Here is a 70,421-nt window from a genome sequence, read left to right as displayed (position 1 = left end):
GTGCTACATTTGCCGCTGGTATTTACGCGGAAGATGGCCATAAACACACCAGAAAATCTTAAGCTTAATCTGCAATTTTACAGATTCCGATCGAGAAATCTTTACCGCTTTGCTTGCTGGTACAAACCAAAAAAAAAAAAACCCACGCGCCTTTTGCTTGCTCCATTTTCCACTCCCGTTACTCGCACAAATTGGCCAATTGGACCCTTTCCACACACTCAAGTACACTCTCACCCCTCCGCTTCATCCCTCTCTCTCCCTACAAAGGGTTAGGCAGGAGATGCAGCTCGCACTGTACCGATAGCGCAAGCAAATGCAGTGGAAAATTATAATAACCATAAGAATCTAACCCCTTCCCCTGCCCCTTCCAGCCACCACTAGTCCAACCCACCCCTAAGGGAGTTTCGGAAGCGGAAGTGGTGCACCTGGAGGAGGGCCATATTGTTTTGTTATTGCTCTATATTATTTTTTTCCAAACCAAAAGTACTAGGTGTGAGATTGGGAAGGTAAATGCCACCGTCAGCCAGCAATTCCAATACCTACGAACGCTTGCGCGCGCGTGTGTGTTCGTGTTGTGGAAGTACACCATTTTGGGGGTTGGGGTGTGTGGTACCGTTTCGCGAATCAAAAAACCGAAAAAAGAAATATATTTCCCGTTTTTTTCCTCAAACCACGCAACTGCACACACTCCGGTGCGGAGGTCTATGACGGCAAAAACCGGTGAAAAAGAGCCAACCCGAATTGGCAGGGATTTTCCAATGTTTTCTACTTTCGGCTCGGTCTTAGCCCCGGTCGGCCGACCGAGGAGCGCACAGGTTATTCCGAAAGAAGTGTGTGTGTGTGTGCGTGCTTTTTTAACTTCTCTCTCCTGTCCATTCCTGCTTTATGCGGTTTGCCCCCGAAGCGAAAGCCTCCGTTACAGTTACATCTAATTAGGCAACGGCACCGGGGCCCCTAATGCATATTGGTACCCGGGCGAGTGGAAAATTAAGTGTAAATAAATAATCACACTGCCCGAAAAAAGAAGAAGAAGAAAGCGCGAGTACAGCGGCGGTCGAGTGGGCCCGTTGGCGAGGGGCGGATGGGAGGGGATAGAAAAAAAGAGGCCATTTGTGCGCCCGAATGGTCCGATAGAAGCGGACGCTCTAATGATTGATGGCGAACGAGACACATCCCATTTGGTGGGGGGTGTTTTTTGTGAGGGGGGTATTGGTAGGAAAATAAGGAGGAGGAAACACGCGACGAACGGTGGAAATCCCCCAACGTGTCTAAGTGTCTCAACGGATGAGGTTTTGCTTCTTCCGTTTCATCTATCCGATCGGTACCAAAGTGGCTATGAAGTACAACTGCGGTGGATTGAATGCAACACAATTTTCCATAGCCAAATTGTAGTTTTATTATTAAAAACCATATCTAATTTCACTGTAAAAACCAAAAATGCTTGTTAAACACGAAATGCAATGTAGGTTGCATACAATTAGGCTTTTATTGGATTAATGATTATTTAATTTTTTTAACAGTATCACACACAACAAAATAGTAGATCAATAAAGGAAAAGCTACCAATAGACAAAAGGAAAACCCCAATTGGACAGTTAAAGAAAAATCATTCCACAGGGATGGCATATCGCCCGTAGGGGTGGGTATGTGTGTTACGGTAGTGGTACAGTAGCTTTGTATTTTACTGCACACTAAACCCCCTCCCTCCCTCTCTCCCCCTTTCCCACCCGTTTTCTGCAACCCCGTTTCGATCTTCTCCCCGTGATCGTTTCCGAGGTCGGAGATTAATTGATACGCCTGTATGTATGCTACACCGGTGTGGAACCTTTCTACCTCTTCTTTTTTTTTGTTTTGTTTGGCGTTCGTGGCCCCGAACCCCGGGGCCAGATTTATGATCAATTGTGGCGGCACCGGTGGTTTGTGCGGTCCAGCGGTCCCGGGTTGTTGCTTGGTGTTAAAGCTATCTTTACGGCGCAAATATTGATCGCGGATTTCGTGTGTTTGCGCGGCATTATTGAGGGCAAAATCCGTGCGATGATGCGAGGACAGAGCGGCCCGGTGGGGCATTGTGCCAAATCCTTCCTTACCGATTGTTTATCTCACTGGCTGGCACCCGTAATGGGATGTTCATTAGTTCGCCGGCTGGTGGAGTCAATTAGCTGCAAGTGCGTTGGTACTCGATTGTTCGAATTTGTGTATGCATTTTATTAAGCCGCTGCTTGCCGTTGCAGCGTAATTGCTGAACGCCATTTTTTCACCGTCCTGTCGTTGGATTTTCCCTTTTGTGCCAACACACATTTGGCCAAAATCGGTTTTTTGGTGGATGCCTTTTTCCTGTTGTGTGTGCTATAATGTTTAATTTAATTTGCTGTTTTGTTTCCATCCCCGTTCGTGTGGGCAGGGGGCGGGCGGTGCCGGAGAAAAGGGGAGGTTGTTGGGGTGATGATGAATGCATCAATGTGTACTCGCGCTGGTTTTGTTTTGCCTGCATCTTGCGGAGCTTCCCCTAGCTATCGTTTGAAAACGGAACGGGGAGGGAGGAGGGCAGGATGAATTTGTAATGAGGGGAGGGGAAAAGCATAAAAATAAATATGTGCAACCGTCCGTTAGTGTATGTGGCAGGGGAGAGGGAACCATAACACCATTAAAAAAAAACACAAGAAAACAAGAGGGTGAAAGGGAAAAAGAAAGTCGTTAAGAAGATCCGTAAATGGAGAAGAAACAAAGAAAGCGAGATAGAAAGAAGAGAAGAAAAACAAGGGTTGGTAAAATGAAAACTAGAAAAAAAACAGCAGTTAAACACATGTGCGTCGAGATCGCGAAAAATGATCAGCGCAGCGCAAAAGATGGGAATGATTGGCGAAAGATTGCGATCGGTTTTCTTGGCGAGCAGAAGTGGATGGAGGGGTAGGGTACCGTGCTGTGCGTGCCAGGGGTGGGTACGGTAAAGGGGTGGTCGCGACTTTTTCATCCATTTTCCAAGAGCATCAGCAAAAGGCTGTGCTCGCGGGTCCGCTTTCACTGTGTGTGCGTCAGCCAAGACAAAGACCACTCCGCCCCACGTCCCTCCCATCACCCACCCTCCCCTATACATATGGAGGAGGGTGGTTGTTCCGTTAGCTTTTCCACACGCAGCGCTCATCTCGGCAGCAGACAGTAGAGTGCTCTTCTGCATTCTTTGCATTTCGTTCGTTCCGGAACTGCAGCAAATGGTTTTTGGAAATTGGAACACAAAGCGTCGCAGACGAAAACATAGGAGGATTTGAGAAATGAAAAGAGAGAAAAAAAAGGAAAACGCACATGATGTATGCACATGGGGTGATAAGGGTTGCTTTGTGTGTGTCTCTGGGTAAAAATATTCATCCGCTCTTGACCTTGAGAGTCGCTATGGCGTTTTTTTCTTTAATTTTATTCCACTCGTCCGACCGGGGGGTTTTGTTTCGTGTGTCTGTGTTTGGTTTTCCTACGTTCGTTTTACTTTCAAAAAGTCATTCTTTACTTTATTCACCCCGCTTTGTCGCCATCGCGAAGCGGGGTGCCAGGTTCGTGGAGGGGCCCGCATTGTACAGCATGACACGAGCCTCGGGAAGGAAACCAAAATGTATAACTCAAAGTCCTACCGGTTGCATTCGATTGTGAGGGTGTGGGAAGTGGCAAGACGTGTGTGACTCACGGATTGGGAAGCCGTTGGCGACGCAACATTAACATTCTGAAAACGGGCACCAAGACGACATTGGGAAGACACTCGTCCATGGTGGGTCGACATGATGTTCGACTGTACGTGACACATCCTGTGTGTCAGAGCGTTGATACCGATGTTGATACCGATTGCTCAAAGTACGGCAAGAACGTTTACTGGAACTCCGAAGCTCCGAAGCAAAACATCCAGCTGCTGGTCTATAAATAAAAGATTGTATCTGCCGAGTATGCATCTTCGTTTGCGCAGCCGGTGCCAATATGTCTTATCAGTGTGTTTCTTAAGACAAAGCAGTACAGCAGTGCAGGGATGCACCCATCGTTATCAGGCGGGTCCCAATGTTGGTACAGTTGGTCATGGGTTCGTTGGTGCGACCTTGTCGAGGATCCTGCCGGTACGAAAAATGCAAACTCCAGCACAAAGAAAAGGTCGCCCGATAAGGCGGCAAATCAAAAAACCCCCCGGGCAAAAGATCCATGAGTCATCGGCGCGGGTATCTGGAAGGTATTCGGCTCGCTAATGGTAAAGAAGAACGTTTGGGTGCCTTTTGGCTAGAAAACCGGACATGAGCATCACTTTGGAGGTTTTGGATACACCACTCACCCGTGTCCCGGGGTTCCGTATGACTCAGGGCTGTACCTCGACCAGTGCGAATCGAAGCGCAACGAGCAGATTTTCAGGGTGGGTGAGGCGGATGTGGTAGGGAAGGCAGAAATAAGGCAAAAAGAAATAGATGAAGAAGGTTAAGGGGAGAGCAAGGAGAGAGCGAGGGAAGGAGGGGGGAATAGTAGAGCGAGATGGACACTGTGAGTCAAGCCGTACGGTGCGTTTTGCTTGGAGAGCCTCGGGCATGTCTGACGGTGTGCACCGGCCACAGTCTGCAGGTGAAGTCCGCACGAGGCTGAAGTCGTTCGTTCGTTACCTTTTTGGGCCGTTTTGCGTGTTACCGGTACACAGCACAGCAGTAGCAAGAGGTGAATAGGATGTGTGTATATTCCCATTCGGCAACTTCAACTCCAACCAGCTGCAATCAACTCACCGCACGGCTCAACTAGCGGAGTACGGCGTACCGGCTCAGTATGCCGTATTTTCCATCAGAATGTTTGTTTGTGTGTTGCATTGATGACATAGACTTCCGGTGGATGTCTCGCCATCCTTGCAATGTCCTGTCCTGAGGTGGCTGAGTCGTTCGTGTCACGGGGAGGGAATTATGATGGCATCGTTATTCAAGCAGTGAAGCTACTCAATCGCTTTGTTGGAGTTCGGTTTATCATGTGATTGATTGGTGTTTGCGGTGGTGTGTCTGCTCAGCAGAACCGAGTCTAGTGTGAACGTGCAGTGAATTACCAATGATAATGCCGGAACCCCGCTAGTGAACCCTCGCCGCAGAGATATTTCAAAAAAGGGCACGAAAACCACACCGGACACTGTGAAGAATGCTATTGTTTTTGCAATGTTCTCGCAGAGACAAGTTGGACACGTCCCTATCGGAAGGAAGCGGGACCTTCAACCAACCGCACTCCCACAGCACCAAACGGAATAGCCAATGGATGTGGAACGTTTCGCTAATAAAGAAACCATTAGTTCGCCTGCAAAAAAAGAAACCGTGTTATGATGAGCGCTGTTACTGATCCGTTTCCAATTTCTTTTAATTTCGACTCCATTTTCAGAACCACACCCACCTCGGACCACTTGACGGTCTGCGCGCACTTCCCTCTCCGTCCGCCTGTCTACGGATTCTTTGCGTGTGACGCGGCTCTGTTGAGCATCGAAGGCAGCCACCCTGTATCTCCAACCGACCGTCGCCACCATGAATGGTTCCGGCTACGAGATAAATACAAACGGTGACATCCTGCTACAGAACCAGCAGAAGGGCTGGTGGACGATCGGGCTGATCAATGGCCAGTACAAATACATGACGGCCGAAACGTTCGGCTACAAGCTGAACGCGAACGGTGCGAGCCTCAAGAAGAAGCAGCTCTGGACGCTCGAACCGTCCACCACCGGCGATAGTAAGTATCGGTTGGATGGGTCGGAAGGATGGAGGGGAGGCTAGGAAGCCGCTGTTTTCGCTTCGTCTGCCAACTACGCCCGCACCTAGACGCGGGAGTTAATAATTGTATCATAATTAATAACTCCGAACAGATATACTGGGAGTTTGCGGAGGCTTTGATTGTTACCACCAGAGTTGGAGTCGAAGCGTGTCAGCAGACGGGTGGAGTCGTCTGGAGCCTCCCCAAAGCCTCTCGTTACCCCTTGTTAGTAGCTATATACGATGGTCGATTGATTTTGTGTGCGTCCTCTAACCAGGTCTACCGCCTGCCTGTTTTCGGCCGGCGACTACCGAAGCATCCAAATGCACGCGAAGCACAGCACAGATTTCATTTTCCCATAAATTACTGTCATTTCGATGCCGAAAGACCGTTGGTTTTGAGTATTACCTTTTGGGGGGGCTAGTTTTTATATGTACGCTCGTAAGTACGCGTGCATGAATTTTCTCCAATTAATGGTGGGGAAGGGGTGCGAAGTGGGCGAAGAGGCTTTAATTTTTATTTCAGTGCGTCTTTCCGCCACTGGACGGATGAACTTTTTTTTCTATATTGGAACGTCCTAGATCGCGCCCCTTCTTGAGCATTTTGGACGCGATCGCGTGCACCGGTGCGTGCCTGGGCAGGGCGTTTTCTTGCCTTGATTGGCACGCTTTAGCACTGGACGCGCGCATTGCTGTATGTGTCTGCGCATCCATCCGCGATACGGTCGGTTGCACTAGCCGGGCCGGATTGCGGTGGTGTTGGTGGTGGGTAAAAACTTTGCTGGGAGAGTGATCAGCTTCATGCTCCATGTGCCGAAAGCTTTCGCATGTTTTATTGGAGGGAAAACTGGAGGGAGAGGGGGGGGGGGGGGTGGTTTGTGAAATGGGAGCTTTCTTTTTCCATTCGTTTTGGGGCATCTGCTCGCCATCATCAAACGGCATACTTCTCAATGCGTACCTTCCATTCCCTGTCTACAACCAGGTATCATCTATCTGAAGTCTCACCTGGGTCGTTACCTCTCGGTGGATACGTTCGGCAATGTGCTGTGCGAGTCGGAGGAGCGCGATGCGGGCAGCCGCTTCCAGATCAGCATCACCGATGACAACTCGGGCCGTTGGGCGCTGAAGAACGAGCAGCGTGGTTACTTCCTCGGTGGCACACCGGAAAAGCTAACCTGCACGGCGAAGGCACCGGGCAAGAGTGAGCTGTGGAGTGTCCATCTGGCTGCCAGGCCGCAGGTATGTATCTTCCGGAGCATGTTCAAGGAATTCTAGAAATTCGGCGAAACCTCGTATTCTCGTCTGGAATCCTCGAGATATTGAGAAATGTGGAAATTCGGAGAATTCTGGAACTCTGAGATATACTGATTCGTTTGTCATCTACTCACAGGTTAACTTGCGCTCCGTTGGTCGGAAACGGTTTGCCCATCTGTCCGACACGCAGGACGAAATCCACGTGGACGCGAACATTCCGTGGGGTGAGGATACACTGTTCACGCTGGAGTTCCGCGCCGACGAGGACGGTCGTTACGCGCTGCACACGTGCAACAACAAGTGAGTTTCAGCATTTAGAGCCCTTGCTGGTAATAAGCATCACATTAATCGCTGCTCTATCTCCTCTTGAAAGATATCTGAACTCCAACGGTAAGCTGGAGAACAAGTGCACCGATGACTGTCTGTTCTCGGCCGAATACCACAGTGGACATCTGGCGTTGCGTGACCGGCACGGTCTCTACCTGTCGCCGATTGGCTCGAAGGCGGTGCTGAAGTCACGCTCGCAGACAGTGACACGCGACGAGCTGTTCTCGCTGGAGGACTCGCTGCCACAGGCATCGTTCATTGCCGCGCTGAACAGCAAGTACGTATCGGTAAAGCAGGGCGTGGACGTGACGGCAAACCAGGACGAGATCGGTGAGAACGAAACGTTCCAGCTCGAGTTTGACTGGTCCGCACACCGGTGGGCACTGCGCACCACGCAGGATCGCTACTGGTGTCTGTCCACTGGCGGTGGCATCCAGGCAACCGGTAACCGCCGTTCGGCCGACGCACTGTTCGAGCTCGAATGGCACGGTGACGGTTCCGTGTCGTTCCGCGCGAACAACGGCAAACTGCTGGCGACCAAGCGGTCCGGCCATCTGTTTGCTACCGCGGAAGCGATTGAAGAGACGACCAAGTTCTACTTCTATTTGATCAACCGGCCGATTCTGGTGCTGAAGTGCGAACAGGGTTTCGTGGGTTATCGTGCCCCGGGCAGCAACAAGCTCGAATGCAACAAAGCCATCTACGAAACGATCCTGGTCGAGCGCGCTCAGAAGGGTATCGTCCATTTCAAGGGTAAGAAGACGGGGAAAATCTAAATTCCAATGCACAGGTTGTTTACGTTTCTTTTTTTTCTCCACTTTATCTCGCTGATTTTCAGGTCAGAATGGAAAGTACTGGCGTGTGGATGGTGAGGGCATCGCGGCCGACTCGGATGTACCGTGTGACGGATTTTTCATCGAACTGCGCGAACCAACACGCATCTGTCTGCGTTCGAGCGATGGCCGCTACCTGGGCGCTACCAAGAATGGTACGTTCAAGCTCGTCGACACCGGTTACGACACTGCCACCCAGTGGGAATACTAAGCACGAACCGCACAATAGTTTATAGTAGCAGGCAGGTACAGCAAACAGACATGTTGTGTAGCAGACCTCCCCAATACTGGTGCGAGAGTGGTCAGGGAGAAGCGTTCCGTTTCGTCTAATACTTCTCCAGTCCGAGTAGGATATAGGCGAGCTGTCGGATCACGGGCATCAACGTACCGATAAGCTCTCGTTTTTCTTTCGACGCTTTTTCCCCCTTCTTCTCATAATCGACGAAGAATGTGTGTGCGGCTTTGACGGTATGCAGGATCCGTTTTAGGACAAGCTGTCATCAGTCGGTCTTTATTTTTTTCGGACAAAGTCGCAAAAGCAAAATATTTACGATATTTATTCCGTCATGTATGTGGACGTGGGTTTGTAAGTGTGTGTGTGCATCACGTAAAATGCAATTCAATCTCTCTCTTATTGATCCACACATACAGCATGCACACAATCCCCACATATATACGCTATAGTTGGATGGGGAGGAGTATACACTGACACGCGGAATGCGAAAAATGGTGCATCAAGCGAATTAATATACACTTACACTCATTTAGCCTAGTAGTATATTATACGAGTATGAGTTATGCATTGCAAACAGTCAGCGAAGAAGGACGAATGACCACACATATGCGCAATCTATACAGCAAAAACGGAAAGAGAATCTTATTTGAATCCAACATAGAACGGCTAAGGTAAACAGCTCGAAACTTAGTATTTCAACACGGACGTCTTTGCGTCCTGCGTTTTGTATCTGTATACAATGACAGTGTAGGTCTCATCTCCATTTTCGTTTTTTTTTTTGGAAAAAAGTTGCAATGTGAGAGAAAGTAAGCAAAACATTTGTATTTATTTGAGAAGCAAAACAAACAAACAAAAACACACACTCCCACAGATAGGAGGAAAGGATTATCCTCGGGTGGAAAGGACGAACATTTAGTTTTTTTTATACCTCCCCTCTATTGCTATATATATATTATATACTTACACTCACACACACACTCTCGAATATATATATTTAATAATTACCCCAAACTGCAGCTGAATGGCGTGAAAAGGAGGGTTATGAACGTGAGCGATAAGTAACAAAATATGAAAAGTAAAATTAAACCCGCAAACGATCCCAAATGCTTCAATCAGGTGAAAATTGTGAAAAGGCGAACAAATATGGGTGCAGAATGAAGGAAGGGGTTTAGAGAAACCACTGATGGTGGGGGTGTGATGTGCGAGAGGTGTGAGAAGTGATAAACATTTTTTTTGCTAAACGTGTTTCTATGTACCAACCGCGATACCAACCGTCAACTTTATCATCTCACACAGATATAAGCGTACACGTACGCGCACACACACACACGCGCGCACATACCACGTGGGCATATACCACGTGTTTGAAGAAGCAACGGCAGAATAGGCAACATGCCTGGAGTTTGGGATCCTTTCCACAATAGACTGCTGGGAAGAATTAGACATCTTCGCTGCAAAAGACACGAGTCACGAGAAAGTATCCTTCACACACCGCCCACACGCGTGCGCCTGCGTGGTTGTTTGTGCTTGTGTATGCGTACATTTTGGTGTGCGTGAGTGTATTTATCGGGAAGAAAAAGGATTAACTACAGTATGGTGAGCGATCAGTAACACAGAATAATTAAGACATCATCATTAATCAATAAAACAAAAAAAAAACAACAACTCAAGTCAAAACCAATAACCAACGCTCTATGCAGTTGTGGATGTGAATAGCCGGAGAGCTTCCCGTTGTGCAATATCCGAAATGGTGGCGTTACTTGGTGGAATGTCTTCACTGCAGACGTACAGAGTAGTGTTGTGCTTAATAAATGTTGGATGGTTCATGAATTTTTGAAATAGAGTTTGAGATTCATTAATTTAGTTCAAAAATTCAAACCGATTGACACAAACTCACATAAACAGACAGACACACGCTTGTAAAACATTCGCCTAACACGGTCGAACTGGTTTTATTTAAGCTCTAAACTCCAACGCACAATATAATTTGATGGTAGCGAATGGTTTGACAGACAGAAGACATTACTTCTTTTTCACCCCACCCCGTTCTATATAACGTACTGGTAGAACAGGATGGCAAGGATCGTGATTGGGGCAAAGAAAACAGATAACAAAAGCCGTTTTGCTGGTAACTTGATGAAAACCCGACACATCACTGCACTGGATACGCTGTACGTCACTAACTGTCCGAGATGTGTGTCCAGGCTGGTGTCGCTTTCCACGAGGAGCGATGCGTTCGGAGTCGGATTTCCAACAGACTAGATTAAAAATGGCAGACTAGATTCAATACAAAAAAAAACACACTGGACAGTAGCTAGCGGACGGGCTTGGAACTCTCTGCCACTCAACGTTACACACGCGCACAAGAGATCACCTTACTACACACTGACCAGGGAACGTGACGTTTCCAAATGTGCTGTGATATGCTGGTGGAGGCGCAGACCTAACGTCAGAACTTATCATCCGCATGCAGCGTGTCGAGACCGTCCTCCACGTTGATGTGTATGTTGATCGGTCGCTCTAGATCGAGCAGTTCCGATGGGGAGGCCCGTTGCGGATCGTCCACGCAAGCGTTCGGTCCCGGTTGGCCGGCAGCAGACTCATCATCACCAGTACTGCTGGTATGGTCCGTGAGCGATGGGAACCCGGACAGCTCATCCACCAGCACGCCGAGATGATGGTCATGGTGCCCGTGGTGATGCGCATGGTGATGGTGGTGATGATGGTGATGGTGGTGATGTTGCTGCTGCTGTTGCTGCTGCTGCTGGAGGGAATTCTTTTGAGCCGAATGCGAACCGCACAGCACCTGCTGTTGATGGTGATGATGCTGGTGTGGGTGTGATGGTAGTTGCTGATGGTGAGACTGTTGCTGTAGCAGCGTGAGTGGTTGATCGGTGGATGGCGGCCCCGACGCACTGAGCAGGGTTTGATCGAGGTTGAAGAGGGATTCGTGCTTGAAGCTTTCCATCGCACCGAAATGGTCCACATGCAGGAACTTCATCTCGTCATCGTACACGGAGGCCGTATGCTGCTGTTGCTGCTGATGGTGGTGGTGTTGATGGTGCTGATGTGGATGATGATGTAGCGCTTGCTGCTGCTGGGTGGAACCGTCGTTTGGATGCAGAGAGCAACAGCCACCAGCACCGTCCTGATTGGAAGAGCTGACCGTCCCGAGACCGTCGGTGGAGTTATTCACGGAGGTGGTGTAGGACGTACCCGAGGGAGTAAGCTTGGTCGAGGTGGAGGTCGTGCTGGTGCCGGTGAAGCTGTTCCATTCGAACGTCAAACTACTGGACCGACTACCATCGAGCGAGTTGAGATGGTCGAAGTTGAGGTTCAGGAACAGGTTGGGCGATAGACGACCGGGCGAAGAGAGTGACCCAATCGTGAGACGTGGCAACTCCGCGTCCACCACACTGTACGCGGAGCTGCTTACCGGTCCGGCGCCTGTTGGATCGTCCGGCAATCCGAGCGCCATACTGTGCAGCGAACCCCCATCGAAGGAAAGTCCCGCTGTGCTGGAGCTGCCAGGCAGTACGACATCTACCGCATCCAATAGTGACGCCCGGGAGCTCGGCCCTACATGTTGATGCTGATGATGCTGTTGCAGGTGGTGATGTAGGTGGTGGTGATGGTGTCCAGACATCGCTTCACTCGACATTGCTTCGTTCAACCCTGCATTCTTCCCCAAACCTCCCAAACCTCCCACCGTCTGGGAATGATGCTGAGATTTGAGTGTGCCTCCCATCCCGTGCAGTACCTCGTCGGAAAGCCCCAACCCATCGTCGTCTTCGTCGTCGTCGAGCATTCTGCTGCCACCGGTACCGTCGCCCGCATCCACCAGTATACTTACATCACCCAGCACAGTCTCCCCTGTGCCGTCACCGCGCGGGCAAAGGGTGGTCGTACCGGTGGACGACGACGACGACGTGGAGAGTTGCTGTGGGTCCTGCTGGTCCTGTTGCGAGTCCGGCTCACCGGTACCGCCCACCGTTGTCTTTTCGCTTTTGCGCCACTTGGCACGGCGGTTCTGAAACCAGACCTGGACGCGTGCCTCGGTGAGATCGATACGCACCGCGAGCTCCTCGCGAAAGAACACGTCCGGATAGTGCGTCCGCTGAAAGGCCCGTTCGAGTTCCTGCAGCTGCAGTGAGTTGAATGTCGTTCTGGAAGTTTGCGTTCGGAAATTGTGATTAGTGGTGACAGCACTGGGAAGAGAGCACATTGGGATGTATAGCGGTGCCCTGTGTAATTGCATGCAAACGTGCTGAAAGCTGGACACGAATCTGATCGAAAAATTCTTCACCAAACCACACTCCATTACAATCGAAACACAACGTGCGGCGGAATCGATGTGGAAGGCGGAGTTCTAGACGTACACCCTTAATGACTACTTCACCACCATACTTCAAACACTAGCGTACCTGTAGCGGCGCTGCTTTCGTTTCATCACTGCGGCCAGAAGAACCCCCGGTAACGATGGGATTCCTCATGCGTCCAGCTGGTCCGATGTCTAGTGACCGTTTCTGGCCCGTCCACTTGGTAGCATCCGATCGAACTATCGCTTCAACACTGTTCCACACGTCCTTCGCTTGCGCTGTGTACTGCTCCACCGTAAGGGATTGCACACCTCCAACCGTCGCCCTGTCCACCGCCCGCCGTCGGAATCGATCGATTCGATCACCGAGTTCGGATGTGTACGGTTCTAGGCGGCGAACGGTGTTGCGTGTGTGTATCCTCGAGATAGTGTCAGTCAGTCAGTGAAGACACTGCTAGGGCTTCCACATTCTGCCAGGCAGCGATGGGCTTACCTGCGTACCATCCGCTCCTCGTTTTTTTTTTGCCCACCATCGGGGCCGTCGTGGGTCGCGAGACATAAGCGCCTGGCAGTGTGTGGAGTTGCCTGTGTTCCAGTTCCCGCACCGTAAGCCGACGGTTGGAACGCAAATCGTGCCCTGCTTGCGCACCTGTACCATACACGGTCTTCTGTTCCTAGGGTAGTTCCCCGACAGTGTTGCGATTATGGCCCTACCCATGGCTTACGTGCGGTTGGATGCGGTTCCCGTTTCTGCCTGCATTCGTTCTACTCTCACCTCGGACGAACTTACGGCAGGAGTTCGTTTCAAAGGAATGTCTTGCCCGGTTGTTTCGTTGAGAACTTACACATGGGCTCGAATCGAACGTTCCACGTTACGCGGTGAAAGGGAGGGATGCGGGGACACAAGATTTAAGCACCATTTTCCTGTCGATGACTTACGTCCCAACCCAAAGGCACCAACCAACGAAAAAAGAGCAGGGAAACAAACCTGCACTGTTATTCCTTTTGCTGGAATTTTTTGTTCGCCTTAGAAGTCTGAGTCGGACATGGGAGTATGCGAGGAGTATCCATTTCTCTTCCGCTTCTGGGCTTGCATCCATCGTGTGGTGTGCGTAGCTTTGCAGGTTTTTCCACACACATTGCTCAAGTTTTTTTTTTCATTTGCGATGGATGGAATAGAATTAGCCATCATCACGTGAGTCTTGTAGATTTTAAAGACATTGATGACCTTGACAATTATGTTAGGGGAAAATAATAGGAAGATGCCTACCTGATAGTTACCGGGACCCTAAATATGGACCGCATCTTCACAAACAGAAGTCAACCACGGCTAACGATACGTCAGATACCGCACGTGTCCTTCTGTGGGCGCATCAGATTACTGACAACGTCCATTTTGAGCACCGAACAGCGCCGAAAAGACGGAACAGATTCCGCTTTCTTCACGGAAAATGGCTCTATTGCAAAACAAGAAACAATGCATGTGGGCCTAGGTAAAGTACAGTACAGGAAATGGAAGCAAACCGTGTTGCGGTGAAGATGCATCCCGATTCAGCGACAGGCGGTAATCTTATATCGTGCGCCATTTTCGGTTGGCGTCCATTAGTAACTACGGGCAACGGTTACGCGCGTCATATTATAAAAGGTTAGTCTGCGGCGGTGGACGCTGCTCAGTGTTACGCCAAACGTTGCCTGGAACACGTTCAGCTCAAAGTTCAGCACGATCTTTTGTGTTTAACCATTGTCAGACTGGGTCTTTGTGTGTGCGTATTTGAAGAGAAATTGTCCCAAAGCGCAAAGTTATGCAATACACTGGATGGCGTGTGATGGAATGGTGAACGCTTGTTAGCTGCGCTGTGTCGAGTAGGCTTCACCAGGTAGCCGAATCGGAGGTGTAGCCATCTTCATTTCTGCTTAACAAAACATGAGACTTACGGTGAGTGTACCTGGTACGTTGTGTGCATTGCGTTTTGACACAAACACTTGTCTACCGCAGCTAGTTGTGTGTGGTTTTCTTTTCGGTTTAATGCTGGCCCCAATCGATGGTAGGGTGAAATACGCCGAGGTACTTCCAAGCGATGCTTTCCATAATATGCTCCAGTCGTCATCGGGCGGTACGTTGGAGGAGAACGATCCAGACATTCTGCTCGGTATGAAGGGAGGTGCTCTGGCCAGCGTGCGGGACAAAACCACCGCGACAAGGCATGGAGCGGATGGCAACGTGCTGCCAACACCGAAACCTATCGATTATGGTGGTGATCGACTGTCATCGCCGCTAAACTGCTTCCCACTCGCTGACCGGCTGCACAAATACGATTGGGCCCGGTACTATCTGAGTCATATGGCGAGGGATAGTCATGCAGACGTAGCCGATGGCGGAAAGGCAGACGATTCCAACCTACCCGGCAGCGTGGCACGTAAGCGTTCCGACTTTAACCGTGAGATATCCGCCGACCTGTACGCACAGTACCCATCTTCCTGTGCGTGTCAGACAAAGGTAAGCCATCAACCGGTGCGAATGTGAGCTGAAACTCCAACGTAACCGCGGTGTATACACTCCTGTCAATGTATTCCAGTACGAGCTGCTGGATCTCGGCTACACGCACTTTCCGCGCTATATTGTGAACGCGATCTGTCAGAACCGGAGCGCCAACAGCCGCAAATGTTGGCGTGGTTCCAGCTGCAAGGAGATCCCGTACAAGGTACGCGTGCTGACCAAGCGGGGCGATAACGAGTCGGGCGAGCAGGATCACCATTCCACGCTGCTGCCGGAACCGTTGCGGGAGTACTGGCGCTTCAAGACGGTTACCATTGCCGCCGCCTGTCAGTGTTCGATCTGACGGCCGCTAATGCACGGGCACCCAGAACACGACCGGGACATCCCGAGGCAATAGTGGGAAATAAATCGTATCGGTTACGAAGTTCAAAATATACGCATGCTTTCAGCTCCAGGTGGTTTGCTTTTACTGTGCTAAGAGATGTAATAGTTGTTTTGTGATCTCTCTGCTAGGGGTGGGTCTCCAGGGATGGGTGTGAGGGTGTTGGTTTGTACGATTTTTCTAACTCTATTTGGGAGGAGGTCGAGCTATTGCTCAAGAATACCAACGAATCATGAAAGAACCTCATCTGTCCTGTAGATCTACTACGTTGAGGTTGGTTGTAAAGTTCGCAGCGCGTCAAGAACTCTTTGATAGCATTGTAGTTTTGCTTTATTAAACAGACATGTTGGCAGTTGAGGTGTGGCTCGAGTAGATCGTATCCGCGTATTCGCTTACGACTCACCGCCGCACGGCCGAATAATCAGATGCCGTGGTAGAGCAGCGAGGTTGAGAAACTCTGGCGCAGTGTCGGGTTTTCCCAACAGCGCTCATTTCCAGAGCGCGTGAGCTGGAAAGTGCATGTGCTTTCCCGAGAATCGGCGTATTAAGGGAGCGCTCAACACATCTGGCAGGAGAGATGATATCGTGACAGAGCATAAAAAGGTCCTTACCCTAGAGTTCCCTTTGCCGAGCATACAGTAAACGGCACCCTATCATGTTATCATCGGTTCTATGTGACGCTCTTCTCCTATGCTCTTTCACTGTTTTTGTCTGTCTCTTTCTCTCTCTCTCTCTCGGTTTCTTACTTGGGCCTGTTTGTACGCAACACGCGACTCTCCGGCTCTCAAACAGTTATCCTGGCAAGGCAGGCAGGCAGCACCAACCAAAGACCAGACTTCCAGGCCCTAGCCAGCGTTCACCGACGGAGGATGACGAAAAAAGAAAACAAGGGTGTGACCGGAGCAAGAAAGCGATCCAACACGTTACGGTGAGCCGTTTTTTCGAAACCAGCCACCCGGGTGTTATTAGCGTGCGGTTCTGGCGAGGATATTTCAAGTTCCCTTTTTTGGGCAAAGCGCAAAACTCGATAATGTGCTGCGTAGGTCCCATGTGTTAGCGACGACAACGGTCTCAGTAACGACAAAAGGCAAGGCACAAAATAAAAACTAGGGCAACGGTGTGTATCGTGCAGTTTTGCGTAGGTGTGTGCCAGTGTTGGACGTTTGTAGGCCCGTTCTGGCCATTCCCGGCGACCGAACACTGTGCTGGGAATGCGAACTGCAGGGTAGTGTGCAGTAACGCCTACTACTGTTATTCATAAAATACTACTTAATATCATAAAACGTGCAAACGGAAAGTACAAAACAGTACGAAAAGTGTTCGCTCTACCCGTGAAAAAGGGAGTTGAGTTAAGGAACCGTAAAAAAAAGGACGCACTCTCACTTCTGTTCTCACAGACGCGCACGGGTGCGCACAACAAAGAGCCTGGGTGCGTGTGCGCGCGTACGTATGTATGTGTGTGATTTTACGTGCGTGTGCAAGCAGAATTTGCTTCAGATTTAGTGTTTTTTTTCCTGCCTGTCCGTTGCCATCCCTTCACATGACGGTTTGCCGCGGGACTGGGCTGATTCATCCGTCAATGGTGAAGATGACGGGCAGTGGTTAGTGAATCCGGGACTCGACCACGGTATTACTATACCGAGCGGCAGTACGATGCAGTCTGCGGGTGTTGGTGACGTTGGTTGGCATTGCACGGAATGCTAGTACCGAACCGAACGCACTCCAAACGCCATTTCCGCCTGCAGTGTCTGCAGTTTGGACGAGGGTCGGTGGACTAGCGTACAGTGCAAAAGAGCCTTAAACGACCTCCCACCGCCGAGGCAACTGGGGCGACGTGTTGGGTTACGGGGTTCAGTGCTAGGGAACCGCCTGTCGGCAGGGACCATCATCTGGTAACGGTGACGACCAACGAAGTGAATACTGGTGAGGAATCTTGAACTGCTCCGCAGCGGGAGTGCCACTTCTTATCGATACCGGGTGTGTCGAGTCGAAATAGGGACGAGTGGGTCGTAAATTAGTTGCCGAATAAGTGGTACTGCATTGCCAAAACGACGACGAAGCTGGATGTGACGCATCAGCAGCACATTACTGGGCAGAGTTCAGGAGAGTGACTCCCTCTGCGGTACCTACGATGGCTCAGTGTGTATGCTTGATAATGCACTGAGGAAGTGTCTGTTTTCCCAGTGAGTCATGGTCCTGAACAATTCGTGTCATAGTAGCTGACTAACTCGTGTGAAACAAAAAAAAAACAATTCCACGGTGTACAGTGCTCAAGTGCGTATTAGCTGTATCGTCCATCAGTAACACCCGCACCATTCAATCTGCGAGGCAGCCCTGGACACGCGCTGTCCAAACTTCAAACGTCACGTTCAACCGGTACGCGAGCGGCCATTGACGGGCGTATCCAAGCGTGACCAAGCGTTACCAAGAAGCGGGCTGCATTGAGCAGCTTCTTCATCTACCTTGCCGCAGCATCCTTATCGTCCGTATCGGGGACGACGGTTGCAACGATGGGCTACCCGGGGACAACCGAGGACGACGATCAATACCGGGTGCCGCTGATAGCGAAGTTGCTGCACGCTCTGCCACACTACAACATCACCTTCCATCGCATCAACAACACATTTCGCCCATCAAATGACGTCTATCTCGAGGTGATTAAACTTTCATTGAACTTATCTTTTCAAAATGGGACCAAAAGAGGAGCAAGAGAGCGAGATAAGAACTAAGAAAGCGAAAGAGAGAGAGGGAGAGAGAGCAAATATGTGTTGTTGAGGATGCAACAATGGTTGAATATCTTGATGCTTTCATGCAATTTCTTTTTGTTCTGCCGGGGCGTCTCTCATTTGCTTTGCTCCTGGATTTCTACCACCATACGAGCACCCCATCCTGCCCATATACGCGGCATGGAAAAAGGAAGAAAGGCGGAAAACCCGTCGATGGCATCATCGGTGTTTTCGTTGCGCTTTATTTTCCTTCCCTTGCGGAATGTGTGGAATGGTGGAGTTGAGGTGACAACTATTCATAGCAAAATATATGGGTTACATGGCAGGTTTGCCTGCTGCTAATGATCTCATTTGGCACCGGTGGGATAAAAGACCCATCCTAACAGATCCGCACCCCGGGGGATTTGCATTTTGCAATTGGGCGTTGGTGCGGCTCCGACAATGGTTGGGCTTTTGACGGCGATGACAAAATGCGTTGCCTTGTACAGCCATTGTGATTGATTGGTTTGTGTAGTCTACTGTTGGCCTACTTGACTTTTCGGAACACCGTGGTTCTTTTGTGTGTTTCTGTATGTTCTTATCTTTTCTCTTACATGTATTGTATTTGTCTACAGCTGTTAAAGTTCTAATGTATGGAGTAACATTTGTTTGAGCTCAAATAAATCTCTGTTAGACAAAGGACTGCTAGTGTACAGCTTAACATCTGTTTGATTATTTATTCTCACAGAGTCTCGGTATTTTGGGTTCGATACCGGCCGCCCTGCTGATTGTGTCGTTGTTTGGGCTGCTGCTCTATCTGCTGACGCGCTGCTGCGATAGAAAGCCACGACCCGCACATTCTATCACCAGCCTGAAGGTGACGCTCTCCATCGTAACCGTACTGTGCTGTGCCGCGATCGGTCTCGGTCTGTACGGTAACGACGATCTGCACAATGGGCTGCTCGAGGTGTTGCAGGCCGGCCGAAAGGTGGACGGTGTCGTCTCGTCGGTACGGAACCAAACGTTCATCCTGGAGAACACACTCACGATGAAGATCCAGCAGCAGCTCACCGAGCTGGAGGATATTTTTGACCAGAAAACAAACAATCAGACCGCCTTGGCACAGCTGCAGCAGGCTCTCCTCACGGCCAAGGGTAATATTACGATTGCGAAGAATGCAGCTAACGATATACGGCGCCCTCTTGTCGGTTTGACCATAACCGACTTCCTGACGGTAAGTAGCGGATTTCGTTTGTCTTTTGCGCTAGTGTTGTGTCTAATGAATCTTTTGCGAAGAATCTTCTATATGAGTTTCAGGTAAAGAATCATTCATTTGAATTACTAGCGAAGACTCATTCAAATGAATCTTCGATGATAAGTCATTCAAATCATGATCATTTCAAATGATTTTGCTAACTTTATTGTTTATTGTTTCTGAAGTAAGAGTTTCTATACTGATGACATAACCCAACTACTATTCCAGTTGATGATTCGTATGGTATTCATGGAATGATTGAGAGAGACTGCTATGCATTGGTATACGCAATGTAATACCGCCATAGCCTTCGGGCTATTTCATCAATATAGAAATTCTCTTACCAAAGATTTATGAATCTTCTTCATTCATGAGATACATGAATCATTGAAGAGTCATGAATCATCAGAATAGAGGTTCAGAGTCATTCATTCCGATTCATGAGTGTGAACCAGAATGAACCTATTTGAACTGTTAATTTTACGTTTCGTGTGGTTATTCTTTGATACGTTGCAGAAAGGAGATCAGTGGGAGCTGATTCGCTGGCCGGGCACAGTCGCCATATTGGCACTGTTGCTCGTACTGTGCGCGGTACTGCTAGTTGGCGTGGCGCGTCACTCTCGTTGCGCTCTCATACTATTCAGCGTGTGTGGTTTGCTGGCCGTGACCGGGTCGTGGCTGATGTCCGGCCTCTACCTTTCGACCTCGGTTGCTGTCGGCGACCTCTGCAATGATCCCGCCGACTTTCTGGTGCACCAAGCGCCGCATGAGCTGCCAGCCGACATACTTCTCTACTACACCCAATGTGACATCTCACGCTCGAACCCATTCACACAGCGCCTGCGAGAGTCGCAGAATGCTATCAATAATGCCCGCAATGCGATGAGTATCGTATCGAAGTAAGTAGGCAGGCTGGACTGTGTTGTGTAGACGTGTTTTTAAATTATTTTCACCGTACCTTTATAGAATTTCGCCAGTGCTCTTCAAGAACGCAGGTCTAGCTCCTAAGCTAGGGTCAGTCAATGCGGATATTAAGCTGTGCGAGCGACTCCTGACCGGTTTGACGGCGCTGGTTGACTGCCGAGCGGTGCACTACAGCTATCTCGTAGCGACTCGTGGCTTGTGCGAGTGCGGATTGCTCGGATTGGTGTTGATGTTGATCGCCAGCTTTATGGCGGCGATCTTACTGACCATTATGGTTTGGGTCGACTCCCACACGTGGATCTACATTCGCAAGAGGTAGGTAAGGGAAGTGGGAGAGGGTTTGTTGGTGGGAAGGGAGAATCGTTTGAAAGTAAGGGATCATTGCAACAACACACTCGCCGGTTTGTTGGGTTCATTGCAGGAATGATTATGCGCAGGTCGAGGAGCAGTCATATGTATCACACCAATTGCATCCACAGAGTCATCAAAACATGAACACTCGTACACTCCCACATCATCCCAAGGGGTAAGTCGTTGTGCAAACGGGCATCACCTCAACCTTCTACCATCTTTTCTTTTGTCGTTCGCATGTGCAGTCCGCCCGTTATCAGTGGGTCACACACGATTGCGCATCCGAGCCGGAACGCGAAGCACGATATGAGCCAGGTGCAGCAGGCCCAGCAGCAGATGCATCACCAGCAGGCACACGCGCAGGCACAGCAGGCCCAGGCCCAGGCTCAAGCGCACATGATGCACCACCATCAGGCGATGATGCGTGCCGGCGGTACTCATACACTCGGTCGCCTACCGTCGCACAGCAGCCCGACGCACCTGCACGGTCCGAACAACGGCAAGTACGCCACCCTTAGTAAGCACTGCAAGACGCTCGACGCTAACGACTTCTACTGAAGTTACGCCGCCTGTAACGATAGAAAGTTCCATCCACCCGCCATACATCAGCAGCAGCAACAGCAGCATTATCACACGCACAGTCACCAGCAGCAGCAACAGCTGCAGATGCAGCAGTTGCAGCAACAGCGCGCGATGCTAGATCCCGCAACGGCCGCTGCTGCCGCCGCACATCATCTGCATCTTCACCAGCAGCAGCACGCCGGTGTAGGACCCGGTCACGTTCATCCCGCCCAGACGATGACCATCAACCGTAAGCTGCACGGTGCGGCCGGTGCACCGGGTGCCCATCCATTACCACCGGTGTACGGTGATGACAATCCACCGCCACTACCACCGTTGCGCAATCCGCAGAAGGCACTGCCACAGCCCGTGTCCACGGTAGCAGGAAGCGATACGGCCACAACCGATACTGCCGCCGCCGGTGCTGACAAGCAGATCTACATCTACTCGACTGCCAAGTATGGCAAGTATGATCCAAACGGTAAACCGCATTTGCAGCAACAGCAGCACCAACCGCATCCTGCAGCGGGTAAGCATGGTGAGGGAGTGCCGGATAAAGGGAATGCTGCCGTGAAGAATCCTAACACCACCACGTTCAGCTCGACGCCCGGCTTCAACAGCAAACCCCTGCCGTCGATCATCAACTGTCCACTGCCGGATATACCGAAGAGTGCAAGCAACGGCAGCACCATAAGCAAGGACGACATCTACGTCAAGCGGAAGCTGCTCACGGACCATCCGAATGGTAGCAAGTTTGCGACACTCAAACCGATACCGGTGCCGAAGATTGAGCCGAACAATCTGAACGGCAAACAGCAGCACCAGCACCACCAACACCAGCAGCAAACTTTAAGCAACGGCGCTAATGGCGCTGGTACGGCAACACCGGTCGATCTGGCATCGTTGCCACCACCGCCTCCTCCACCACCACCGGTAACGGGCAGCTCGTCCGGTTCGTCGGGCGGTTCCTCGTCGGGGTACGGTACGGCCGGACTGACCACCTCCCAGATTCAATCACTACCCCTGCCACCGCCACCGCTAGAGCTGCTGCAACAGCAACAGAACCATCCGGACGACCAGGGTCTTCGGTTGCCACCGCCACCGACCACTGAAGAACTACGCTCGTCAGCGATGGAAAGCAACGGCAATGGTATCGTGCAGCAGAACGGTGGTGGTGTGAGTGATAGCGTACCGAACGGTGACACTATGCCAGATAAAGCGGCTGCACACGGTCACGACGATAACAGCTTCTACGCAGTGACCGAACTGTAAAGGAAAGCTACCACTAGAGCACTACGATCGAGCGGGATCGAAATCGAAAAACAAAACACGTAATGGATGGAACAGTTTGAACATGTGGTTGTTCTTATCTCACCTATCACGATTGTGCTTAAAAGCGGGCAGGTACAATTGTGGGGAGCAAAAATGAACAACAGAACAAAACCGACAGGACCTATTGTTACAGGCACATACGAAACGAAACGAACACAATAAGACAAGGGTGAACGGACGCGGACATTAACGAATCTGACACTGCTAATCGTAAATATACAACTAGCGGTGTAGGAAAATTGTAAGGTTATTAGTGCGATAAGAAAAATGCTATGATTAAACCAATTCTTACAGTTAGGTTCTAACTAGTGCAAAAACGAAACAAAAAAAAGAATCATTGAAAAATGTGCCGTTACGGAACAAAACCAACTTGCGAAGGGCGTAGGTTCCGATAAAAGCTTGCCACACACTACGATCGCTTTTAGATCGTGGTATCTTTGTACAGAGGAAATAAATGAAGTTAAATGCACAATCAGCCGAAAAATAGGCAGCCATGTTTGGAGACGCTGGGGATGGAAGTATTTTAAAATTATTGTTTAGCTCTCTTCGAAAGCAGCGGACTTTAATGATTAGTTTTCGTTAATGTTTTATTTGTTGCTATAAGTTAGGTTAGTTCATTTTTTTATATTCTTTTTATTTTACCCTAAAACACATGAAACAGCAAAAAAATGAAAACGGTTTAAGTTTCTTTTGTTTTCTTATTAAGTTCTTTCTTTTAAGTGACAAAGTCATTAGGAAATAAGAAAACATTCACAGCTTGGTATAAATTACACCTAGATGTATGCAACCAGTCTTTCCCAAGCTTTTTAAAACATTTTTTATTGGTGGTTTAAATATCAGTTGTAACATGGCTGCCGTTAGAGGGAGGAAACTGCTTCGGAAATGTACTCCCTATCCACATGCCACGCAGCAGAAGCAAAAGAACAAGTGAGCGAAAGAGAAAAAAAAATAGTCAAAATCATGTAGCAAAACGCAAATCGTAACACTTATCGTAAATACCGTAAACTACTAGACTATCCCCCGCCCTCATTCAGGATTACAATATTTGGGAGAACATAATACACGCAAACAGACAAACATGGAAAAGTTGCTCTGTGTACTAGGATGTGGAAAACAGGAATTGGTCACGCAAAACTATGGAATTGTATGCCAAGTATGAATTGACGTGAAAAAATAACAATCGATTGTTGATGTGTATGCGCCGAAATTTCTAAAATCCATTAAAATAGCACGCACAGAAGACGGTACAGTCAGCCATTTTACAGGTTCCCTTTCGTGGGAGCTCTCTGGACTCTCTAGCGAAGGTGGAACGCATAAACCGCGCAAGGTGTCACGAAGGTGTGGATAGTTTTATAGAGATATACAAGCATACTAGAAGTATAAAGGAAACAATATGGTAGTAGTGGCTTTTGTTGGGAGTTTTTAATCCCTGCTATGTTACAAAAGTGTTTCGTTTTTCTTTCCTACTAGAAACGTCTGGTGATCTGTGGCATTGTGTTTGTCTCGCTTTGCACAAAAGTAATCGGGTTTGTTTGTTTGGCGCGCAGCTTGAAGTGAATACGCGGGGTAGTTACCGGTGGGCCGAAAGGATAGAGATAAGGGCTCTAAATTAACATACGTATGCTTGCATTCGCTGACAGCAGAGAGCGTTGTCATGCGGTCGGGGAGGTTAGGCGTGTATAGGTTTAGTAGATTTTTCGGTTTTTCCTGCATAACGCAACGGAGCGCCTAAATGTAGGCACGAATACACGATTTTACAATCATCGAAGCAAGGTGACAGCGGATGTGTCAGCAATGCTGTTACCACAAGAAGTATTTCAATTTTACACAAGCGCATTAGTGCTGGCGTATGTGCTACTGCTTCTAGCACTACTACTACCAAACAAACACCTCGAACTCGAATACACGAAACAAACAATCGACGCACTTGTATACATGAACAAAACAAAAAAGGAAGAAAAACACTAATCAGGTGATGGTTACCTCGGGTTTTCGATGCAGAAAACAGTACGCTAATTCACAGCATTTTTTGCACACTGCGCACGTACGACGAATGTTGTTGTGACAGGTGTGCAACGATGGCGCACATAACCATTTTGCAACAGAAAAAAAAGAAAATGGTGCGCCTCCATCTAAAAACCCGTACTTTATACCTCGTTCCGTTTTTTGGGATTGTGTTGTGTTTACTCTCCTATGGTAATATTGTTACCAAGTACTCTGGACAAAACAGTAACAATCCCCCCCTCCCAAAAAACATGGTATATTGACGTGGATGCATCTCGAATAAAATGGTGGACGGGATGTGAAGGAATACGACCAACGAAAATATGCTGGCCGTAAAAAGCGAATAAACAATTAACCAAACATGTACTTTTAAAAACGAAAATACCAATAGGCAAAACAAGGCTGATTAACGAACAAGTAATGGAAACTTTAATTGCTCAACATCGACCACTGCGCGTGCATAATTGGGGTAGAAGAAATGACGTTCAACATGCGTGTGTATTAGCATGCATGTTAAGCATCAAACACACGTACACATACACTTAAAACACACCATTGCTGCGAAAATAGCAACATTTTCATCACGAAACACAATGCAGCTGGTGCATATTTCACAAAACCCACACAACACACCGAACGCACGCATATACCTTCATCCACCACTGTAAAGTAGGGAACCGACTCCAGGAACGCCTGCACAGTTTGCAAGGTATGTTGGTAGTACAGCGGATTAGAGATGGCAGGGAAACGCATTTAAACCACGGTACTTAAGACAGTGAAACGGAAACAATAAACAATCGCTAATCCATAGTAAATGCGAACAGGTGACAGGAGTAGGCGGGTTTTTAGATTTTACTTTTATGTCTTCTTTGCCCTTTTTTCCCCCCGCTATGGGTAGTATATTGTGTACTGGATAGTATACTTGTGATGCTAGGCTGCTCCCGGGTGGTATGTGTGAAAAGTTTCCTTCTCGACTCCGGTGCACCGGGGAGGGAAAATGGACCCTGCTCTCCACGTGGATGAGAGACTCCATTATCAGACAGGTTCGAAAGTCAGGACGTCCTGTACGCCAACTTCAGGTTTTTTTGCGACTAGAAATTTCTAACCAACAAAGGCAAAACATTAAAGTAAAGTAATAAACAAAATTCAAAACAATGCGTAAGCAACAAACCTTATACACTTCTCTGTGCTGTATTACCATTCGTGTCTCGTTTTGCGGCAACATTACTGTAATGCGTTATCTCTGTTTGTCGTATGTACTGTACTTGTAGTTTGCGAAATGGAAAAGCAAAAACCAAAACCAAAAAAAAAACAGTTTGTAAATTAAGAATTAAAGGCAAATGGCGACGTGCTGGACGACAGGGAGCGAAGGGATAGATGTTGGGCCAATGCCACCTGGCGTAAATGGAATCGTTTGATCATCACTTTCATACATACAACAAAACAATAAAGACAAAATGACGTATTCGAACATACGGTAGAACACATCCCCATCCTTCTAAATGCTGGGACGAGGTTTGTAGGAGAAAGGAAGAGAGAGAGAGAGATAGAGAACGGGAGAGGGAAGAAAGAGTGGACAAAAAAGGATCCGAGCAAAAAGAAAAATAGAAAGTAAACATCAGCATTTTTCATCCTTTAATATACATAGATATAAAATACCGTATATAAATATATACTATAAATATATAAATAAACACATCAAATGCTAGTAATGCAAGTGTTCCCCCAAACACTGGAGAGAAACACTAATTCTTGAGGCGTGATCGTGCACGTGACCATCGCTGCGGTATAGAAAAAAATAACGTCAGCACACCGTGTGAACGTGTGGGCAGGGAAACTACTAATCCTTCAAAACCAAACCGCACGCATGTTAAAACGAATGACAGTAAAACCATAATCTTTGTTTTTTTTGGTAGATGTTAAAACAACCAGTAATGCTGGTAAAACATGTACTCTTCGCGAACCACAACCAAACAAAAAGGGGAGGGGGAATAGAAAAAAAACATCGCCACTATGGGCGCCCATACACGTAAACACGAATTGGGAGGAAAGAATGAAAGTCACCCGAAGAGCAAAAAAAAAAACAATCTCCCTTAGCTGCAGATGTAGGAAAACAATAGAACAAATCATTGGGTGAAAGAGCAACGGTGTCCAGTTCAGGTGTACGATGAGGAGCAAATCGCAAAATAGAACAAACAAACACAACAACAACAAAATGGTAATTGGATACCCTACATCGAAAAGGGACATAAAATACTACACAAAATCCTGCTCGGCAAGTCAATAAACGATGTTAATTATACGAACTACCGAAGCGCACGGTGCAAGAAGGCAGAATGCGTGGGCTGAGTGCGCAGCAAACTAAAAAACCACACCAGACATCAAACAACAAATGTAAAACACGGTTAAAACAGTGGGATTTGCAATGGAAACCTCGCGATGGGGGGAATCGCGTAATGATTTCAATAAAAAATGGAAACTAAATCATGAAAAAAAACACCAAGTTGCTGGAAAACGGGAAGGTTCGTCGCTTCTCGGCTAGTTACTCGTTTAAGTCACTGGAACCGTAATCACACTCCGTATGCGTTTGTATGTGTTTTATCACGTTTTTTTATTCGCTTATTTACAAATACATGATAACAAACAACTCCGTTGCGGAACAAAGAAAAAAACACACGAATTTGGACATGGGAGAAGGAGATAGAGAGAGAGAGAGAGAAAGTGTTTGTGTGTTCAGAGAAAGAGAGTAATAGCAGCAGATATTTGTCATGCACTAGATTTTCTATTATCTATTGTTTAGCGGAACCTAGTGTATCGCACGGGGGGTGTGTGTTTTTCTTAGGACAGGAGGGAAGAGAAACCACCACGCCTAGAAAAAAAGAGCAAGAGAGAAAGAGATAGAGAGAACAAGATAACATAGAAATCCGGCTTTCGATATCCGTAACAACTATTATCATTCTGTTTAGTTATGTTCCGTTTAAAAAAAAATGACTTCTAAAATGCATGCGTATATCTGTATGTAGCTTTCCGTATCTCCTTATATTGCTTTGCATGTTTGCTTGCTTTCCTTTAGCAACACATTCAGCTTTCCCGTGTGTCAGTGTGTTTTGTTTGTATTATTGCTACAAAATTGTATATTTGTATGTGCGTCGTCGCAGATTAGTTCAATGCAATGTGCTAATTTTGATTGCTGCTATCATCGCGGCTAGTAGCTTGCCCGTGCTTAAACATCCGGTGTACCGTGGGAGTTGTTTTTGATGTTGGAGGGAAATGCGGGAAACAAATAGCGGCAAGGTACATCCTTGCGAATGTCCGGTGCGGTCCCGCTATGTGCCGTGCATGTCTTACTTATTTACTTTTACTGGCAGCTACAACTGCTTTGACCGGTTATTGACCTGCTGCAGGAGTATGTGTCCGTATGTGTCTAGTAAATAACAAAACATATGAGCAGATCGTGGCGCCAAATGATAATTAAAAGAAACTTGCTCTCTATAACATTTCGGTTTTTGCCTTCTCGTTTGTCCTATACACTATCCGGTGCTTGCTACTTTCCCATGTGTTTTTGGTGTGGCCCATTAGGTGAGGTCTTTTTAGTGTTTTGTAAATTAAAACTAAGGTAAACGAATATAACAACAATACTACGCGAACGCAAAGGTGCATAACCGTACTATACACATTTCTCACCATTCCGCAATGATTGCGCCTTCACACAAATGCCATTACTGTGCGGTGCTGTTTTTGGGCACACAACTATTAATAATACTAGTAAGCACGGTTGAATGGTTTAAATATAACAAATCCCGAACATTAAAAAAATAAACAGTTCGCGTTGCACGGTACAGAGCAGAACGCTTCGGTCGTTTGCTACTTGCTCCGCCAACAAATGCCATTTTACATACTTGTTTTTTTAAACTATATTCTATAATTGGAATGGTGTTCCACAAGTGGGACGGGGATAGGAGAGGCTTATGCAAATGGAAAGAGCAGCATCCTTCCGACATAAAACACGAAAAAGGGTGTAGGTGTAGAACTTAAACCCTTTAACAAACGAAAAGCTTTGGTAAACGTGAACTCGATAGTTCGCTAGGTTGCGGTAAGATGGGTTTTTGTTTAGGACCGTTTCCCGTCCGCATATGTATCCGGTTGTAGGTGTGGATGTTTACGGTTCGTTTGTAGCACCATCGTTCGGTGTGGATGTAAGCTGTGGCTCTGCAACGGCCGTGTTCCCATTCGGCGGCGTTAAAGGTTTCGTTGCTGGTGGAGGAGACGAGTGTGACTGCTGTGTGGGCGAGTGGGGTGTTTTCGCCAGCACAGGAATGGTGGTACGGCCAGCTGACCCGGTACCAGATAATTCACTGCTCGAACTGGCATTGCGCGAATGTTGCACCGAACGTTCGTCCGGATCAGCATTGATTGCTTTCTGTACGAGCGGAGCCGGTGGGCCCTTATTGCCTGGTAGCTGATGGGACGTTTTCGGCGTCATCTGCATGTGATACCTGCGACAATAGGAAAGATCATATTCAATGTTCGAGTACTGCGAGATTTATGATGATGGATTAGACCTGATAGGCTGATCACGACAAACATTTGTTTATAACAAACACAGCTTACTCGTAACTCACTTGTAAATGTTTTCCGTACTTTCGACGACACCTTGCGTAAGATTAAGGCTGCGACCCTTCATGCCGGTTTCCTTCGCTGGGGGTGACCACCAATTCACGACCCGCCCAACAAGCGGCACCTGACGCAGTATACCCTCCTGCCAAAGCTTTTCCTCTGCCTCCCGTTGCAGATCGATCGTGGCCGCCTCGATGCCTTTCTTCAGTATTTCAGACATCGTGTCGAGGATTTTGGAATTTTCCTGTACCACGCGCGCCGTGTGGACCACTAGCTCCAGCAGTTCCTCCACATCCGTCTCGCTCGTTACCATACCGAATCTGAATGAAAGCAAAAAGGAGTTTGTAATACGTTACCGTTGTCGGTTCTATCGATCAAACTACCCGTACCTAACACAGATCAACCCATCGCTACTTTCGGCGTGGGAAAATGCACTATCGGTTGCCTGCAGCGCTTCGACCAGCGCCGTGTTGAGCTTGTTCAGCTCGCCCTTTGCCTGGTCGGTGAGCAGCGTTTCCCAGCCTTCGGGCACGTAATACACACCGCCGAGACCGGCCCAATCATGCAGCTCGATCAGCCGCAATACACCACTCTCAGCGACCAGTCGCTGGAACCTTGCCCGGTGCCGGATGGTCGAGTGCAGTATTTCGATCTGCGTTTCGATGCACCCGGCAAACGTGGCCAGCATGTCGGACGTTAGCCGTGGCACCTGCTCGCTGTACCCGGGCACAAACGGACAGTACCGGATGCAGATACCGTGCTGCTCATGTTCGATCATCTCCAGGCTTAGCTGGCCACAGTCACGCAACAGGATCTGCCCCAGCCAACTGTTAAGGCGATCGTAGTACTGGGCGTTGGATACGGTTTTCTCCACGTTTTGCGTGTCGGGTTTCGGTTCTGCATCTGCTTCTTTCGTTGCTGTCTGTTCCGATTCCGGTTCCGTCCGGTTACGCCTATCCGTGTGACCATCAAACTGGAACAGTAGCACCGGTATGCTTTGATCGAACAGAATCTAAGAGAAGATGATTCAAATGGTATTTGGTATTAGGATTTGGGAGTCAAATACTGCATTGCACGGTAGTCAATGAAGCATTCGTTATTTATCGTCAAATTTGGTATCTCACTTGCTGCCATCTGCTTCCGAATATCAACAATCCTCAAACAATTTTATAAAAATTTGTATACTTACGTCGTAGTTAGCAGAACTTTCAAGATCATGACGATATTGTTCACTGGAATCGTGAACCGCCACCTTGCTCTAAGGGTAAAAGAAATAAAAAAACATGATAAATGTAAATATTATTGTGAAGAATGTTTTAGCTTTAGGCTCACGCACCAGTACGTTGATGCCTTCGAATTGGAGCAGTATCTTGCCGAGTGCCTGACAGGATTCGAAAGCGAAGAAGATCCGTTCTATCACGACGTCCGCACCGAGGGCCTGCAGGACGGACCAAACACTCAAGCAGGACACACGGTTGGATAGGATCGGATCACTGTCGAAGACGGTACTCGGTTTGGCGGTGGAAGTGCGTGCTTTGTGCACCAGCACGGATGGAACACCGGTCAAACCGAGCCAACTGTTTAGGCTGAGCGTCATTGAGTTGGGCAACCGTTTAGACTAAAATGAGAGCAGTGGAAAGGTGGAGTAGCGAATGGAGTTACATGCGGATGTCTGCAGTGATTAAGTTTTACCTTGTCTAGCCACGTAGCAGTGACGGCAAGCCCAGCCAGCCCGAGACCTTGGCAGTGTAGCCATATGCGCTGTGAGGTACAGATAGAGCTGAGCGATAGCAAATCGTCCGACACACCAGTGAGCGGATTACCGATGGTAGCGAGCAGCAGCAGTGGTTGCCGTCCGGCGGCCTCATCCATTGTGAGCATGTTGTTAAGCTGTTGCAAATCCATCCGCCCGCCGCATCCATCCTGTGCGTCTTCCGCTCGCTGGCACGGTACGACACGAATGCAGGATAGGGGCAGTCCGAGGTACCGGCACGCATGCTGCACAGTGAAGAGCTGGCTCAGCTCGGCCAGATAGATAGTGTGGGCGGACGGTGGTGGTCGCGCTTCAGCACGTGCTTCCCCCTGCTGGTGGACGAGCGCAAGCCGGATCGCTTGCAGTGTGCATTCGGCATCGTCCCGACAGTAGTTGGCGTGGCATTCGGTAAATTTAAATAATCCACCGAGCCATCTGACCGTGTCGGTCGCAAGTCGGGACACTACCCGTGCCAGCTGATGACGTTCGAGAGCACTTAGATAGGCGGCAGTCGAGTGTTGCAGTATCGCTAAATGCGATGCTTCATCCAGCGGGGGCAACACAAACTCTTGCTGCTCCGCACTACCATCCTCTTCGGCGAGCAAACCCGTCAGTAGCTGTTCCAGCGACGCAAGCACCTCAGTGTGTGGTTTCTTCGTTGGGTTAAGTCCGTACGACGCTGTCGGCGATTCGTCGGATGAATCCCTGCTCGGTTGCTGTTGCGGTTGGAATTGCTTTTGCCCACCCCTTACGTACTCGAGGTGATTCAACATAGCGGACGCTTGGGTTTCAATCTCCGCCAGGCTGGAACGAACCTACAAGACAGTGAAGGGAGTTACGAATGAGGGTTCCATCCACCACAGTCGATGACGCTTACGATCGAGGCCGCTATCTCCGTCTGCTGCGTTTGCACTTCCCGTGTTGCCATCGACATCTCCTGGGGCCTATCGATGGGGACACTCCCATCCGCATCCGGTTCCTTCATTTTTTACCTCGCTTATGCGTAATTCTGTCTTCACGCAAAGTGCAACTCGGACTTCTGGCAGGTGTTTTGCTGGCGCAAGTTCTTTGCGGTGACGATGAATACGATGGGTTATTTATGTGGCAAAAACGTCATCCAACAAATACAGTAGAACTTCAATCCGAAAATGCAAAATGCCACGGATAATCGAACGAGCACATTTGACATATAAGTTTGTTAGCATGGAATTTGTTTATAAAGAACTGATCGTTGTTTTGCATGTAGATTTCCTCGTAGTGAACTCATGAATGAAGAGTGGAAACTACGTTTGTATTCCATTTCAAAGTTTATTTTACCTGCAATATCCAACGAAACGAATCAACGACGAAACCAAATATTCGTTGAACAGACCTCATTTCAAAGAAATTCTTTAATGTACAGTAACTGCCAAACCAATCGTCACTCTTGTTTTTTTTCGTTAGAACGGCCTGGCCGTATCGACTTATTTTACCACGTAGCCGGATAGTCAGTCCTTGCTACGGGAGATTGGCCCGGAAGGGATTTTAGTCCGGTCCGTTCGTGTGGAGACCAGTGCCGTTACCATCATGCAACCGGGCCGCTTACTTGCTTTTGTTTCAATTTCAAACAATTCTCTAGTTTTTTTTTTATTCAAAAATGCCATAGTGCTTTCAATTAAAAGTAATTTTATCTAAGATACAATTCGTTTGAAGACATTTCCTTCTCCAAACAATGAAAGGTCAAAAGGTCAACGCCAAACAAATGGTAAGAATCTTTCTCTTCAATTGATAGGAGAGATAGAAATTATGATTCATTGCAAACTGAGATGCTATCCAGAACGGATGCCTAACTACTGTTGGGTAAAAGTAGCTGGGACCGCTGCTCAACAATATTGTAAGCATTTCTCTGTCTGATGTATGAATGACAAATCATGAGTTGAAGTAGAGGAAAAAAACTTGTCTTGATTGATCTATTATGCTTAAATCCTTAATGCAAAGCAAATTTTATTCAAATTAAAAACTCATTCAGATCGTGAGTTCGACACCCTTGCGTGTTTGACACGACAGACGAGTGCAGAAAACTTACGTCAGCTGTTTAATGTCAAACGAGCAGGACCGGAGAACGTGCAAGCGAGAGCACAAAACATTACGATCGAATGTCGACTTGTGCGTTATGCGCATAGCTGTGTTTTGTGCGATTCCTTTCTTCTAAATCAAGAAGGTTCTGTCACAATGCATCACTTCATCACAATAAAATTGTAATTAGTGTGAAAATTCTGTGGAAAACGATTCAATTGTTCGAAATATTGCTAATGATAAGTGATGTAAACGTTGATATAAAACAAAATCAAACTGTCATTTTGACAGCACCTCGACTAATCTGACGTGTATAGCGTATCGTTGGAATAATTCGAGTCGACATTGGGACGGCGTTTTTTCCCCTGCTAGCTATTGTAGGACTACGGTCCCTCGGTACGCGGAAACGAAGAAACACAGGAAGCAAGAAAGTTCCAATTCTGCAGTGACGATAAACCGATACTCCATTTACTGGAGAAGCACTACGGTGCGAGGTGCGTGTGTGTTCTTGTGAAGGGAATAGAATATCATAAAGCACATAAAAAACCAGCGATAGAATGAAGCGGATGGGAATGGTTCTGGTCGCACTTTGCCACTTGATCGCTTTGGTGGCAAGCGTCGATCGGAACAACTTCAAAACTTGCGAACAGAGCAGCTTCTGTCGGTAAGTAGACGCCCCCTATCATAGTACACCGGGTGTCCAAAAAGCCGAGGTTTTGAAATGTTGTCTACCTTTTTTGCAGCCGGTTGCGTTCGCTTGAACCACAGACGAGTGAGTTCGAGGTGTTGCCGCAGACGCTGCAGCAGTTCAAGCAGTACGTTACATTGAACCTTGTCCACCAACACACCAAGCATGAATATACGCTGAAGTTGGCATGCGTGAAGGGAGGCGGATCTTTCCACATGCAGGTGGATGAGAAGCACCCACTGAGTGTCAGGTACCGGGTGCAGGATGCACTCGTACAAGAACCACAATACGGCCCTACCAAGGTAGAAAGTACGTCCGGCACGCTGATTATGGTGGCTTGTGGTGAGGGCAGCGGTGTGAAGGCCGCGATCCAGGTCGCCCCGTTCAAGGTGGACTTTTTCCAGCAGGGCAAGCTGGTGGTGACGGCAAACGGTAAAGGTATGATGCGATTCGAACATTTGCGTCACAAACCGGAACCGAAGGCAGAACAGAACGTGGCAGATGAGGCGGAACCGGCACAGAAGGAGGGTGAGCAGGTGGAGCAAGCCGATGAACCACCGGCCGATGATCCGGGTGCATGGGAGGAAAATTTTAAATCCCACCACGACTCGAAACCAAAAGGACCGGAAGGGTTGGCGTTAGATTTTACCTTCCCGCAGGCGAAGGTACTATTCGGTATTCCGGAGCATGCGGATACGTTCGCGCTGCGTCACACGGCCACGAAGGGCACCGATCCGTACCGGTTGTACAATCTAGATGTGTTTGAGTACGAGCTGAACAATGGTATGGCACTGTACGGTTCGGTACCGGTTGTGTACGGGCACGGGGAAACATCGACCAGTGCGGTGTTTTGGCTGAATGCGGCTGAAACGTGGGTCGATGTGTTTAGCACGAACCGTGACACGGACGTTGTTTCGTCGCTGGTCAATCTGGTATCGTGGAACAGCCAGACCGAACCACCGGCCGCTAACTTCATCTCGGAGAGTGGCATTATGGATGTGTTTGTGCTGCTCGGTCCAGCGCCGATCGATGCGTTCCGACAGTACACCGACCTGACCGGGAAGGGACCGTTGCCACAGCTGTACGCGATCGCTTACCATCAGTGTCGCTGGAACTACAACGACGAACGGGACGTGGAGATGGTTTCGGCAAAGTTCGACGAGCATGATATACCGATGGACACGATGTGGCTGGATATTGAGTACACGGACGGCAAGCGCTACTTTACCTGGGATCATCACAAGTTCCCACATCCGGTGGAGATGATTCGCAATCTGACCGACCTCGGGCGTCACCTCACCATCATTATCGATCCGCACATTAAGCGCGATGGTGGATATTTCTTCCACAACGAATGTACCGACCGTGGACTTTATGTGAAGAACAAGGACGGCGGTGATTACGAAGGATGGTGCTGGCCAGGTGCGGCCAGTTACGTGGATTTCTTCAGTCCGGACGCACGGCGTCATTACGCGGACCAGTATCTGCTGGAAAACTTCCGCGAACAGTCGGAGACGGTCGGCATCTGGAACGATATGAATGAACCGTCCGTGTTTAATGGACCGGAGGTGACTATGCTGAAGGATAATGTGCACCACGGAGGGTTGGAGCATCGGGACGTGCACAATCTCTACGGCCACATGCAGCTGATTGCGACGTTCGATGGTTTGCTGCGGCGTGGCAACGGTCGTTTGCGTCCGTTCATCCTAACCCGGTCACACTTTGCGGGCAGCCAGCGCTATGCGGCTGTTTGGACGGGTGACAACATGGCGGACTGGGGACATTTGCAGGCATCGATCAAGATGTGCCTATCGCTTTCTGTCGCCGGTATTAGCTTCTGCGGTGCGGATGTAGGTGGCTTCTTTGGCAATCCGGACGGTGAGCTGTTTTCGCGCTGGTATCAAACCGGTGCGTTCCAACCGTTCTTCCGTTCGCACGCACACATTGATACGAAGCGGCGTGAACCGTGGTTGTTCCCGGAGGATGTAAAGCTCGTCATACGGGATGCGATCCGGAAGCGTTACCGGCTGCTGCCGTTCTGGTACACGATGTTTTACGAGCATGAGCGCAGTGGGCTACCGATTATGCGCCCACTGCTAGCGCACTATCCGACGGATGTGAATGCATTTGCGATCGATAATCAATATCTGCTCGGAGATCAACTGCTGGTGGCGCCGGTGCTGGACCAGAAGCAGCAGCGAAGTCGCGAGGTGTACTTCCCGGTGCGAGGTGATGGACAAGGTGACTGGTGGTACGATTGCGACACGTACCGCAAGCACACTGGCACGGGTGTGGAAGCGATCCCGGTCGATAACTACAAGGTGCCGGTGTTCCAGCGGGGTGGTACGATTCTGCCGACGAAGGAACGTATTCGCCGTGCATCGACACTGATGCGACACGATCCGTATACGCTGACGGTGGCACTGGACCGGGATGGACGTGCAAAGGGTACGCTATACATAGACGACGAGCAAAGCTACGAGTACCGGCGGGGTCACTATCTCTACTTGGAGTTTGAGTTCCGCGACGGTGTGCTGAGCAGCCGGTAAGTGATGATACGACGCGTGGTTGGATCGTGCAAACTTAATTCGATGGGTTTATCGTTACAGGAAAATTGATACCACCGCCACCTACCAGACGGATGCATGGTTCGAGCGGGTTGTTATCGTCGGGCTGGGAAAAGTCCCAACAGCGGCCACCCTCTATACCGATGCGTCCGGCGCTGCCACTGGCCGGTTGGAGCTGGAGCGTGCTGGAGATGTTGTGACCGTGCGCAAACCGGGCGTCTCCATGCTTGACGCTTGGTCGATTAAACTCGATTTCTAAGCTTTGTGCGTAGAAAAAATCTACACATCTTCAGTCGTATTAAGATGTTCCCTTTGGTTGTAGCTTGAGATTTACGGGTGGACGAAATTTGTAGGAACTATTTTAGGCGTGAACGGCAATTATGATTGTATGTATACACATTCAAGACTACATAAGAATTAATAATTGTAAAAAAAAATCCCACAATATTTGAATATATTGTTATGTACGTTTTTCGGTAAACCCTCACGTAACGTAAATCGGTGAATGATGAAAAGTCAATCGGTTTATAAGTTTTCAAAAAATACCAAGCTCGGTTTTTACATGCGGGGTATCTTTGCTTCTTTTGGACTACGACTTCGCTGTTTTCAAAAACATTAACTTACGATATTTGCTTGCCAGTTTGCTGAACAATTAGTTTTGTGTATCTTTAAAAGATTGTATATCTCCCCTTAAGCAAATATCGCTTGTTAATGACAGCGGTACGTAGAGCTCGATCAGAGTAGAGTGTCCCAAATGGGAGCACTAGGTAGTATGAAAGATGAACAAATGTAACTCAAGTCGTATGGGAATTTAAAGATAGAATATTGAATAAAACCAATACTTTCCATAATGGAGCTAAATTTCGTAGTTTGTAATATTTTTGATTATGTTTTTGAAGATTTGATGTCATCTTGCCATTCAAGACTACTTTAGTCTTGTAATTCATGTTTAGGGCCTTTTCCTCATTGTCAACTATCTAAACGATATTCCGCTGAATCTTTGCTGGGGGTGAGAAGTTATCAACCATGGGCGATAACCGTGTGGAAACAATTGAGAGAAGACGCTTCAGACAATTGTATCGATGGAGCTCTTATCAACTTACAAAACAACAATAACGTTACAGTTAAGCATCACTGCGCAAACAACAGCTCATCAATACTTCTTCTTCTGGAGATAATAGCAGAGGTTGTAAATAATGAACAGCACCGAGTTGATTAGCATAGACGTATGCTAGCAGAAGCCTGCAGCACTAGTAAGAGATGTAGTACATTTCATAGTGCCGATGTCAAACCAACGATGAGACTTAAAATTGAATCACGTACAACACCTGTATTGTTTTGGTAACCGGTTATCTTACGTTTGAGATGACAGTACCGTAATAAATCAAGCAAGATAAAAATAAATTCCCACACACACACACACACACACACACACTGATAGTATTCGAATGCCTTCTTCTGCTGATAACATAGTTCAGTGACATCATCGATTGAACGCTACCTAACCACAACCAATGGCATTTTAATGTTTCGCTGGTGGCCCATATTTTATTTGGCAACGATTGGCCATCGTATGACAGGACGGTTGGTTGGTTCGCCGGATCTCTCAACAACTCGTCGGTGATTATTTGCGCATAAGTTCACGCTGTTGACAGTTGCACTGGGCAAACTCGAGTGGTACTGGTTCGAAATGGGCAGAAGATCTAACCAGCAAGCAGGGGGAGGGAGTAGGGGTGCGAGAATTATTTAAATCTCTCCCTTCCACTCCCCAAAAACCTAACCTTATTTCGGCCGCACCCCAAAATACCGCCCGGCACTCAAGCACGATCGGTTAGTGTTTTGCCACCAGGTTTGCATACAGTTAGGCGCGTTTCGCCATTCAGTTTTATCCATCAAAACCCGTCTGTTTTTATTATTAGTTCGTACGCCGTGCTTTGCCGGGTTCGCCTTTTGATGGCGCTTTGTGATTGACAATAAATTTACTGCACCCACCCGCCATTCGTCTCTCGGCTATCCGTGTGAGCTTGGGATCCGTAGGGACCCTTTTGAGGGTTTTTTTTTGTGTCGAGGCAAAAAATAATACTTGATATCGCGGGTACGCGAATGTCTCGTAACACAGTCTAGCCATAAATCAATTTTCCTCATTAATAACTCATTCGGGACCGATAAATCACTTCGTAATGATGCCTTTTTTTATTGCTCTATGGATAGCATGGGCAGGAAAGGGGAATGGGTCGGTACGAGAAACGCTCGCTGGAATATACCGGTACTGTAAGTGTTGACCTGTAGCATCTCGAAAAAATAAAATAAAACAAACAACAATAAAATGTATGCAAGGAGTTAGAGAAGGTGTATGAAAGAAGAGGCAAACTGCGAGAAAGTAGTGACAACAATGATCATGGAAACGTGCTTTGGTAGATTACTGTTGCTCCGAATAAACCCTAGATTATGTCTAATGCTCCTGAAGTTATGCAACTTAAATCGCAAGTTAGCGGAGGAGAACTAGTGAACTCTCTAGGTAGTTCGTATTGGGTAGAGTATGCGTAAAATAGCATGCATTTATGCGTTTCACTCTCGAAATGCTAAATATGATTTAATACTTCTATGTCGTTCTAATTTGCAGAGGAAATAAACTACTCCATTGTTAATCGATTTATTTGAAAAAAAAAATCGAAACGGTAGCTTATCTTGCAAGAATGTCTCGCTGCCCCAAACGTTCAACGACACACAGCGCGCAGTTAATGTTCAAACAGCAAAATGGTATCGATCAATGCATAAAATAAATACATTTTCTCACAAAACCAAATCAAAACCGGTTATAGATAATAGTAAATAAAACACACATCCGCCCATTGCATCTCGTACAAGCACACGGTTCGGTGGAGGGGTGTTTTTGGACGTACCGCAGTACCGGAACGTGAGCCAGGTTCGCGTTTTGCAACGGGAAAATACGGTAGGTGCTGTAAAATGTTTATTGCTCAAGTTGTTGATGCCGCTTGTAAAACAATCTTCTGACAGTCGGACTGGTGAAATCGAGCGTTGAGTAATTTATTGCCAATATGGGTTTAGTGTTGGGTGCAGAACGGGGACAGGACGTATGCGGATTGGGAAAATAACGGAGCTAGTTTTGATCGTAGCTTTTCGGGAGTTGTGGTGTCTTTTTCGGCGGTGTAACGTTTTTTTTGGTTGGTTGGAGTATAATCAATGTTACTCTTATACGATTCCAATCATGTTAAAATGGAAATGTTGATGCGTTCATTTCCTTTATATTTTAAAGCAACTACAGAATCAAGTTTTGTTTCATGTAATCATTCTGACCTTAATATTTCATTATTATAATTACATATTTTTTTAAAGTGATTTCTAATTTCTAAGTATCTTTGTAAACAGATCATTTATTTATCCGGATTCACATTTTTGACTATATTACTAGACCAGTAATGTAGCAAAATAAACGATTATTTATAGAAATTGCATACTTTTAGGAGCCCTTAGAGATAGCCTTACAGATTGCATACCTTTAGGCGGCGTTACGGAACGGGAAGCATAGTTTACAACAGAAAATAATTCACACAAATTTTCTTGAGCACCTTGCTGTGATCAGCGAAATGTACACCGCAAATGTAAGGTTAACAGGGTAAATACTTTATAGAGAGTAATGAAAAATAAACAGTACGTAATGGGATGCCTTTTTAAAGTATGATAAATACATATATTTTCAACCATCATCATAAAGGTAATGCAACCGCATGAATTTGAAACGTTAAAGGTACTTTCATGATCAGTAAGCTGCTGCTGCTGCTGCTCTACAAGAACCAGTACATATGTTCGACCCATCCACCGCTGGTTGATGCAAAATCTAAGCACTTAAATTTGCGACAAAAGGAAAAAAACGTAACTCCAAAAAACGAACTCCGTACACATGTTTGGCTGTTGAATGTTTCCGGTTCCGGCTGAACGGTGGGAGATACTTACCGCAAATAAAAGATCCGTAACCGCCCGGCAGAGCGCTACAAGGAAAGCGATGTCATTTCGGTGGTCCGGTGCATGAGGGGGGGGGGGAAAAGATGCAAGTAGCAAAATGAACTCGTAGGTAGCTTGCTATCTTTCCCAAAGCTAACGAGGCAGCTAACAACCGACACCGGGAAGTCAAGCCAAAGAATGAAGCAAGCGGGAAAGAAATAAAAAGAAGCCCCCGCTGAAGCTTTTGAAAATGGTGAAAGCTGTATTGAATAGTGTTGCAGGGAGAAGCAACCGAGCGGAATGGTGCGTACAGGGTACAAACAAACAGCTCATGGGAGAGGGAGAGAAAAAAAAGCTTAACTACAAGCAGAAAAATAGAAGAACAAAATCGGAAAACCCCAAGCAGGCAAAAACTGTCGTAATTCCATGATCATAAATTATACGCTTTCTGCACTTTACTGAAATCGCAACCATGGCCGAAAACCCGAAACATTCGTCCCCCTCCCCCACTTCCCATTGTGAAAATTTCCCCTTCCAGCCTCTCGAACCTAGGTCGAGGATGGGAAAGTGAACATTTGCCGGTACATTCGTGTGGATGGTGCCGGATATGTTTTTTTTTGTCGACGACGGAGGACCAGGGTGCGTCCTGGCCTGGGTTTGGTGAAAAACGCGGACGGTCACGGTGGCACTTTCTTCTTTGAAGATAGGTATGTCCCACAGGCGCTCTGTTGCGCTGTGCTGCCCGTGTCACACACTATTTCCGGCGAAGATGGATCATTTTCAATTTCTTCTGCGCTGGGAAATGGTTTACGAAATGGGTGTCTAATATAGCTGGAGCTGACTGCTGAAAGGCGAATTGAGTTTTTTTTGTATTCCTCTTTTCTGTCCTGACTGTAAGTAGAAAGCAATCGCACAGCGGTGTGAGTGGAGACGGCTATGCAGTCAACTGATAAATTTTGCTTCGACGACTCGGCACATTCCTTCCGGTGACATTTCGAGTGTTTGGCAAAGAGATAGCGATGGAGCATTTTAGAAAGATCACGATCAGAAGTGCGGTGAGGTGTAAGGGGGAAAGAACCAAAAAATCATCGACCTAATTCTTGTACAGCGTGGGAATTGTGGACCCGAAATGTTTCATCATCTGCAGTGCTAACAAGAGGCTAATATTTTGTTTCTTGCTGCTATTTTTCGTGACAAGTAAGAATGATTTTGTTCACTGTATAACGGGTTCGATTATTCATATTTGCCAAACAAAACACAATTTTTACTTTCCAAGCAGAAGAAATTACATATTGCGGCTAATATTGCGTATTTGTTTCCTTGTAACAAGAAAAGCAGCCTAAAAGTATGCTTTATATTGTTGATTTTACTATTATTTACTTTACTTTAATGATAGGCATCAAACTTAATATAAAACAGGTTATAGTCATCCCATTGATAAAACTAAAAAAAGGCTGCACCATGCCCACCATCCTTGAGGTGTTTTTCTTACAGAATATTGCATAGATCTAGGCGCTTCATGTGATCGTGATACTTGCATAAAAATAGGCGTGGTGTATTAGAGTTTGGTTTGTAAAAAAATCCAAGACAATCAGTTTTCCGACGTTAAATTAACAAATATTTCGTTGATAATAGATAACTTTTCAATACCTTTACTTCGATATTTTATGCAACCAATTATTTCATCGTACAGGTCAAGGGTCGAAACATATCAATGTAAATAACAATATTACAAATGTGGAAAATATTATGCAAGAAATGTAATAAACATTAATTACTCACAAAAACGATGACATTTAAAAATGCATCATGAGTACAACAATCAAAAATGTAAACCCCTAAATAAAAACAGTAAAAAGAGAGTAGTACAACAACGATAAAACAATGGTTAAAAATTAAGCTGAATGGCGCAGTTTATTCATACAGTAATGTCCATGCACACGTATCGTTCCCCTTCTTGCCTGCGCTGTTCTGCTGCTCTTTCCGTACCCACCATCGCGAACCAGAGGTTTGCGAGCATGAAATAAAATTTAATTTGTGAGATTTTCATGAAATTCAAATTTTAAAACGTCATATAATCCTCCACGGGCAGTTGCAGTAATAATCGCGTTTCGGCGATAGGAATGGTTTGGCGGAACCGCAGTAAAACCCCGGGAAGAAAATGGCAGGACTGGCGTGGTGTCAGTGGTATGTTTTTTCCCCTCCCTCTGCCCAACTCCCTCCCTTATGCTGGTTGTGACGTTATGAGGTTTACTCTACCTTTTTTGCACATTTCATTCGTATTGTCGACCGGGATGCAAATATTTAGCCCCATTAGCCGGGTGGCGTATCGTTACGAAAATGGCGTGAGGTATGAAGTGGTTAGTGTTATGTTGTATATTTTTTTTAATTTTCTGTACCCAATGAATCCAATGTACGGGAGGAGGGGCAACAGCGAAACTGTGCGGCGGTGGCACAAATGGTGGTTTGGAATAAAAAAAAAGAAACTACGTGCAAAATGCCCATAACCGGGGCTTTCTCGCAGGTTCGGTAGCAGAAGGATGCTTAACGATCGTGATGCGTGCGGTGTGAACCATACGGACGGAAAGAATCAAATATCTAATGATATAAATGTGATCATAATGAGCATTGGCAATGGTGGCATTAATAAATTATCTCCGTGCGTTTCGTTACGGTGTAAGGCGGAAAAGTGGTTGGGGAGCAAGGTGGTAGGAGCGAAAGGAAGGGAAAAGTGCGGGGCGGGGGAGAGAGGAGGGTGGCTTTCAATTTGCGCCGGGTTAATTGTTTGCAATGGCTATGAAGTTGTTAACACCTAATGAAATGAAAACCAGCCCGTGATTGTCAGGACGCGTTGTGGGGATGGTAGAAATGATCCAACACGTCAAACGCGCCTGGGCGCTTAAATTGTGGCGCTTGTGACAGTTAACTCGCACCTAACACATTTTGGATTGTGGACAATAAAAGACATTGTTATTAGAAAAAAAATGAATTCTTTAGTTTCCGTTTATTGGAAACACTAGCATAACCAACAGAGAACTAGCAGTCCTGTCGCTCTAAATTGTGCGCCTAGAGTTATGCAATGAGGTATTTGAAGTAAAAGCTCAAAAGTGTTAAAACTTCACTTATTGGGAATAGCAATTAAAGTTATCTTTAAAACGGAAGTATTTAGGTTTCTAAACAAGTTATAAGCATTATTCTCGTTACCTTAGCTCAACAGATAAGGCTTAGACATTTAAAAAGATATTGAATTACAGTGTTGTTTTACTTGATCTTCAACAGTAATAACAGTGCTGGAGAGTGATACGGGGAAGTAGACATTCATTTCAAGGTACATAAACTTGACAGCGCTAAGGGTTAAACTAGCAGTGCTGTATACGACCGAATATCATAATCCTTCCACCTGGTACCAGTTTTGAGCGAAACAGTCCCAACGCTTTAGTAGGAACAATCGCTTTAAAGCAGCGTAGATGGAAGCTCCATTCTGTAGGTTGTACCGGCTTCCTGGTGAGTAGCGTCGAGGGGCATTACTTATCATCTTTGCCGTTTTCGAGTGGGCATCTTCGAGTTGCTTGGGAAAAGCTGAGAGCGTCAACGTAGTGTAGCAGGAAATGCTCAAGTGCTCGTTTAGCAGTGAACAGCCACTCACCGGCCCCGGTACGACAAACGGACCGGTAGCCATTTACCCGGGCTCGGAATAACAATGCGAGCAAGAATTAACGCCCATGATCAGAGCGTGTGTTGACAAGGGTGATCTGGTAAGGTGTCGTAGCAGTGTTGCAAGACGTTTGAACTCGAGCTCGAGTTCGTTAGTGGCTGGCTGAGTGGCTGTTGAACGTCCGGAGTGTGTTTGGTTTCGTGTGTCTTGCCGGGTGGATTAAGAGATTATTGTTGTGGCAAAAGGATCTGCTGGCGTTGGTTGAAGTATGGCAGACATGGGTAGTGCCCGGTACAGCCTGCTGAGCTGTTTCGGCTTTAGTTGTTGCAGATATCCGTTTTGCCAGTTTGTAGCTTTCGACGATCGGTGTCTTGAAGTGGTGAAGTTCCATTGCATTGTACATTATCACTTGAAGTCATCGTCATCGGTTTGCAGAGGTTATAGTTTAAATTCAGCTCAGAATGAAACATAGAGCCTGAAATAGTCCTCCAGTGTTGATTGTTGGTGCTCATCGCACCACGAGCAGACTTTACAACAAAAACCAGCCTGTGTTGGTGGACTGTTTCAACACGCGTTGAGAGAAAGACACAAAAGCCCCGACAGCAAAAACACAAGCACAACGCAACCCGAAAACAAATAAAGCCATCAAAACCGATTGCCGACTACCCCCCCCTCCCTCTCCCTCTCGTACGCATACACACACCTTCAGGTTTCCATGCGTGCCATATCGGCGCTTTACGGCTGAGCGGTAATTAATTTCCATTTATGCTTCCTACGAACCTCACGGGTGTCGATGCGATGAAAAGCGCCTGTCCGGCCTTTCGTGCGGCGCTGGTGTGCCGATTGTTACATAGTATTGTTTTGTGTGTATGTTTTTGCCAGCCTTCCACCGTCCGCTTCCGGCACACCGTGGGCCTTCGTTTGTAAATATGTATGCATGTGTGTATTTATTCACCGAATTTTCCTCACCGGATGTTCGCAAAAACCGTCATCCACCCAGCCTATTTCTTTTGGCACTTTTTGTCCGAACGCACACTAATTTCGCTGATGAAATTGAACGGCCCGGAAGGTGAGGGAAGAGAACGGCATCTCCGGTGAAGGTGTGAGGTGATAAATTGTTTCCCCACCCACCCACGCACAAACACACAAGGCCACAAACGGGAGCAAGCCGATGCTACCCGGTTTTGGGGCGCGTTAGTTCGAATTGGTTTTTATGTTTTCATCTCCACATGCGAATCGCAACGGGGTTGAAAATTGTTTTTCCTCACCTTTTCTATAGTACAGCGAGCGTGTGTATGTGTGTGTTTGTGGATGTGGAGCAAGGCACTGTCTCTGACTGCTGTGACACGATTATGAGACAAAAAAAGGAGAGGGGCGGGGGAGAAGAAGCAACCATTGTTTGTGTGTATGGGCACGCGTCCAGATGGGAGCAATTTCCGTTTAGTTGTCTTTTTTTCCCAATTTCTTTATCACTTCATGAACCGGTTGTTACGCTTGAAAGTATGCTACAGTCGTCAGCAGCTGTGAAAGGCAGCGCCATTTTTATCTTGTGTCATTAACTTCTTCGCTTTCATGTGGTTTTTGTTCGATGGTATTTTGCTATGACGACAAATACGTTTTCCCGCTTCCTCGAACTTACTTACGTAAAACCCTACAGAAAGGATTGTTTTGTGATTTTTTTTTAAATTCCGGTGCTTCAATACGCATTTTTATATAAGTCTTTAAGTGACACCATTTCCTTACGACCAAAAGAATATCGGTAAAACACTACCACTCTAGCAAAGGCTTCCGGTTACAGGAGATAGAGCGCACGGTTAAGCCCGGAAGTACTATTACGAGCGATTTGTAGCTGGCGGGCACGCAAAAACGGCTTGCCGTGTGAGTTACGCGTTAGTTGAAACATTTCCGATGGATTAAGTGCACAAAATCCGGTTTCCTAAAAATAAAAGCTTGGAAGGTCTAATGGTCGAGTATGGAATAAAATCGACGATACGATTGAGTGAGATTGCGTGCATAGAATAAGACACATTTAATAATAATTTATCGTTTACTTGAAACTGGAAGTTTGGCAAGCTGTTTGCATACATTTGGGAGTTTTAATTTTTAAATATAGTTGATAAAATTGTGCGGCTAATTCCATACAATTAAAGAAGGCATGATTAATCTTGGGAGAAAACAAAAAAAAAAGCCAACATCTCAAAGAACATCCCTGTCGATACGGCCAGGCCGTTCTAACGAAAAAAAGAACATCCCAATAAGCATTATTTACATTTTTTAACCATCTATTTTAAATTCAGCCTGAAGGTATGCAATCCCAGAGTATCTTAGGTTGGTACTTAATTTTATATTTATTTTCTTTCTTTTCTCATACTTCTTTACACTTTGATAATAGTAACACAGCATCATAATAATATGTAGATAACATAAATTGCCATTTGAACTTAATTTCGATATAATTGCTTCCAGGTGTTCGTGATGCAAATTTAAAGTAATGCAAACCTCTCAGCCAAGCTCGAAAAACCCGTATCACTGTAACATTATTGTGAAAATTCTATTGTTACTGTTTGCTTTCTTACTTGTCTAATACAACCGAAAAATATGCAGCTCTCCGCTGCCGTTGTTTGTATTTTCATCTCCCTGTTTTTTGACGCTCACTCCAAACCATCCATTACCAAGCCTGGTTCATCCTTGACGGACGGTTCATCTTTTCCCTGTTAGTATTGGATGTTATGGTTTGTAGGTGCATTTTTTTTGTTCACCACTTCTCTCAATTCCTTCAGCAGAAAGATCAACGATCCCTAGTTAAAACGCAAACATTCCACTCGTCCTGCTGCGGCACCCTGTTTACTGCATCCCGCTCTGTTTTTTTCCTCCCATTTCGCTTCCTCATCACTTGGGCCTTGATTTCCGCGCAGCATGGGACCGCGAAAGACGGACGTTGGGGTCTTTTGGAGCATTTTTAGCAAGAATTTAATAAACTGAATTCTTTTAGTGGGCTTGAAGAAATTTCTTCATCCCGGGTTCCTGCTATATCTCGGCCGGCCAAACACCGGAAGCTACCCGGCAAGGGTGTGTACGTATTGATACAGTGCGATGCCATGTGTCCGCTTACTATGGAAGGAAGTGTTTGTGGAGGAGGACAGACAAACAACCAAAAAAAGCAAACGTTTCCTACAGCACGAGCACTCATACGTTGTCCTTGATAGAGTTTCTAAAGGCCGGGTCGGTTGCGACACCAACTGAGGGGGGAAGGAGAGGGGAAGAAGGGGGGAGGGGTAGCAAGGTGGAATCAAGGAAGATAATTTTTCCCGCTTTTTCGCTAGCGTTTAGCTGAATTTGGCTATTTTTCCTCGGTGTTCAAGCGTGGCAGTAACTTCAACGGTTGCGTAAGTGAGGCGGTCGTAAATACGCAAAACAAAATAATCGACCAGGATGTAGACGAGAGTTTGGTGTGCAGGGGTTGGAAAGAATCTCGTATTGATGGAATTAAGTAACGAACGCGAAAGGGCCACAACACTGTGCGTTATCCAAATGAATCCACAGGGGAGCGAAGAATTTCTATCCATTCCCTTTCACTAACGGCCCATGAGATGAGATGAGGCCCGAGGACGTAAAATTGGGGAAACTAAACACTGCTGTCGGAATGCACATAGAAAAAAAAGCAGAAACAAAGAAACTGCCAAGGGAAAGAGTAACAGTCGAAAAGAGCAAACAATACACAAATAAACAAGCAAAACCCGAGTAGAGCGTGCGGATAATTCGCGCAAAAATTTCTGAAACATAAATTCATCACTCAGACGATACGACATGGCTGTGGCTGCCTCTTCAGCTGCCATTGAAGTTTACGGAGAGAAACTTTTGGAGCCACCGCTTTCTTCTTCTTGGTCCTCATTTCAGTCTTTGGCGCAGTGGTTGGCCAAGGCAAGGCAAACACTTCCCGGCTAATAGCGCAAACACTTTGGCTGCACACCGTCCAGCGTTTTTGGAGCCCGTTTTGAAGGGAAATTTAATCTCCGCAAGTTATTTATTACTTCACCATCCACGCGCACCAAAGTGTCCGATGCCGGGACCGGTTTGCAGCGTTTGTGTGCACTTCCGGCTGGCGAGTCGGTTGCATTGACGGGAACGCAAATTTGCCGCCTCTTCGATACGGTCGCTGATATTCTGCTTTCCCACACGAGAGACACTTGGTGGGTGTTTAATTTGCGCGGTGCAATTGACGAAGAGAGTCGGTACGGTACGCAGATTGTCACCAGTTTTTGGTGGTTTCGGTTTCGACGCCTTTCTCGGTAGCGGTTTCGCCTCAATCTCAGGAAGTTTGGAGTGTAAGCAACACGATCGATTTGAGCCAAACTTTGCAATCTGGATTAGTCAATAGTTTTGTTGGATGAAAAAACTTGAGCAACGGTACCTCCTGCTGACTTGTTTTGTCCTGGCAGTTGGTGTTGTTTCTTTCATTTTTGAAATTTTGAAATAAGAAAAGTAAATTGTCAAAAAAGCAATTATATAATCATGTGTCAAAGTGACAGTTATCGATTCTTCTCAACAGTATTTAATTATTAGTAGCGACTACCACAACTCTCATGGTAACGTTGTGACAAAAGTATCAGAATCGTGATCTTCTTTGCAGTTCTCTGAAAAGACCGAACGAACTGCATTCGTATAAAATGAGAAAGAACTGAACTACACATTTTTGACATTTATCCGTCACAGTTTGAAGTTTCATTGACAGTTACAGTTTGTTATATGGACACTAGATTTACAAGCACTAATAAAATGACAGCTGCGCACTGTCAAAAGTTTTGATGTGGTAGTGAAAGTACAGCACTATTTAAAATGCTTCTACATGAAAACAAAGTTTAGTTAACGGTGTAGAAATATTCCCCAGTGATGATTTAATTTTAGAGAACACCTCTTAAAGCACTACGCCAAGATATCGTACTAGAGCTTCAGACATGGCCTCCACCATTTACCACATCCCGTTCGTCGCCGTGCTGCTCGGGCTTTTGTTTCGCTTCATGTAACAACAAGCCACCAGAAATTCCACAAACTTTTTAATACCGAATGGTTTAGGAAAATTAAAATCCACAAAATCCATCTCCCCCATTCGTAACGTCAAGTCCGTCGTGATGCCGTTCTTACCGTGCGCCGGCACGAACGTATTGGGTAAAGAAAATGGGCAGGAAGCAATGGTTTGACATGTTAAAAGTTGCTCTTCTTCTCGTAACGTAAAGTTTAGAAGATTTGAACAAACCCATCGCTAGCCGTCTCGCCTTACTGTTTGTAAGCATCAATTGAATTTTTATCCGGAGGATCTTTTACGCTCCATTTGACTCACCCGATCGGTTGTAGTGTGCTGAACGGTGGATCCATAATCCTAAACTACGTCACGCTACTGTGTGTGTGTGGGAGGCTATTTTTTGTTATGATGTACCAACCGTAGTATAAAAGGGACACTGTGTGTTGTATTTGTTTTTTCCTTTTGCCGTTGTCTTGCATAGTGAAATGAAATGAAGCAGCACGTGATCGGACTAACATAGCTTACGACGGTGTATTCATATTGATGGGGACGGATTATGTTATGGCTCTTTTCCACATGGGCGCAACGAAATAATGTTATCATTTCTTCTTGACGGTAAGTATTTATAGAAAGTAAGGGGAAACTAGTGACAAAATGTTCACCAAGAGACGAGAAGAGTAAATAATAATTATATAATTTTAATCCATCTTTAATTTATATGCTTTTCTTTCCATTGAGAGGGCCCGCTCTTGTGAAACGATTTGACAGCTGGCCCTCTTTTGTGTACATCCGAAACTATTGGACAGCTAGTGGTGCGCTTAGTGTATGACAGTTTTAACCCATAAATAATTGGGAGTCCGAGTATGGCGCATAGTTAGTGATGATGCGTAAGATCATAATGGTCACTCGTTTCCATTGTCACGTAGCTTATCACTTACTATTCCCTCTCTTCTATCAAGTTTTCAATAAACACACATATTTCACCCAGCAGTGTGTAGCTAACCTGTCGTATTGTGCCGTGAAGAATCGAATATTTTCTCACGTTTGAACATTTCCTTTATCCTCCTAACGTCTGATCTTTAGATTTCGCCCACTTATCAGCTTCTTGCTGTGTGAAGTGCCTATTTTTTGCCAAACCAAAAAGAGCACAAATATGGATAAAGAAAAAACCCAAACCAAATCGGACAGGAGGAAAATCGGGCACAATATATGGGTTCTTTTTTTTTTGTTTGCAGCTCCTTCAAGGGGTATTTTTTTCGGGAGGGCAAAACATGCACTAGTGTTCGAAAAAGAAGATTGAGCGGAATCCGCTTAGGGAATCCGTTCCGACGCTCGTTATTCGTGTTCAGGAGCGCAACAATCAACCTGGACGGGGAAAAAGGAAGGAAGGCAATGCGAGGCGAAACTCCAGGCGAATGCCAATCGAACTCCTAACGAGTGAGGTGTGGAAGGAAAAGGGGTAAGGAGGAAGGGATCAGAGTGCCGAATTGTTTGCAGTGGCAGGTTTGCTTAGAAGGTTGATGTTGCTGGAGGATCTTCAATTGGGCGGGTGTATGGCTTTTCCGTTCTTACCGGAAGTCTTCATCGAATCGCTTTCTCCCCTTCGCATTGACAGACTCACACACTTTTTCTGCTCCGATTTTGAGAAGGAAGAAGCTGATACGTGCGTGGTATCATAAAACCCCGTCCTGCTAACAACTGAAAGATCCCACCAACATCACACAGAGAGGGAGAGGGAGACACAGATACACACACGAAAAAAGAAAACAAACTTCATCCTCACATAAAAGCGAGAAGTAAACTGTTAAAAAAAAGTACAGAAGAAATCACCCTCGCTTTTCTCGTTTGTAACAGGACATTTTCACAGATACGTAGCGTCAGATGGATTCGAAAAGAACTTCGCTGGTGAAGGTGAATTGATACAACAACAATATATTTTATTGGCCCCACTTGGTGCCGGAAGTGGTACCCGGCTCAGCTTCCATTCGCTGCAAATGGATGGGTGTGCGAAGTGGCTGAAAGTGAGCAGAAAGACACCTCCCTACAGCCGGCACACATCTAGACATAGAGGGGAAAGCAATGAACCAGGAAGCATGAAAGTGGTACGACAGAAGTCAAACAGAGAAGTCGATCCTCGTCGTATCATGTCCGTCCGTTGAGGTTAGTTGAGGGTTTTTATAAGCGTTGAGGTTGAGGGGGCGGTAGTGATTGAGGAGACGGTGGATGGTGGGAGGGGGGTGGGGGGAGGAAGGGGAGTTAGGACGAGATAGGTTATGTTATCCCCAAGCGTTCTCAAAACATACACCCGGTGGAATAGAAGCAGGTAGTCGACTATTGTGAAAAAAGCGAGTCCACTGAATCCTGGTCACGTCACCAGGGTGACGAGTTTTTCCGCTTCAGTTGCCGAGATTTCACGTTTTTTCCGTTTTTATTTTTCTTTCCTTCCCGTTTATGTGGCTGCTTCTACGTATCCTATTCTCTCTCCTGCCTCCCGGAACTGTTTTGAGTTCCGCAATCTTACGTGGGGGTGTTATGTGCGGAATGACCAGTGTCGATTTCTCGGGCGCATGGGAAAATAATAATAAAGGCATGCCTTGCCGGCATCGTGTGGTTTTTTTTTATCCGAGCGGAGCAAGGGGCCGGAGTGGGTGAGAAAATTGACAAAGCCACTCTAGCAAAACCGCATCATCGTGCTGCGGATCGTGGCGTCATCACGTCATCAGCACCCCTTGTCATCGGCTATTATCTGCTGTTAGGAATGGTTGCTTCTAACAAAAAAAAAGGCAGCATAAAACCGAAAAAAGACACACTGGACAAAATGGAACAAGGCAAGCGTAGGAAATGGTAAGTGGCAATGCTTTTTTTGTAGTTGGTCTTGTTTCTATCTTTATACTTCTTCTGGTACGTGTGCAGCAGTGAAAAGGTGAAGCCTTTCATTTCCTTTTTGCGCGATGTGAAATGTCTGATTTTTGTTGCTGTTGTCATAAGGACCAATCAAACCACAAATCAATTCAGTGTTGGTTTCTTGTTTTGGATACATTCTGGGTCTGATTTCATGCGAGTAATTGCAGCACAGAGCGCATTGATTTGGAGCGATTTAAGGTGCTTAAAAATTAAGGTTTTTAATTCAGCCTGAAAGTATGCAAATCTCACTGTGGATTACATTTCAAAATTTAATTGCGATCGTGATTTTCTGATAATATGGAGATGATGCCATCGTAATAATATAAAACATAGCATGATTTTTCCAAAATTACACACGAAATTTTTTTTTACAAAAAAATACATAAAAACAATAAACTGATTTTCCCTCTTCATGACTGAAACCTTTGTTTTGATTTATATATGCATCTACGTGTTTATTGTCGTGCGTTGTTTCAAGGCCTTTTTCCAATATCAATCCATAACCTTAAATTGTGATTTTCCGTAACCGGTTCAAGTTGCACGAATCGATTCTCGCGGAAGCCTTGTTTCTACCTGCCTAATAAATTCATTATTATCCTTCCGATCGATGCGCTATCGGTGCTACCGTACGGATCAAACGAGACCCAAACAAGTGTCACAGCACCATGACAGTTCCGGCACACGCTCTCGGCCAGCACGACGGTACGCGCGTGACAATGGTTAGTTTCCAAATCCGGAGACATTGAAACTGGATGACAACAAACCCCGGTCTTATTTCCCTTCTGTCCGCTTCGGTCCCAAACCTTGATCGAGTGGCGGAAACATTGGAAAATTGCAAACGGGCTTCAAGCTGAGCCCCGGAGCTTGAACTCGTTCCAGTATTTCTTGGACGCTTGTGCTCGTGTTCTGAGTAGTGCCGGTCTGCTGGAGTGACATGACCAATATCTGATATATTCCGTAGCGTAATCGGTGGGACCAATCGTACGGCAGTTTTATGGGCACTGCGTGAGTAGAATCAATTGGGGTAGATTAGAAATCGATGGTGACCGGAATAAACACGCGGGCACCGGTGTGCCTAGATGGATGTAGTGGGATGATCTTCTGGATCTTTCCAGTGAGACATTTATGTTTGTTTATGGTTGGTAGGTTATTAATAGGTGTATGTGCGAGTGATCAGTTAAAGCGTTGGCTAGAAGGCATCCTATTGAAATCATTTCTTTTTTGTTAGTAATTAATAGGAACTGAACACAATTTTGAAAAAAAAAACTTAGAACATGCGAAATCAATATCCATAGGCGTTACACATACACTAAATGTAGGCATAAGTTTAGGCGCTCTAGACATATAGTATGTAATCAGAAAGACATGCACGGTAATGTGAAAATAATATTTAGAGGTGGTTTCGGTACGATGAACACTAAACTTTACCGGCAATATCCACTCCGTGTTCGCAAAGCACACGTTTAGCGTCTAATAACAACAATACACCCCAAACTGATCCACCATCCGCTCACTATTATGTTTGGCGTACATGATTTGCATACTACCAGGAGCAATGCTTGCAATCGGACCCGTTACGATTTTTACGCATACGAGCGCATCCCAATCCAGCACCAGCACGCCCCCGATACCGGACCTTGTATATCATTTCAGCAATCAGTGCAACCGAACTGGTCCACGCGAGCGTTCCGCAAACGATCTTCCGAGTAATGAAACACGAACACAAATGCGGGATGCAGCCATTCAGGCGCACCCGGACGAACGTGCATGGGGACGCAAAGCGTAAATCCGCTACAAAACGAGGCGGAAAAGTAAAACCTTTTCCTGCTTCCTTACCCATACGTTTCCGCGTCAGCCGTGTCCCTTCTGCCGTGGCACTTTTCGACGTTTGCTTCGATTGATCGGATGTGAAGGCAATCGGAAACAAAATCAAACACGAAACAGGCGTTAAGTGGGTGGCTGCGCGATGAAAAAATAACTACCCCATCAGGCGAGCTGAGCCACTGTTCGCTTACCGTTGCCATTTCCTTGTTTTGGTTCTCCTTTTTTTTGTTTTCTCCCCACCCTAGGTCGCTGTTTGTTATTCATGCATTCATTTTCAATCTGCACCTCCGCGTACCCGCGCGTATCATGAAATGCTGGCAACCCAGCCCGCACCTGGTATGCGACTGTTTGAAAGTCGATTTTGACGATTGTAACAGCATTTCATCGTCCGCGCCCTTTCCATGCCAATTATGCCACAGGCCGGGGTGTCGTCGCCTGCAACGGGTTTGGTTCGAGTTCACCCATCAAAACATAATCTTCTATTGGTATTCATCCTGTTCGCCTTCCGGGTTAGCAATCATTCTCGCCACTGTGCGCTGGGCCGGAATGTGCGCGAAGGGCAAAGGATCGCTTTCATCCTTATTCATGCAACATACGAGGTGATTTTGTTTTCTTGTGCTTCTCGTTATGTTTTTTTTACGTGGCATTTTCGCACAATGACGATGAGACGGAATAAAAAAAAACCCTCGAAACAAAAAAATATAGATTGTTACAATACTCATCGCTGGCGAAAAACGCCTAAAGGTATACACCTAAAGGTACGCCTAAAGGTATGCAAAGATACGCACACTCTTTATAGTTTATGGCTCTTTTGTATGGCATTTTTCGTTCGATTTTGCTAGTGACCGTTGACAATCCATAACATTGCATATATGTAGGCGTTCAAATGCTGAAAAATTGTAACTTACCGATTTTTATAAAGTTTTATCAAATATTATCGAAAATCGAGCGAAAAATGTTGTTTGATTTTTATGCTTATTTTTGTAAAATTCTTATACCAGCTTATCGACAATTTATTTCCTACAGTGCCTTCTCATCGGGTTGTCCGCACCCTGATTGGCGCGACGGTTGAATGTGAGCGGAGCGGAATTGAATATTTTATTGTCTCCATCCATCTATCGAACCGGCGCAGTATGTGTCTCCCCCATACGTTTGCATCACTTCATCACGGAGACGGTACGTTATGCAACTGGCACGGGTGAACTTTGCAATCGTCACCCCCGTCACGCCATTTTCTAGTGATGGTTGGGGTTTCTGTGTACTTTTTTTCATCTTTCGCACGACTTGAAGCAGATGGTTTGTGCCCCATCCCAGTCCATCGATCACACCCTTGCCAACGAGTGTGGTTGTGTTGTAGTTTCTACTGCTTTATCCTTTGTTTTCCATCCGCTGTTTCGCTTGCGCTGTAACACTCACATCTCAGCACAATCAAACGCCTGCCTGTCGCGTTTTGAAGCTTCCCTAAAATCACAACATAAGCTACTGGTCCACTGACTCTTCTTTTTTTTATGGGAAATTTATCACTCTCCAATGCCACTCTTCTTTTATTCCCCCAACTTCGCAAACTCTTAGCACCGCACGCTTTGTGTGTCATGCTCTTTGCCACCTCATCATCGGTTTACGATGCTTGACGTGCCTTTTCTGCCTTCTGCCCCACTGGATGAATCAGCAGTCGACACCGTATTGAGCATTCCCAATGTATTTTTGTGTGCTTCCTTTTAGGACGGAAAAGCGAAAAAAACAATTCCTCGTACGTTTCGTTTTGTTCGGTCCGATCTTACGCCTCGCAGGCCTGGCGGGAAGTGCTTTCACTCTCGTGCTATTGTGCGTTGTGATTTAAAGAATTCGTATTACGCGCAGTAGAATCACTTCTTGACTGGAGCTCTGTAGGGGGTGGTCTTTTTCTGTGTGAGAAATAAACACGAAGGAAAGACAATCTTCTCCACTCACATCTTCGCTGAAATTGTGCAGCTCCACAAGCGTCCGCAAGGGTTAGCGACTGCTTTTATGATCCTTCCTTTACGATCTGTTTACGTTTTCTGTTTCAGTTGTTCAGTGGGATGATGTGTAGTAGAACTGTCTATAGTCCAATTTCCATTTACGCTGCTAGTGCATTCGTAGCTCTGCTGTTACAGGAGGAATTTGGGAATTAGGGAGCGCTCTCTACTTCACGTCAGGTTGGGTGTTTGGACAAAATTGGCGGAAAATTGATTGATGGGAGAAGTTTCATCACACAGGTACGAAACATTTGGCCAAGACATGTTCAAGAATGGTGCTTTGCATACAAGCATACAGTTCCCAATGATACATTATTGTATTATATTGCAGAATTTCATTTATTTTCACGCACAGCACTTTAATTTAAATTTAAATAAATTCATAACTTGTGGTTGTATTGTGTTTAGTTGTAGGAGACGCTTGATAAAATCTTGTTCTATCTGTCAACTGTTTGATTAGTTGTGTGTTAGTGATTATCTTTGACCTCCTTTTCTACTAGTTTAGTAGCAGTGGTTACTTTGCATGCTTTTAGGCGCTTCAAAGTTCTTTGTTACGATCCCTACCATCTAGGTAGCATGATAAGTTAATATGATAAATTTAGTTTGTATTTTAATGAGTACCATTTTAACAAAAAATTAAGTCATATCTCTATGTCTACAGCCTAGAATAAAAAAAAAAACATGCATATGGTGGCGATCGTGAATGGCAAATGTTATTGCTAATCCTCTCTGTCCGGCTGGCAACCGAATTGATGAGAGCTCACTTAAGTACCGCGCGAGGTTCACATGTATCGCATAATTCATACCGTACTGGTCCCCTGCCGGGAACGGTAATGATAAATCATATCCTTCGCCGAGTCGAACCACGTCTTTGCTTCCTTTCCGCACCAACCAAGTGCACTGTTATCTCACTGGTAACCTTTACAGCCTCGCTGGCTTGGGATTATTATTTTTCGCTACTTCTTCCGTTGTTGCGTACGGTAACGTACGCAAAGAAGACGGTCCATTTTCCTGATGCTGTGCCGCTGAACCCCGGATATTCCCGGCCACACTCACACACTTTACTTGACTCGTTTCTTGCTGTCCTTTATCATCGCCTTCATCCCTTTTTATCGCTCTGTAAATCATTCCCCGTAGCACACAATGAGACAAATAAAAAAAAACCGAACCCCAACTCACACACAGTCACTCGGCATGGCAAAAAAAAAGGTGGAAAACGGGAAAAGCGACCGAACCATTCGAGTAATTTTCATCTCCCGAAGCTATTTGCACTCGACTGCGGTTAAGTAATAAAATTTCAATTCTTCTCTCATTACTTATATGCGGTACGACCGCACTTTGGGTTAGCACCATGCCTAGCCGGTGCTGAGGTGGGGTTTTTTGAGGTTTTCCACAACCCCTTGCCTTCTAGGCTGGCCGTGCGTTTAAGGGACGTTGTTTTAAAGCGTTACGGTTGTGCATGCGTGTCACAATCGCCCCGGTACAGTGCGACTACGAATAGTGGTTTATTCAAGATAAATTGCGGTGCTGATTAAGGGACGCTTTTGCAGCAGCACGGGCACGAAATTTAACCTCTGCCCAGCTTCATCGTCACTTTATAAATACAACATTAAAGAAAAAAGAAAACACATGAAAGCGAGTCAATTTCGCTAGAACGAACGAACGAGCGACAAAGGAAAAGATGCAACGAAATAAATATAATAACATCTTCACAGTGAAACGTGCCTGCGTTCGTGGTGTACCGTCTTCGCGAGCGACGGCCAATGGCGTGAGCGCGGGTGGGCAGAAGTGTCAAAAAAGTTAGTTGCAGCGGTCCAACCCCGAAAGCGCCCGAGTGGGTAATAGAATGATGAGGCAAAATGGAATAAAATCGTCAAACGATATGCTAACGTGCCGTTCCGGCGCAGCAGCGCGACACCGGCTTCATCGCTTCGCCAAAAATGGCAGTGCCGCGTAGCTGTTCATTCCCGATGAAAAACAAAATGAAATAAACGCACACCGTTCGCACAATGGTTGTTGTTTTGATACGAAATTGCCCCGCCGGTGCCCCTTGCGCTGCCATCCGCCTTTTCCCATTCGCTTGATTTTGCCTTTGATGAGGAAATAAAAAATTGCGCATACGCCAAAGTTTCTAAATTAAATTTACATTATTTTTCTATTTCGCGCGCGCGAGAAACATTGAACCAGCAAGATGAAAGCGGGAAATGGTGTACAGTGGCATGGAGGAAGTGGGAAGCGCTCCAACTAGTATGTGCCGCTGCGATGGTAAAAATGACAGCCACATTTTAAGCAGAAAATGAATTGAAGAAAGGAAGGCAAATAATAATAGTGAACATGCGAGACGAGCAGCTTTCCTTGCCTTTGCGGGTCGTGGCTGTAACGGTGCGTTTTGCGTTTCGTTCATCTCATTAGTTCGCACACGGTTCGGTGATGGGTCTATTGCCCATGGAGTTTTGTATGTGCGTCAGTGTTTTATGTGAATTTGTCCTTTTTTGTGTCCATTTTCTATTTATTTTCAGCACACAAGGTTTTAAACGGCGGAGAAGTAAAAATGGCGAAAAGGAGCAGTTGAATAACAACTTCTAACACTTCGTTTTCCCAAGGTCTATCCAGAACCAACCGAGAGACATCATTTCCATTTTTGTATTAAAGCAAAGAAAAAAAGGGGAATGATTCGCCTGCGAGGTATGCAAAGTTTATAGCAAATGGCATATCGTTTGATTTGCCTAATTGAAATCATCAAACGACGCAACAAAGTATTGTGACCAGAGTTTGTTCAAGTGAGAAAATTGGAGTATTATTTCGTTTAATGAGGACGTCAGAGTAATTTCTGACAGAATAATATCTTAGTAAATTAAACAAAATGATGGGATTCTTCGAAGTGAATTCTGCTAACCTGTAACAGAACAAACCGTTTTGTTTTATTAAGCTTAGTTAACGTTAAACGAACTCTTAAATGATTGTTGTAAAAGAGTTATTGAGTATCTAAATAAATAATTATTAAACTACCGAGCCTAGGATAAATAAACAACCACAAAAATTAAAAAAATCCACAAAAGCGAACCAAATTTCATCCATTCAAAAATCGCAACAACAAAATAGCTAAAACCCTGGCCCATTTGCTTGCCGGCCCTGGTTGCAAAACGCACGCCAGGGTGGAAAGGGCATAATAATCATAATTTTATGAGCCGACTACTTCAAACCATTATCGTGAAAGAGTAATGTTATGGCCCTCGCGTAATGCCGCGCCCGGCACATATGCAACCCGCGGAACATCATCCGGCGAAACTGCGGAAGTGCTTCGTGTGAGTAATTTCTTTTCGTGTGTGTGTGTACGTGTGAGGGAAGGAGGTGAAGGAAAGAGAGGTAGAAAGGGTGAAAGAGAGAGAGAGAGAGAGAGAGAGAGAGAGAGATAGAGTAAATAAAAAATATAATGCGATGAATGAACCCAAACGTCATTTCTTTTTCTCTTATTCTCCACCCTTTCCATTCGTACCCTTCCGTCTCATCAGCTCCAGTGTATCCTCTTCCGGGGGTACCTCGGCAGTGGGACATAAGCGCACGTAAAGTGGCGATTTACCGTGGGATCCGTGGGTTTTATGGGCCATTTTCGGTGGAAGATTCATTGCTAATCTTGGTATAATCGAAATCTTGCCCTTCCCCTACGTTTTTTTTTCTCTCACTCTCTTTCTCTCTCCCCGTTAAGCTTTTTTGATGGTGCAATTTTAGCACTATGATGGACTGGCGAACGCCTCCATCGTTCCATTTCGGTCGCGCGGTCGGCGAGATTGTCCATTTGCCCATGGGCGCGAGCATCAGGATATAATGCCCGGTTTGTTGATTTTATTACGACAATGCGCACGATTACGGTGGGACCATCCACCGCCACAGTGCCACTTAAAAGTGCTGCACCAGTTCGTCATTGCCGCATTTTACAGCCATCAAAATTCGCACCCATTCGGCCACGCGGACGGTGCTGGTGGTGATCTATGCTGGTGTTTGCACTTTCCACCGAACGCCGCTAGGGAGTACGGTGGCGAATTATGCAGCGAGTTGCGTCGACGGCCCCTGGGAAACAGTGCCGGGCATGATTTTTATGGCCGCCCCATTTGGAGTACGAAAGATGACGGTAACTTCAATTGGGTGTGCACATTTATTTACACCAATGAGGACCCATTTTGAGTGCTGCACGCATGAGTAAAATCCAATCATAAGAGTTAAATATGAGTTGATGATAGCATCCATGTGGCGTTGGGATGTTCGCCTGTAACCTCAAACTTTTGGAAGCGCTAGCGTGTTGTGATAGGGTTCCATTTTCCTTTCCGGAATGGATCATATGACGAGGTACTTCACGAGTCAACGAATGTGACTAAATGTATACAAAGTATCCTAAATTTTATTGCCGTTCCAGGGAAATTTGGATTCGGCTAACATTTACATCCTATCTCGTGCACGCTTGAGAAGAGTTGAAAGTAAAAGTCTACCAGTTATGCTAATTTTCCCATTATCAATTAGCCTTTTCTCTGCCTGCTGAGTCGTCGCATGCTGGTGGAGAGGAGCAGCAGTTCCCACTACTGTGTGTGATCTCACTCGTTGATCCAAGCGTTCAAGTGCCACCTCTTAAATGAATATCCCACCCGGGGATACCTGGCTTTCTTCGGAAGGCAATAGCATTGAATAGGACGCGGTCATAAATTTATAGGTATGACCACTTGAACCGGCCTATTGACCTGCCTCGGCCATTTTGCCCCATGGCAACAGCTCGTGGAAGCATAAAAGTTTACCGTGCTGAGAAAGGGAGTTCACTACCCAACAGCTGCCATCCGGGGCAGGTTAAGGGTGTATCAATTGTCACCATTGTCGCTTAACTTTACGTTATCGCTGCGCTGCGCTTATACGCTTCCTTGGCAAACCGATTGGAAAGCGACCTTAACGGTTATCCGGAACGGTTTACCTAAGCTTGCCAAAAAAACGGGAATCGACAGGCAAAATTCCCCATGCACAAAAGATGCCTGGGAAGACGTGTGCGGGAAAATCAATTCGACACCTTTTTACCATGGTGAAGGAGAGTTTTCTTTCCCTACCTGGCAAAGAAACAGGGTGGCCTCGACTGTGGATCCTTTGGGATCGTTATTGGCCGCACTTTACTCATGCCAATCACGTGCGTGTAGTTCCGGGACGTGATCGACCCGTCCCCATCCCTGTTGGAAATGATTGCGTATTGTTGGGACGGATGAGAGTAAAAAAATAAACCCGAAAGCTAGTTAGCGTACGAGGCTAGAAGGAACTTTTTTTCGGGTGGAAAATGAATAGAAACACTTGCCATTGGGCTGTACTGGAGCAAGGGGAAGTGAAGCGTTTCCAAACGGGAGCGGAAACTGGTGTAACAACTACTAAACGAAACAAAAGTGATACTCATTGAAAATGGTGACAACGGTGAATAAAATGATCATTTACTGGGAGGGTTTCGTGAGTGAATAATTTATTTATATTCATATCATACGGCGCCTGTCAAACGTTTGTTGTTTTATTGAAGGCCACTTAAATAAATATGTATACGAATAAACTAGTTAATAGATAAATTATTTAGTGAATAGAAAATGAATAAAAGAAAAACTACACAAAAAGATATTCTTGAACTATTTAAAGGATAGCATCCATCGGTTGGTTATGCGTATTGCATACTTTTAGGCAAACTCTTCAACCACTTCAACCAACTATTTTTTCCAATGCAGCTGTGTCCAGTAAATTATATTTCTTCTGAATAAATAGACCATAACTTCTGGTGATGCAAAATTGGTGGATCGAGGTTAGTAAGATTGAATTTTTCCCTAAAGCGTATAGTTAATTGCCTAAACAATATTTTCAAGTATTTTTTGCAATACCCTTTAATACACTTCGCATACAAAAATTGCGATATTGAATCATTTAATCCAACTAACCACTAAGGAACGAAACAACCTTTAATCAGCATCGTATTGGCAGCTGGTAGCTTTTGCAGTGTGTGTGTGTTTCATATTTTCTTAGCAGCAATATTCTTCCAATATGATTGAACCGGAGTGCAGTGCAAAAGCATTGCAGCAATCAAGGCGCACACGGTGCACATTGCGCGAGCATTTGTTACGATACACCCCACGATATCTGTCTCAGTTTGCAGATTTTAATTTTGTTAGAACGTTTCCCATCAGGAAGCGGGAAGAAGGAGGGAAGGGGCTATCATACCGGGTGGGTGGGTAACGCTTGGCACTTTATTGCCACCGGATTGCCAATCGCGGTCCGCTCGGGTGCACCGAATCACTTTGTGGTTTCGTCTTCAAGTGGAGTGGTGGCGCGCTGCTTTCTAGTTCAAAATTTCCCATCATCGCGTAACCAGGCAGGATAACAGTGGTAGGTTACGCTACGGGTGCGGTGTGGTTGGCTTTCCCATACATCCCAAACTTTCGAGATGCTTCGAAGCCTTTAATTCCCGTGCAAAAGGTCCTTTCTGGTGTTCGGATTGCGATGATCCCGTTCGTTCCGTTTTCACGTAAAAAAACGACCTCTTCCGAATTTTCTTGCACTTTTTCGATAGAAACGTCTTGGCCGGTCCAAACCTTCAACCCCTACCCTTGTCCTTGCTCATCAGCAACATCGTTCTTCCGCTTCATTCGTTCGCCCGGCGAATAAGGAATTTAATATTAGATTTTCCATCATTCATTTTCCCACGCTGCACGTTCGGTCAGTTTGTACCACCCTTTCTTTTCTTCTTCCCGCGCTTCTTATCCTTCTTCATCATGGCTCCGATTAGCTTCTTAACAAGGCTAAAGAAAATCAAAAGAGGTGAAAAAAAATAATGGAAGATTTTTTTCCAGCAATGTAGCTGTCCGTTTCCTTTGCGCCATCGAATCGGTTCCGGAGCGCATGCTGGACATCCAAGCCTTGCTGTAGGCGAATGTCTTCAAGCTATGGCAAAATGTTAGTCTTGGTATTGCTCTGTTCGATATGGAGAGATATTGCGAACATGTCTGTTTAGTTTAGTTCTATTTCGTTTTCTTGCCGCTGTTTTTTCATTCAACATTTTTATAGCGGTTTCTGGCAGATGGACCATTAAACATTCAATAAATGCATTTTTTTTGTGTGAATAAGATTGTATAAACACCACTTTACTAGTACACTCGAAATAGTTTGAATATGAACGAGAATAAAAACTATTAGCGCCTAGGTTAGGCAATGAAGTTTCCAAGAACTGTCAAAGCGCCAAAAACTATACAATTGGTATGGGATTATTCGTTTTTAAGTTCAATTTAAGCTGTTTAAAATGGGTGCGACACATACGCGCATAAAGTTTCAACATCTCTTTACCAACAGAAAAGTGTTTAGTTTGCTTTACACAAAAAAGGCCCAAAAAATCTTACATCTTCTTGCGATGGTTTTCGCTGGACAAAGACTTGCCAGCACATCCGTACCATGTGCAGCAGAACGTCCATTCGAAGGAGTTTTCCTTCTTTCATTCGCGGCTTCGATTACTGTCATGGGAATGTGAGTATCGCCCCCGAGGCGAAAGGACCCCCATCCGGTACGGTTTTCAGCCCGTTCACCACCCGGCGTTTGAAGTGGATTCACATTCTAATAAAATTTTATACACTGTTTACAGAGGAACTTTTTAAAGATACATCACGTTTCTAATATTGTTCGTTGTTTTGATTTTCATTTTCCACCCGGCGACCACCCGGTCTCGCTACACCGTTTCGCCACCATAGCTATCCGGGTCGGGGTTAGGTTTTTTTTTCGTTTCTCGTTTCCTTGTTGTTGTTTCTGTGTGTTTTTTTTGTTGTTGCTTGCACCAAAAAACTGCAGGGGCCACACAATAATGCCTTACGAACCGGGGAGCATCTTTTGTGTTTGTATTTTTCTTTCCGTTCCAAGCATGGCTGCGCTTATGAAGTTTAGCTTTCCTTATTTATTTGGCTCGCCCTGCCCCTTTACCACCGTTGCCCATCCACCCGGTACGCCCGCAGGGTGGGAAGATTAATTTTCCCAGGCTGCATCCCTCTCCTCCTCCCCCATCTCCTGTACCTTCACGATGGTTTGCACTCGGTTGTTTGAGTTGTTTTTCAAGCGATACAGTTCCCGTTCCCCCCAAAGGGTTTGACGCGGTCGAAAATACTGGCTTAATAGTAGTGAGATGCGCTCGGCTGCATACGTTTCAGGGGTATATTAATATTTTTGGAGAAATTAATTCTTATTAATGTTGAACTTTCTTCAACCCGGACGACATTGTGCGTTTTGTTGGAAAGGAAAATCTTTGAGGTGCTTTTTGAAGTTAAAGCAATATAAATAGAGAACGATAGAGTTGAATTTTATTCTATTTTTCTTATCGATGTGATATAGATCAAAATCATACCATAGCTCTATAAACCCTGAGGGCCCTGCAAAGGGACATTCATAAAAAGGCATAAATAAATAAACAAGAAATGCTTCCATTAGGCAGCGTACGCTTCGCTAACCGTGAACCTAGGCTAATAATTTCTAATGTAAAGCTTTTCAATAATTTAAATTCAAATCCTTACCTTAATAGAAGCACGTCCTTCTTATGCATCCCATGTCGCAGGCTACTTCAGTTCTGACGGACCCTTTCATCTCTTTTTTGTGAACCGCTTCCCATTCTCGTGGTCGTAGCCTTTCATGTACGGTACGCCGTTTCGGATACTTTTCAATTACCGTGCTGCAGGGTACGCCGGTTGGACACCCGGTTGGTCATGATGCATCGGTTTGTCCAGGCACTGTACGGTGTGGATTTTACATATTCACCACGGTGGCACACTTTTTCAGCCGCTCTTCTTTAGTGTTTAGCCAGCAGCGCACTATCCGATGCGATGGGCAGGTTTCACACAATCGAAATTTAACCTTTCCGTACCCACATCGTTCAGGATTGAGCCAGAATAAGACAAGGGTTGGACAAGCGGGTGGACAATCTCAGTGCAAGGATCGAAAACCGAAAGACGACGCTGACGGTGTTCGTCTTCCGTGATGGCGTGTCGTTCCCTCTTCCACATCACTATCGGCCATTCTACGGAAGCGAAATGAAAACGACGTCAAGAAATTGAACGGCCCCAAAAAAAAAACCATCAGAGGGGGTTAAAAAGTGTATGCGCTGCGAGACCAAAGCGGTTCCGGAAAGGCCCCAAATCAAGACCGTCGCCGGGTGGGGTAAGAAGGTAGGGCGGATTGTTTCCGGGGTGGATGTGGAATTTTTTAATCTACTTCAGCTCGGTTTTATCATCGCCAGGGGTGCAATAAAAAATAAATTTGCTTTTTCGCAACGCTTCCTGCTACCGTTTGGGGGTGGTAGCGAAGAGAGAGCGAGAACTCTGCGTGTTACTTCGGTAGAAGGAAGGAAAACCCCTCACCGATTGTCAGTGATTATAAGCAGGAGAGCAGGAGGTTGAAAGAGAGGAGCGATACGGTACGGGCGAAAGTAGAGCGATCTAGAATGGGATGGCCGTGCTGGGATAGATGTGTGCAGTGACTTTCTCGCCGAAGTCAAAGTCGACGCCTGAAGGTATGCATGATAAATTTCACACCATGCGCTCGTGATTTTCTAGCCTTCCACCAGAAGGTGGCGGGGTACGGTACGATGGTTTCATGCACCACACGTAGACACAATGCGATGTTATGTTTGAGGCCTACCGGAACTGCCAAACGAAATAATGCGATCCTTCCGGCAATGATGATCCAGTGCTGATGGCTGAAAATCGCGCGTAGAATCGTACGAGGAGGCTGGATTTTAATTTCGCTGGTAAGAGTGATGTCTTTTTAAAAAAATAGCTTGCTTCATCTACCTGAAGGAAGACGATTTTTTATTTAAAGTTTAGTTATAGCTTCAGGAAACAACCATTACATTCCATTAGCATATACTAATCTTTGAAACGGCTTAAACTAGGCTTAAACTCATACAGTTTTAGATGGAACTGGTTTACTGTTGTTACCGACATCAAAATGTGAGGAATTGCAATGCGTAAATCTTGGAATAATTTGCACAGGTTTGCACTGGAATCTGAGCATGTGATGCGACTAACCTTAAAATAAGGCATGTCATCCTCACCATCCAGCTTGCAACCGACGCAATGGTTAATCTAGCTGGCCGGTGTTGAATCCGAATAAATCCACCCGTAACCAATGCGAAAACTACCGACTCTCCTGTGTTTTCTTGCATCACACTTCAGTGGACCTTCGGAAAAACAAAATAAAAGGGTAAGAACAGTACAAACGGATTGGCAATCAAGCTTCCGGTTTCCGGTGGCACGGTTCTGAAGTGCCGGATGTGCATGGCCACAGGAGGCCAAACCTGTCAGCCAGTGTTGCAATGCTAATCTTGTACCATGGCCGTTTCGTACCGGCCCGTGCACCGAGCCGTCCGAGATCGAACCATGAACCATTTGAATAAATAAAAGCACCCGAAAAAGCGCTCCTGATGGGCACTGGCTTGAGCGTTTCCGGACTGGCCAAAAAGTAGCAACGATTGCGGTGCGAAACAGGACGAGTGTAGTAGTGGTTGGGTTTGACCATTTTTTGTTGTTGTTGCGGGTCTGCTGTTGTTGCTCAGTTTCTCTCTTACCGTAGCGAGAGTCTTTCTGCGGGTTGCGAAGAACGATTTATCACCCGATCCGACGTCCGCTGGTGTGTCTGTTTGGGGCAGGACCGGTGTTTAGTGTGCATCTATCCATCGCAAACTGGCCAGAATGTGGGTGCAATAAGCAAATCTACGCCATTGGTCGGACACGTATGGGTGAGCTGGTGCTGTTCATGGCAGGGTTTTGCACCACAGCGTGTCAAGTTGAAGCTAATTTCATGATACAATTGTGTAGACTTCCAGTCTATCGCACGATGGAGTCACAATTTATTTTAGTGATTTTTGAGTAATTTTATTAAATAACTATTAAAAATATAATCCTTTGACATTGCTAATGGCAAGAAACTAATCCTGAACCCTGAAGCAGCTGAAACCCCTGTTACTGAGCCGAGCTGCATATACGAAGTAAGGACTATTTTTAAATATCAGTTTGCATTGGGCCACATCTTGGCATCGATTAGTAGACGTACCTGTTTCCTATTAGCTCATGGTGGGTCTCACCTCCCGAACGCTAGCTGGATGAGGGCAGGGTCAGCAAGTTTATCAACCCATCTCATCCATATGCATGGGGAAATTGAATCAGAACGATATTATCATATTCTGTGCCGAGACCAGCACTACGTTCTTACATGCATAGCAAACCATGCCCAACCGATTCCAACCTGCTACAGGTAGGTCTGGTAGTAGTTGAGGTCAGGTTGCAGGACAGTAGTAAAGTGTCAGACAGAGCTTAGTTTCTGGTACGAAAGTTTGACCGGGGGAAATAAAAGACGTTCGATGAACGATTTGCTGTGATAAAAACAGTATCTTATTGCTGTAGCTTGTTGTTGTAGGGGACAATTGCTCGCCCAACACCCAGTGTGTACCATTTGACAGTTAAAACTAATATTTTCTTATCAGTTGTAGACTTAGTTGATGGGTTTGTTGAAATGCGGTTGTCGATAGAACACTATTTCACTGAGAAAATCCATGAGTCTGGCGGTGAATGAGAGAGGAGATGTGAACAAAAAGTTCGTTCACAGTCTCAGGAACTGACAAATTGAGGAGTTGCAGTTGATTGGTACGGTAGTACTTGTGTTGAATTAAGAAAAAATGTTTAAAGATATGAGCAAAGGAGTCTAACAAGCTAACTCGTAACTGGAGGTATCACTGTAGTTAAAATTGTCCTTCTTATTTGCCTAAATTTAGGCGCTTTCCAAAAGTCACTTCCACCATAAATCAGGTGTATTTTACTATTTTTTCAAGGTCGTTAAAGCATGAAATTGCACACCAGGATCCCAGTTCCCGAGGATAACATTCTAAACTCCGGCTTACTATGAGAACGCTTTTAAACTCTGTTTTAATATTTTTAATGCACAGTTCGATAGTAGCGATTGTTACCTATACGCCTGTTTGTTCAAACTACCCTGAAAGACAATGTAGCTACTCAGTGTGTTAGTGCAGTGCTGTATCACGCCTGTAACTCTCCGACAAAGCCATCACGCTAATTGATGTCTGTCTAGTCATTGCAGCTTCTGTAGGACACTTACAGCACAGTGCGCTTCCCGAATGGCACAGGCACACCATTGTCGATGGCTGCCAATGTGCCATAATCTTTGAAGTGAGAGGTTCGCCTTGTTGTAGTGAAAAATCGTTCAAGCAACAATGTATGCGAGCACTTACGGGTGGTAAGTGATACCGGGGAAGGAGGATTTTTTTCCTTCCCTGTTTGTGTGTGTGTTGCTCTTGCAGTTGTTGCTCTTAACGCCACTCTCGGCAAGGTGGCTACAGGAAACCGCCAATAAGGTAGTGCAAGACAGGCTGGCTTGCGTCTATGATTGATGGTTTTACGCCTGAATGGCAGCCAAACTTATTGTGGGTAGAGGACAGCGCCGAGCGATAGCGACTGAATTTCTACTGAGAGCTAATGTCGTACGGGGTTCTCCCTCATTTTCCCCCCGAAACGTTTCGTTTTATAGCTGCTGCATATAACTCTTTGCCTTGCCCATTTGCCAGCAGCTTAAAATTCACTACTCAATCACTGGGCCGTTAAGGTGTCTCCGCGCGTAACGCTGGAGAGCGAAAATAGAAACAACACAAAAGCACACTTCAAGTGAAGAAGGCAAATTTGAGCCACCACATAAAGAAGACTTCACAAAGAGTTGGAAAAACTCATAAATCTTTTCTCCATTTACACGCTGCACTCCAGCAAACCTTGCCTGTTCGTTGCTGTACGAGAACGCTGGAAGATGTGCTGTAATCCAGAGTGAATGAAGCGCACAGCAAACGTCAAAAGCCCCTCCTTCGTTCGCTGTCACGATGGTCTGTACCATTTGTACTACTAAGTTTCGTCGGACGTCGGTTCAATTTAATTCTTCAGACATTCTTGGTGTTGTTGTTAGCAGCTCGATCCCCGTCCATGTCCCACGGGCATACGCTGTGGAGTAGCAGTGGAACGAGACTTCTACCAGGCACATGTAGTGGAAGGTACACTGAGTCACCGGCCTGGTCATGGTCAATTGATAGGAAAATTTGCATCCTCCCATTCGCCTCCCATGCCGGCTTGCACCACTCATCTGCAATTATCACCGTTGTAAAGTCGTCCCCAACTCTCTGCTCCAACGTAACATTACCCCTTTTCCGGTGTAGCTCAGTAGCCGATTATCGTAGCGGAAATACGGTACGGTTTCATCGATTGCGCTCAATGGACGGTGACGGTTCGAGTGGACTATGGAACAATGCACGGGAAGCAAGGACGAATGGTTGCGTTGCAGGTGGAACACTGCTCCGGGGGGTATAAACCACCTCCAACAATTAGCAGCAACAATGAACAACATCGACAGTTAATACTACTATTACTACTACTACCACTGCAGAGTCACCGCAGCTTAAGAGGATATCCGCCGATATTCGGGCTCAACCATATATTCCAGGCTGACCAGGCGTTGTCCAGACTGTGGAACGATTCGCACCACACCAAAACACACACATACACACCCACACCAAACCCGGAGGCTTGTGCCATCGTTTAATCCATCGTATAAGCCACCATTTTCTGCCCAACCCACCCGTTCTCGGTGGGTCTCGGTGGAGTGGGGTACAAAATCGACACTACACAATCTATAATTGAATCAAATCGGCTGGAGAATTGTTTTCGCCTTCTCGTTTTGTTTTAAATGTGGATGGGAGTATGTGTGGGGAAGGCAATGGGCTAGCGAAACAGGGTGGAGTGGTTTGTACAAGTAAGTAGGAGTTTATTTTTGCGACGGTCCGGCAGATTTATGGCAGTGCGTTTGGTACGGTACGATCGGGTGGTGTTAGGCAGGAGACACACTGGAATGGAACAGAACCGAAGTCGCCCGAAGGCAAACAAAACGCCAAAAATTCTGTTCCACGTTTGTTCCCACTGCTGAGAGTGGAACCAAACGTCCTAGATGAGAAAATGATAGGTGATCGCTGTGATGAGCTGTTTTATTCTATGTGTTTTCTATGTGGAACGGGACTAAGTAGGACAGGAAGAAAAATAAATTAACATTAATTTTACAGTGATGAAGAAAATAATTTTTCTTCATAATTTCATAATAAATTATTTAATAAATAAAACACAAATAATTACACAAAATGAAAAATAGATTCGCTGAAGGGCGGCTGGCTGCTCCAGGTACTGGATGTGCTAGAGCAACCAACTCGAGAGTCCAGGTTTCCGAACGAGCTGCGAAAAAATTTAATATGGTCAACGTTGCGGTTCGATAGCGACTATTTGAATCAAAAATATAGCACGGGTTTCCGGAATGACTTGGACGAAATGGAGGATTCAATAGTGTACAGGCCGCAATCTTCGAGGAATTAAAAGGAATGAAGTACATCTTAATAGATTTCTGATTTTTGTGAGAATAATGAGAATAATTTTCCCAATAGCCCCAATATCCTGGTATCGAAAAAGAAAATCCTTTTCGCACCATTGCACCAATTTATTTTAAATAGTCTGTTTGCTCCAATTTTCAGCACGCACACTTCCGCTCGCCCAAACTGCTATCAATGTAAGCGAGAAACTTTATTTATAGCCTGCAGGCACTGTGT

General features: G+C 46.1%; 6 protein-coding genes across 6 annotated transcripts; 4 read left to right on the top strand and 2 right to left on the bottom strand.

Moving 5' to 3' along the window:
- The first annotated feature begins 5,504 nt into the window (after positions 1–5,504).
- On the top strand, positions 5,505–8,354 carry LOC128707327 (protein singed). Its single transcript, XM_053802316.1, has 5 exons — positions 5,505–5,709; positions 6,712–6,968; positions 7,120–7,283; positions 7,357–8,063; positions 8,149–8,354. Exons 1-5 carry the CDS (start codon positions 5,508–5,510, stop codon positions 8,352–8,354), a joined length of 1,536 nt encoding a protein of 511 aa, XP_053658291.1. The 5' UTR covers positions 5,505–5,507.
- Positions 8,355–10,827: 2,473 nt separating this feature from the next.
- On the bottom strand, positions 10,828–12,828 carry LOC128710033 (transcriptional regulator ovo-like). The gene is made up of 2 exons (XM_053805109.1): positions 12,803–12,828; positions 10,828–12,544 (listed from the first exon to the last, which is right to left on the bottom strand). The coding sequence occupies exons 1-2, from the start codon at positions 12,826–12,828 to the stop codon at positions 10,828–10,830; spliced, it is 1,743 nt and encodes a 580-aa protein (XP_053661084.1).
- A 1,792-nt stretch (positions 12,829–14,620) lies between these two features.
- Positions 14,621–15,536, top strand: LOC128707629 (uncharacterized). The gene is made up of 3 exons (XM_053802591.1): positions 14,621–14,632; positions 14,693–15,193; positions 15,273–15,536. Exons 1-3 carry the CDS (start codon positions 14,621–14,623, stop codon positions 15,534–15,536), a joined length of 777 nt encoding a protein of 258 aa, XP_053658566.1.
- Positions 15,537–18,085: 2,549 nt separating this feature from the next.
- On the top strand, positions 18,086–21,368 carry LOC128714862 (protein tweety). The gene is made up of 6 exons (XM_053809746.1): positions 18,086–18,229; positions 19,029–19,514; positions 20,052–20,434; positions 20,502–20,774; positions 20,881–20,985; positions 21,056–21,368. The coding sequence occupies exons 1-6, from the start codon at positions 18,086–18,088 to the stop codon at positions 21,366–21,368; spliced, it is 1,704 nt and encodes a 567-aa protein (XP_053665721.1).
- A 7,498-nt stretch (positions 21,369–28,866) lies between these two features.
- On the bottom strand, positions 28,867–32,062 carry LOC128710256 (pyridoxal-dependent decarboxylase domain-containing protein 1). Its single transcript, XM_053805305.1, has 7 exons — positions 31,955–32,062; positions 31,017–31,892; positions 30,661–30,942; positions 30,514–30,582; positions 29,714–30,336; positions 29,330–29,644; positions 28,867–29,203 (listed from the first exon to the last, which is right to left on the bottom strand). Exons 1-7 carry the CDS (start codon positions 32,060–32,062, stop codon positions 28,867–28,869), a joined length of 2,610 nt encoding a protein of 869 aa, XP_053661280.1.
- A 1,627-nt stretch (positions 32,063–33,689) lies between these two features.
- LOC128714467 (neutral alpha-glucosidase AB) lies at positions 33,690–36,646 on the top strand. The gene is made up of 3 exons (XM_053809344.1): positions 33,690–33,796; positions 33,876–36,365; positions 36,430–36,646. Exons 1-3 carry the CDS (start codon positions 33,690–33,692, stop codon positions 36,644–36,646), a joined length of 2,814 nt encoding a protein of 937 aa, XP_053665319.1.
- Positions 36,647–70,421: the final 33,775 nt, after the last annotated feature.

This window comes from Anopheles marshallii, chromosome X (genome assembly GCF_943734725.1).
Source record: "Anopheles marshallii chromosome X, idAnoMarsDA_429_01, whole genome shotgun sequence".
Lineage (NCBI taxonomy): Eukaryota > Metazoa > Arthropoda > Insecta > Diptera > Culicidae > Anopheles > Anopheles marshallii.
Note: the sequence above shows the minus strand (reverse complement) of the source record. Positions and strands in the feature narration are given on the sequence as shown.

Bases quoted from the DNA above. Each gene is read 5' to 3' on its own strand.
- LOC128714862 (XM_053809746.1), top strand. From the start codon at position 18,086: ATGGGCTACCCGGGGACAACCGAGGACGACGATCAATACCGGGTGCCG. The intron at 20,775-20,880 runs GTAGGTAAGGGA...GGTTCATTGCAG, and splicing joins TGGATCTACATTCGCAAGAG to GAATGATTATGCGCAGGTCG. The intron at 20,986-21,055 runs GTAAGTCGTTGT...TCGCATGTGCAG, and splicing joins CTCCCACATCATCCCAAGGG to TCCGCCCGTTATCAGTGGGT.
- LOC128707327 (XM_053802316.1), top strand. From the start codon at position 5,508: ATGAATGGTTCCGGCTACGAGATAAATACAAACGGTGACATCCTGCTA. The intron at 6,969-7,119 runs GTATGTATCTTC...ATCTACTCACAG, and splicing joins ATCTGGCTGCCAGGCCGCAG to GTTAACTTGCGCTCCGTTGG. The intron at 8,064-8,148 runs GTAAGAAGACGG...GCTGATTTTCAG, and splicing joins GGGTATCGTCCATTTCAAGG to GTCAGAATGGAAAGTACTGG.
- LOC128714467 (XM_053809344.1), top strand. From the start codon at position 33,690: ATGAAGCGGATGGGAATGGTTCTGGTCGCACTTTGCCACTTGATCGCT. The intron at 33,797-33,875 runs GTAAGTAGACGC...CCTTTTTTGCAG, and splicing joins GAACAGAGCAGCTTCTGTCG to CCGGTTGCGTTCGCTTGAAC. The intron at 36,366-36,429 runs GTAAGTGATGAT...TTATCGTTACAG, and splicing joins GACGGTGTGCTGAGCAGCCG to GAAAATTGATACCACCGCCA.
- LOC128710256 (XM_053805305.1), bottom strand. From the start codon at position 32,062: ATGAAGGAACCGGATGCGGATGGGAGTGTCCCCATCGATAGGCCCCAG. The intron at 31,893-31,954 runs GTAAGCGTCATC...ACTGTCTTGTAG, and splicing joins CGGAGATAGCGGCCTCGATC to GTTCGTTCCAGCCTGGCGGA. The intron at 29,645-29,713 runs GTACGGGTAGTT...GCTTTCATTCAG, and splicing joins GATGGGTTGATCTGTGTTAG to ATTCGGTATGGTAACGAGCG.
- LOC128710033 (XM_053805109.1), bottom strand. From the start codon at position 12,828: ATGAAACGAAAGCAGCGCCGCTACAG. The intron at 12,545-12,802 runs GTACGCTAGTGT...GCAAACTTCCAG, and splicing joins CGAAAGCAGCGCCGCTACAG to AACGACATTCAACTCACTGC.
- LOC128707629 (XM_053802591.1), top strand. The intron at 15,194-15,272 runs GTAAGCCATCAA...AATGTATTCCAG, and splicing joins CCTGTGCGTGTCAGACAAAG to TACGAGCTGCTGGATCTCGG.